We start from the raw sequence: 54,329 nt of genomic DNA on the forward strand, positions 1-54,329 counted from the left end.
AAGTTATTTTGATTGTCATAGAAGACAAGGATGATAATAAAGTTGTAGACAAAAAAGAGACACACGTTAAAGAAGAAGAATAACCTGAGTATGTGCAAAAGAACCACTCAGAAGACCATATCATTGGAGACAAAAAAAAAAAGGTGTTCAAACTAGAAGGAAAGTTGAAGAAGCCAGTGAGCAAGCAAATTATTGTTTCTTATCCAAATGGAACCAAAGTCTTGTGAGGAAGCAAGCAAAGGTGAAATTTGGATAAAGGCAATGCAAGAGGAATTGAAACAGATAGAGAAGAATCAAACACGAGAACTTGTACCTGGACTAGTGGACAAGAATGTAATAAAAACTAAGTGGGTGTTCCAAAATAAGCTGAATGACGATGTACAAGTCACAAGTAACAAGGAAAGAGTGGTATGTAAAGGTTATTCACGAGTAGAAGGTATAGATTTTGAAAAGACATTTTCTTTGGTAGGTAGGATGGAATTCATAAGAATGTTTCTTCCTAAATGGAGAGCTTGAAGAAGAAGTTTATATTGAACATCCAAATGGGTTCAAGTTGTCAGAAGTTATGGATATGGTTTATAGATTATAAAAAGAATTACATAGACTTAAGAAATGCCCTAGGGCTTGGTATGCTAGGTCAAATAAGCACTTGTTGCAACAAAATTTCAAAAAAGGTACCGCAGACAACAATCTTTATTTCAAAGTTAAAGGTGATAAGTTATTGATTGTTGTTGTGCATGTCGATGATATTATATTTGGAGGTGATGATAGCATGTGTAATAGAATTGCTAAAGAAATGTAGAAGTAATTCAAAATGTATATGATTGGTGAATTGTCATTCTTTCTTGGATTGCAAGTTACTCAATTAAAAGATGAAATTTTGATATCTTGGGCCAATTACGTCAAAGAAATGTTATATAAGTTTGGGATGGAGAATAGTAAACCAGATGCAACCCCTATGGCTACTAGTTGCAAGTTCAGAAAGGATGACAAATCTTTGGATGTTGATCAGAAGAAGTACATATCTATGATTGGCATACTATTGTTTTTGACTATTTCTAGACTCGACATTGTGCAGGTTGTCTATGTAGTTGCAAGATTTCAAGCTAATCTGAAGAAATCACATGATCAAATAGTAAAGAGAATGTTTAGATATTTGAAGGGTACTCCAGATTATGGTTTATAGTATAAAAAGAATGATAACTTCATGCTAAAGGCGTATACAAATGTTGATTGGACCAGATGTGTAGATAACAGGAGAAGCACAAGTGGAGGTGTATTTTTCTTGTGAGACAGATTGGTCTTTCAGTTAAGTAAGAACAAGATTCAATTTTACTATAAAACTGCAGAAGCAAAATATATTGTAGCAACATCTTGTTGTACTCAAGTTATGTGGATGAAGCAGACTCTTAGAGATATTTAAGTAATGTAAGATGAAGCAATTCCCATTATGTGTGACAATACCAGTGCCATAAAAATTTAAAAAACTCAATAATGCATTAAATAACTAAACATATTTCTATCCGATATTGCTTCTTGAGAGAGAAGGTTGTAGAGAAAGAGGTTAGATTGGAGTATGTACTTACGAAGAAATAGATTGCAGATATCTTTGCTAAAGTGTCGGTGAAGGACACTTTTGAGTGTCCCAAGTTGAAGTTAGCGGTTATTGCCCCTCCTTTCTTTACCTAGATGCATAGATGTGGGGCATCTTTCTAGGGGGATTCAATGCTTTTCTTTTGTCTCCTAGACCGATGTTGTGGTTGCTCTCAGAGGGAACAATGATGGATGTGGTGTTCTGATTATGGGAGTTGTCCCTATCAGGGGGAGTATTGCATGTGTCAAAGAAAGAGAATGTGCTAAGATAAAAGAGTTTAGAGGAATATTACAAAGGGGGAGAGAGATTCAAAGGAAGGTGACAATTTTTAGATGTGTGCCCTTTGTCTGTGATGTCAAAGGGAGAGAGATTTATTAGAAGATGGTACAAATGTTGCCATCAATGACAAAGGGGAAGATTGTTGGAAACTCGAGTTATGTTGTCATTGATGTCAAACTTGTTGGTTTGGATGTGGTCTAGTCCGTATATTGTCTTGTGTTGTGCAACTACTATTGGTGACATTTGTCTTTTACTATGCAACTACTATTGGTGACAGACGGTGATAGATATTTAGTGGTATATTTGGTATTGTGCAACTACAATTGGTGACAAATGTTCAGTGGTATATTTGGTCTAGTATTAAGTTTCAATATGTAGGAAAGAGAATTTAATGCTCTAGTGGAAGAATGTTTTGTTCTGGATTGTGAAGAGTATGGCGTGCAGTTGGAGATAATGTTAATGTTATATGAATGATGTACTATCAAGTTTGGAAGTCCCTTGGTTGCTCGGATGATGAGATTAGTTGTTGTTGTTCTCTGGCGGTGAGAGTGTATGTCAATCTGGTTTGAAATTTGCTTAGTGGCTTATAGATATATGAGTTCAAGTGTTGTAGTTTAGAGGATGTGCTTATTTGGTTTGTGCAATGTTCTAGTTTGAATCTCTGGTGTTTTTTTGTTTTGCAAGTGGGTTATGCTAGTATGTGCTTGGTATGGTCAGTTGTGTTGGGTCTCAGTGTGCCTCGATGGATTATCTTGTTTAGATCATGTTTTTTTGGTCTAGATATGCATTGGAGGTTGAGTATCACCATGGTGTGTGGAGATCTGCATTAGGTAATTTGCATTTGAAGATGTTTTGGGTGAATTGGTTGTTGAGTTTTATTGTTTATCTACATGTTTCGTTTGGTACCGGTGTTGGAAGATGTGTTAGGGTATGTGGCTCATTAGAATCAACTTAAAAGGATGTGTGGTGTTGATTTTGGCTCCCCTCTCTCTCCTGGAGTGAACCCCATTGGATATTATTGGTCTGAATGACCTACTTTGTGTAATTTTATATACTTTATTTTGGGGTGGCCTAGTTGAGAGTTTTAATGAATATCTTTGTATATAAGGATGAGTAAATGTATGTGTTGAAGTGTACAACTAAGTGGGATGTGTTTGAAATAATATGACGTGGATGTGAATGATATGCAAATAGATTTGATGGAAAAGGTGTGTGAAAGTTAGTTGAGAAGAGCCTTGACAGTGTTCAGTAACAAAGTTTGAGATTAGATGTATTTGCCATGATATTGGACACTTGATACAAAGGTTCAAGGTCGATTTCATAATCATGAGATCCTATTCATTTTTCAATTTAGCTATTCATACTGGAAGATAGTGTGTCTCTGTTGGTAGCTATATTTATCTTGCCCTAAAGTTGTGAGTTTCAGTTGTGCAAGTCCTTAGCATCTTGCCCTGAGGTTGTGCACCTTAGCTAGCAAGTCCAAAGTAGTGAGCTCCCTAGCCTGTGGCCTAATCACCACAATCATTTATATCTATATTGTGAGTGTGATTCTCATCGCGGTTTTTCCCTTCTAGGGTTTTCTACATAAATCTAGTGTTCATGAGTTGATTTTGTTTTGTGTTTTCATGATTTCATTAAAGTGACATATTAGTTGTGGTTTGAAGTTTAATATATTATAAATAAAGTTGTAATAGGGATCCAGACTGATTCACCTCCTTGTTAGTCTTGTTATGTGTTCAACATATCTGCAATATGTTTTTGGTGGTGGAGTTGAACCACCCTGGCCTGCAAGCTATGAGAAAAGGGGTTGGTGGAAAGCTTAGGCTATGTGGCATGATGAAGATTCGAGGTGGTGGCCTCATAGGATTGCCAATGGTACACAACAAGTTGGAGGCCATAAATGCAGAAGAAGTGAGCAGTGCGGTGGATAACATGATTCCACCATGCAGTCCACTCAAATTGCTAAGTAGGACAACATTTAAGATTTCAAACCCGTTGAATACGAGCCAACATGGGCTTATGACCGAACAAAGAAGTATTTAGAAATAATTGGGTTTTGGAAGGATGCTTAGGACCCACTTGCTAGCTGATGTCTAATTCGATGGGAAATTGGTCAGATAGGGTGACCTCGAGGAGAGGCATCATTGACTAAGCACGATAAGACAAAAAATTAAAAAAGTGTATCGTTATCATAACACAATCAAGCCATTTGATAACTCTATTATTGCTTGGTCGGAAGTTGCTCCACATATGCCACACAACATGATGTTAGCAACAAAAAGTATTGGAATCATAAAGGCCCAATTTATTTTGCATGTAAAACCACGCCTCCCATTCACTAGTTGTCCAACAAAAAGATAATACTCCCTCCTTGTCAGAAGCCACCTCAACCATATTAAATTCGTCACACAAGACCCAAGTGGAAGGTGGCATTATATCCACAATCCAACGCTAGAGAATATCTCTCAACAATGTCATTGGGAGCATGCACATCAATGATTCCAAAAGAATGATTATTGATTGATACGAGAACCCACACAAGTTGTTGAGTAGGATCAGACGCATGATTAACCACACAAGATTGGCACCATGGTGCAAGAAGGGTGACAACCCCTCCACGACTTGCCTTGTGATTATAAGCAAAAACTAGGCCACCTGGCCAAATAACCCAACATGCAGTAGAAAGAACGAAAGCATAAATCATAACTTCCTAAAGACATATGTAATGCATTAATACCACAATAATTTTGTTGAGTATCCCGCACAAAATACTTTCCAACGATGTTAGTGAGACCTCAGACATTCCATGATAGAAAATTCATGATTCAAAATCTTGTATATCATCCCTATCCTCGAGAGAGGGGAAACAATTTTGCAAGAAACTAGAGGCTTTATGAAAACCAGGAAGCCCATTCCTTTGCTTTTCTTCAACAATATCGCCTTCCTTCACACACTCGAAAGGGCTATGAGGATGACACAAGCTATGCATTCGAGTTGAAAGAACCGAAGCGGGTTGAGGTGTTCACATAAAAATAGGACAAACAAAAGCCTCAACAACCATAGGGGCTATGACCTCCTTCCCCTTCTCAAAAGGATTTGAAACTAACACCAATGGTTCCAGCTGCACGATAGTTGATTCATTGGGTTTGGCATTATTAGATGCAGTAGCTTTCCCCTTGCAAGTAACCGTAGTCCACTTCTCCTCTAGTTTTGAAACCTCTAGAACACTCGAGGGTTAGAAACCTTAGGAGGTGACTTAGCCCTCAGAGCAGCCAAAGAACAATCTTTAATTTTGTGCTCTAATGATTGGCAGTAAAAACAAGTATACGATAAGTTTAGATAAAGCACACGCTGGGTGTGACAAAGACCTCCTATATCTAAATATCAATAGTCTCTTTGAGGTCACAAGACAAATTAACCTCAACACAAACCCATTTTTGTGGTCAAGCATGAAAAAGCGACCGAGTTCGATACAAATGAATTTACCAAGAGATTGGGCAATAAGAAGCAAAAAGGCTAGCAAGGCATAAGCAACCCAAGAAACTCTACCCAAACTAGGACATAGTCTCTAGACCAAGGTTAGAAAACCATCAAAGAGGACCTGGCATACTAAGGGCTATGCTAAAGAATGACATGAATATGTCTAACTTCGGCAAAACAAAAAAAGAAAAAAAGCTCTTTATCAAGTTTTGGACGCCATCTAGGCGGACCCCATGAGGGGTCCATGCCTTGGCCACCCAATCCCGGACATGCTTTCAAGGGAGACCCTTCTAACAAAATATCCTATAAGAGTATGCTACTCTAACCACTGATATGCATTATAAAAATCTTGGATGTATAAAACCACATTTGTAAGTGTATTAGAAGGCATACCTCATGAAAAACTTTGGGCACGAATTTCCAGGGATGCTTTGTTCAAAGGAGCCATTATCGTCAATTGCCAAAGCATGAACATCGATAGAATTTGCTAGGTTAAGGCTAGCCGACGCCATTATAAAACTAAAAGGACCCCTGTTGTTAATGCAGTGCAACACAAGACAAAAACAAGCAATATACGAAAAAAAAAAAAAAACTCTAACAAAGCAAAAATCATCAAAACTCCCGGAGACATTAGATTTGAATGATGCATAATCAACACATATCTACGTCTAAAATAACACTCATTATTATTTACTTATATTTATTTACCTCTACTTATGTTAAAAAGCATTTGTTTTCCTTACAAGTATTATCATTTGTATTAACCACAACTATTACCTTATAAAATCTCGTAAAAACCTCAAATAACCGCTCTACAGGACGCTTTACATACACTCCAAACACTATGGAATGAATCTAGACCTTCTATCGTCCCGCTAGTTGAGCAACTTTGGTGAAAGCAGTGTATTTTTGTTGACCTAAGTGCAAAACCTAGTTGAGGATTTCATTGACACTATATATTTCTTCGCTTCACTTATCAATGGCTTTCGCATTAGGGTTTTCAAGGGTTTGAGTAAATATGGTGAAGGAGCGTGAAGGACAGCGTATAAGGTAAGAAATTAACAAGCATCCATATTCTTACTGGTAAATTTATGCGCTTGGTGAGATAGATCTGAGTGTTTCAGATTTTAAAAGGACTAAAAAACATTTTTCTTTTGTTAACCTTTTCCTATTATTTTGACGATGTCTGCTAAAATTCCCATTCTATGAGCTGGTCTCCCATGAATAATATGTGTAGGATCGGGAATCGGCCTTTTTTGAATAGGTGTAACTTGGAGTTTTTCGATTTATTATCATAGATTTTGTATCTTAAAATCTATATGGGCGGTGTTCTCTTCGCGGAATGAAAGGGCTGTTTTTATCCACAGAGGATTTGATGGGGTGGTTTATATCTGATTAAATTTTAATAAACGATGCTACAAATGGGTTCCTATTCTATGTTATGCTTTGCAAGGCACCGTGGGTAGTTTTCTATTGTATAGATGAAGGTCTGTTTACTTTTCATTGAAGGGCATTTTGTGTTTTCTGAACAAGAAGTCTAATTATAAATTCGAGGGATGGAAGGAGACCGTGGATCTAAAACGGTGTATTTTTAGTAATCGATACTGGGCATTTCATGAAGTTATTCAGCCCCTTAAAAAAAATGATATAGACTTGTTCAATTCATGTAGACGTGGTAGTGTGTATGCATGGAATCAGGATGTTGGCAATATTTTTATTATTATTTACTATCAACAACAAGAGATGTGAATAAGCTGATTCCCTACGTCGAACTGCAATGGTGAATTTGAGGTGTAGAATGATTGCTCTTAATGTGGAGTGCATATATATTAGAGTCGCTGAATAGTGGTGTGTAGTTTTGGCTATCTAGAATGGTCTTACATGCATATATATGTCTTAGTAAATGCCTTTACAATATTACCTCAATAAATGCATACATACGCATGGGCATCTGGGTATCTGTGCGGTTATGTTCAAATATGCCTCAAAACATTGTTGCTTCTTGGACTGATATTGGAAGAGTACCAAGTGAATTCCTTTACCTGCAAATTGACATACCATATAAGATGGATATTAATAAAGCCACACAGCTATTGCAAATGAAAGCGATAATCAAAAACTTTTGAACACACATCTGTAATTTAAAAAATTCACTTGTTCTGATAGTTCTCAGAAAAACGAGTCCAAGTGAATAGCAAAGATATGCTGTGCTCCATTCTTTACAGCTGTAGTTATTTTGCTAAGATTTCTCCAAAGAACGAGAGGCAGCCCACAAACTTTTTTGTTGGTACTTAATCCACAGTGGAGGCAATGAAAAGTTTAGTAGAAGGTAACCTGGTAACTGTTTTGGAGGACTAACACATTCTTTACTGTTAACTTAAGTGTATCACAGAGGTCACTTTCCCTATTATGTTATTGTATCATGATGCTTCCTATTGGAAAGGTCAAAGTTCATACAGAGTCTTGGTTAATCAATGACTACATTATAGTATGTTACTGAACTAGCTAGATATAGTCCCTGTTCGTGGGTATGGATCTGAATTGCCTATGGAATTGGGCAGGGTTTGGATTTTTTTGGGTGGAAACTTTTGGAATGGCACATGGCATATTTGGATGATTTCGATGTGTAGGTGGTGATTTTACCTCAAATCCAAGGTGATTCCAATGATGATGGATTTTAATAATGCATTTTGTTTCACTTTGTGACAAAGGAAATCCTAGATGGCCATCTGAAATGCTAAATAACCACATTATTTTGCACTGGGGTGAATGGAAAATGCTTTGTGATATGCTTGGGGGCGAACTAAGGGAAAACATATTTGAATATGCAAGGCAGATTCTTTGTGATCAGAGATTTGCTAGGCAGATTGAGTAATGTGCTCTTAGGAATGATTCAATTCATTGGGGAAGAGGGCGTTTTTAATATACCATTCAGAATATTTGATCTTATCTTGATTTAACTAAATTTAACTTAATGAATTTCACCAATTATCTCACAAATAAAAAATGAAGTCATGATCAGTTTTAGTTTAATTATGAGTGATGGCAGCAAGCCACACAACCTTAATATCATTTATTCAATTCTTTAATGTCTATTGCTGCATCAAGTATGGGCATATCCACAATATTCACAAATAGTAATATTTAGTATTATATGAAAAGAACTCAAGTTGAGCACAGGGCTCCACCAGTAATATAATATTTATTTTTAAATTTTATAAAACAATGGCTTTTAATGGGAAGTTCATATGCAGTCCTTGGGTGAAATTGTCCCAAATATGAGTTAGGGTTTTTCATTCACTAGTCTTGACCTAGAGGGGTTTCCTCAGGTTAATTGAACTGTAGTTCCATGTTCCATAAGGAATAGAAAACAGATAATAAAATACTTTCTCAATGATGATACTTCTCCTTGCTTGGTCTCTCTTAAATACCCTTTTAACTCCAATAAGCACAACTCTTCACATGCCCCTTGATCTTATTGAGAATTATCTTTAATTTATAATTTTCATTTTATAACATTCTTTAATCTTTTTTGGCGGTAGCTGCCTCAACTACTGCAACTTATTTCCTAATTTGTGGATTCCTTCATGTTTCATGGAGTTTTGATATAATGTAGAGCTATGGCAGCTTTTCCTTGGGCTATGTTTTTTTTAGTTTATTGAATCTTTTGTTTTTGATTGTTGTTTTCTCTATCATGTGATTATTCAAAATTGCCTGATTCTTCTTTAGTGATTCCAAATCCACCATTTTGTGGTTTTAATTAGTTAAATACCCTCTCATAGCACCTTAAAATGAATAAAAGAAATTAATATTTCTTTTATATCCCACCACACATCTCATAATCATCTCCCAAAACCATTCTTTAAATTAAATAAATCCCAATTAGCCTCCACCGTCCATCTTGTAACCACTCAATCTTTAGCCATCCATTTATCTTTTGATATCAACCATTGATCTTTGTTTTTGCAAACCTACAAATCTCCTAGTCTTGAGCCATTTGCACAGGCAATCGTAAATTCATAATGCAATGCTGCTTGTGCAAGTACACCTATCATTCTTGAGCATATAAAAAATTTGAGTAGTTTGGTAATATTTCATTTTTTTGTGCACTTCAAATCTATTTGCTTAATTGGAGGTCATATTTGATATAGATTTGAGGGTTTGAATGTTCTATTTGAAAATTTTCGTTTTAATTTACATTGAATGATGACAGTAGGCAAAAGAACAACAAAAAGGGAGTTGAAGGAGAAAGTGAACAAGTTTAATGCCTGTACTTTGATGGTTGTAGCAATGAATTTATGAATAGTATGTTGAATGCAATGATATAATATTTGAAACTTTGAAAGAGATAGTCCAGTGGTTTCTAGTAGTGTCCAAGCTTCATATTCCAAGATTTTAAGCTTTGAGAAGATGGATTTATTATCATTTGAGTTTTGGGTAAGAAGCTGATAATCCAGGACAGCAGCAAGCAATGAAAGAGTATATTTGTGGAGTATGAGTTTGAGTAGTTTCTGGAGGACTTCTCTGGATTCACTATTTCATGCATCGAGGGTGTACCCATGCATCAATATGTCTTAAAGATGCTATGCTTACCTTTTTCATCATTGAGGAAGCAGCAAAAGCCTTTGAGCCTCAACTGTGAGTGGCAATTGGGCTGATCTTGCAACACTTGATTTGTATGGTAAAGGGTATTATTTGTGGAAAATGGTGTAGAGTCCCTTTCTCTTGAGTCTCAGATAATTGTCCTTGTATATAATGGTTTGGGATCTTGGTTTGGTGGAGGAATCTATCAGCAGGGAATGTACTTGGGAAAAGATCAAAGATATTGGGATGTTCAACAATGCATTGCTTGTGGACAAGCAATTACAATAGGGCAGATTTGTAATGTCTCCTTTTCGACACTTGTGGTGTGTGGAATCCATTTCTCTAATCCACAACTATTTAGTGAACGGACTGTTAGTGTAAGAGTACTATAGTTGGAATTATGTTCATTTTTAGTCAGTTCTGAAGTAAAGGTGGATGCGTGGTTAGTTAAATTTTTGGGATTACGTTGATTGAGGAAGGCCTTGACAGTTAACTGACTAATTTGAAGAGCTAGATTTGTCAGCCTAGTTTTTGCCAATATTTGAGGGATGTCTTGCCTTTAATTGTGGTGTGCTGGGAAGTGGAGAGGGGATACTCTTGAAATTTGAAACCCAGAAAATCATTTCTTTTCCTGGGTTGGATGTTTTGTTTTTTCAGTTGTGAATTCTCCAGGCATGGAACTTCTCGAGGTCAGAAACCCTTAAGCAACAGACTAGCATTCAGAATTTCAGACTGACATTTAGAATACCATTAGTGTCCAGTTCTGCTTTTGGGCATGTTTAGTAAGCTGTATTAGTTGTTGAATCTCGACTTGGTTGTGTACTGTGTTTAATAAATATGAAAAATACAAAAATATTTATTTCTTGTAGTAGTTATGGATGTTTTTGGTTTATTTTCAATGTGAATTTAGATTATTAGGTTATTACAGTGGTATACTGCCTAGTCTGCCTTAATTTGAGGGTCTGATTCGTCAGTTGACTGCCTAGTTTGAGGTTCTAGATTTGTTAGTTAACTTGCTCAGTTACTGCCAATATTTGAGGGATGTCTTGCTTTAGTTTGAGGAGTGCCATGAAAGGAGAGCTTGAGCTATATGATGTGCTGGGAAGAGGACAAAGGATACATTTGAAATTTGAGAAACAAAAATATTAAATATGTGAAGAGTTTGAAATTCTAGCTTAAGTTATTGTGAAAGATACGAGACATGAAGCTGCATTAAAAGTCATCAATATTGAGTTTGCAAAGAGAGACTCAACTTTTAGTTTAAGTAAAAGCAATATGTGCATGATTTTGGGCATTCTGGATATCCTCTTGATGAATATATAGGGAAAATGAGACAGGATTTTTTTATTTAAGAAGGTATAGGCCCTAGGGAACCTTCATCTACACTGGACTCTATACCAAAGATGGAAACCATTTGAGGAGCTAGATTTATTGGTTAACTTGCCCAATTGCTGCCAACTTTTGTTGGATGTCTTGCATTTGATTGAGGAGTTCCGGAAAGGAGAGCTTGACTTATATAATGTGCTGGGAAGAGGAGAAAGGATACATTTGAAATTTGGAAAACAAAAAATAACTTGAATAGTTTGAAATTCCAACCTTAGTTGTTGGGAAGTGATGAAACATGAAGCTGCACAAAGATATCAACATCAAGTCTCTTGGCTTAAGTGAGCCATATGTGCATTATGTTGGGCATTCTGGATATCCATTTAATGAGCTAGATGGGGAAAATGGGACAAAGGAATTTACTACTTCAGAAGGTAAGCCTGTGGAACCTTCATCTACAGTGTACTTTATACCAAAGATGGAAACCATTTTCTGTGAACTGATAAATTGGAATTGGACAAGTGCTTCAAGCAGTATAACTATTCAATATTTACACAAGTTATAATGTTGCAGAAGTTTCCGCTTCGTTGAATTTTTCAAGAGTACATCACTCTTCAGAGATAAGTCACACTCATCTAAGAGAGACACCAGAGATTTTCAAACATCCAGCATTCAATTGCTTGTGGGAAAGCAATTTTGTGAAGGGCAGATGTCGTAATGTCTCCTTTTTTAACCCACAACTCGGAATGTGTCTCCTATCAACAGAAGCATAAGATTGGACAACAGGAAGCGCCACATGATAAGATAAGGTGAGTGTAGTTCTTTGTGACTTCCAATTAGATTAAGGTAGTTGAGTCTGTTAGTAGAATTAGTAACCGTGTCTTCTGTTGGGAGAGGTTGCTTCAGTTCTAGCCAGTTAATCTCTTCAATTGAGGGGGTTAGATTTGTTACCTCTTCAATTGAGGGAGTTAGATTTTTTTTTCCTGTACGAAGGATTAGTACTGGCTGGGATCCCTTTTTTGAGGTCCTAATTAGTTGGCCCTTATAATCTCTGGCCGCATGAGCTGCCCTTACTCATGAAGCTTCACTCTGTGTTCACTTCTCATTGTCTGTGTTCACTCTATAACCTCTGCCCACATGAGCTACCCTTGACACCTGTAAGAGCCAGGTGTGACACATTTGGTTTTTACTAGCTGTCTTAAATTTGTGATTTTCCAGATGCCAACCTCTGTCTAAAATGTGTCAACAAATTTCTTGACCCATTGCAAAGGCCACGCAAAGCATTAATTTTTTTAATCCTGTGATTTTTTCAATCAGGCAGTCTAAAAAAGAACCGGATCAATCAAAAACTCATTTGAAACAATATATTAGTCCTGACTCCCTGAGTATAATTTTCCCCTACATGAAGCTCGGAGTGCATGGGTATGAGCACATAAATACATATTAATATGATTCTCCGCTTATGCCCAAAATCGTGAAAAATATCTCAAGGTTTCCATGGGAATTAAGAGGAAAATGGGAGTGAGTATACAAAGAACTTGTTGAATTGAAACCTCTTTCTGAGGGGCATAGCAAAAAAAAATGCAACAAATGTTAATACTGAGTTGAATTTTTTAACCTATGCAACCCTCTATGCAAAATATTATGGAAAGCAAAATACTAGTCCCATGCCAAGGTAGGAACTAATCATCAATAGCATATGAAGAAAGGTTATATCTTGAATATGATTAAATTGTCATTTCAGAACCAGGTAGTCTTGGGCCCTAGATTATGAAGTCTGTGAAGTTGGTGCCACTCTGTAAATATTGTGTGACAGTGACGTATCAAATTTACACTATGAATATTGACAGCTTTCTTGTATATGGTTTCATATTTTGTTTTCAAATAATCATAATTTTGAATTTTATATGTATAGCTTTGAATATTTTCAAGGCTTCCTGAAATTCTACACTCTAGCAAGCTTTTTACTTTGTACAACCAATCAAATATTTTGAATCTCTTGGCTATAGCTGCCCAAAATTTTGAATAAAACATGCTGGTAATTTATCTAGGTGCTAACTCTTTGGCATGTCTTTATCTAGGCTCTATGTACGAGGAGTCATTCTTGGGTATAAAAGGTAAATTTGCTAAGATTTTACATTTTTTTTGTCTCTTGAAATTGTTTAGTCTGACAGTTTCATCCACTTGTTCTTTGTACTCTGAGTAGTTGATATAATAATGGCTCTTTTCTAATTTATTGCATTTGAGCAGGTCCAAATCAAATCAATACCCAAACACATCTCTCATACAAATTGAGGGAGTAAACACACGAGAGGAAGTAGAATGGTATCAAGGTAAAAGAATGGCCTATGTCTACAAGGCCAAAACAAAGAAAAATGGAACCTTTTTCAGGTCCATTTGGGGGAAAGTAACTAGACCACACGGCAACAGTGGCATTGTGAGGGCGAAGTTCAAGAAGAATTTACCTCCAAAGTCAATGGTATGCTTATAAATATTGAATTAGTTGTTTTTAATTCAGGTAGCAGTTTTAATTCTTTGTTGATAAATTTTGACAACATGAAAATTTTGGGAATGGCAGGGAGGACGTGTTAGGGTTTTTATGTACCCAAGTAACATATAAGGTATGCTTCACTGGTATAGATTATGATATTTTCATAATGCTGTTGCATGTTTTATATTTTGCATTCATGCTATTTATGTTTGGTATTCTTTTTTATTACAATATTATAATCATTTTAGCACAATCCATATTCACTCATTCAACTAATTAGAAATTATATGAGACACCATTCGCTTTTAGCTTTCATTATTATTTTACTGATTTGGTGGAGGATTTCAATTCTATTTTTTTCTGTTGTGGATGCAGTGTTCTGTCACCGTTCATTCTACAAAAGATTATGACTATCATCCTTTACATCCATTTTAGAGTAGGAAGATCAAATTGGTGGAGAAGATTCAATGTAAAATGAAACTTCAGAAATTTATTTTGTTACATCTTTTATGCCTGCTTCCTTGTATGGAAGAATGGCATGGAACTTGACCGAATTTTGAAGTTGGCCAAGATCCAATTGTGTTGTTTTGTGGGCAATACAATTCAATAGTCAACGGGATGGTTCATTTTATTGCATGGTATAAAGGATTTTTGTTTTTTTAGATTTTTAACCTGCCAGAAGAGTTAATCTATAACTTTGTGTTAATTTGCCCAATTAATGTTGGATAGGCATTATTTTTTGGGTTCACAAATCAATATTACAATGGGGCATGCTGTTATTTTCTTAACACCCTGTTGCTTTAGCTAGTTTTACAAATTCTCATCACTTGAATGGCCAGTTTTGGTAACTAATCAGTAGAACAAATGCAGAAAAGCTAATTCAGAAGGTTTTTTATTTTTTAAATGCGTGCAGTGTTTTGCTTCAGGATGTAATAAAATAAGCATTACTTAAATATGACTGCCCTTCTGTTGGGCTATCGTATAGGATTGTTCACCCGCAACTACATTCAACATTTATTTGGAGCCGATAGCTTAGGCTCATTATAGACCTTTTATTTGATTGTTCACTGGCAATTGTATTTAACACAACTTATCTAGAGCCGATAGCTTGGATTATATATATATATATATATAGCTTGGGTTCAGTATGGACCTTTTATTTGATTGTTCACTGGCATTTGCATTTAACACAACTTATCTAGAGCCGATAGCTTGGATTATATATATATACCACTCCTGCGCCAAACCCATTGGGAAAAATAAATGGTATGTAGCATAACTCAAAGTGCACATGGGGGTGAGCTTGGGCTCATAATGCTAGAGTCTATACTGTATGGTTCACAATGGTGAGTTGGACTCTTACTGCCAAACTTTAACACATTGAGGTGCGTCAAGCCTTGTAGTTTTGGCCAATGGTGTGAAAATCATTGTTCCGCTGCGTGCCCCAAATCCATTGGGCAAACTACTGGGCAAATCTTATGGAAGAGCTCTAAGTGAACATTTCTGTGAACTCGGGTCAACTATAGCAGTGTGTGTTTTGTGATGGTTAATGAATGCTTAAAGTTTAAACAAACAAGATACAAGAACATGCTGTATAGATTTTGATAAGTTATTGTGTTTACTTTTCTTTTATGGACTTCGATTGTCTCTGTTCTCTATTTCAGAGTGCTTGCAGGTAATAAACAGGGGGTAGTACTATCCACAAGAGATTAGGTGGTAAAAATGATTACTATGAGTTGATGCCATATCTACAAGATAACGATGCAACATGCAAGACTAGAAGAGAGATTCAGGACCTGGATGAAAAAATCTTTGATGCCATGGTGTTAGCCATTCCATCCATTTGATTATAGCATAAGTAAAATTTAACAACATTCAGGGTACCCAAATGTCAAATGGTACATCTATTGCTCACAGCTAGTGTGTTATCGTACTGTTAACAAATGATAGATTCATTAAAGAATCATGTGTGTAGAACTGTAAGGGTTTGCCTATTTTTCTGGAAATCACTTAGAATTGAGATGAAGTTTATTGATGTAGGAGTGAAATATTAGGTCACAAGTGAGCTTGCATGAACAAAATAAAGGATTGTTTCAAGTTTGTCCTTGGTTTGCTCGGTAGGCATTTTTTGTTAGAACACAATACTTGGAAGGCTGCTTCTTTAGCTACAGACCCGTCTGTAATTATGGTACAGATTGGCAACATGTCTTGAGGCTGCCTTAGGGGTGAAATCATTTGCAAAAATGGTTTATGTTGTTTTGAGAGTTGTTTCCTGACCTCTTACAGGTTATTGGGCTGACAGTCTCTTGTTGGGGTTGCAATTGAGATGATTTTGTTGGAGTAAATATTATTTACTTGTAGTCTAATAAGTTTAACTCAGGCATATCATAGTTCTAGGTAGTAGGTATACTTTATTATTATTTTATGCTTACCTGTATTTAGTAATTTGTGTTGGGTGGTTGTATCTTGCATCTCATTGGTGTTCTCATCTCCACTCTTGCCTATTTATGCAAGGCTTATGTACATTGTTATTCATCTCAAATCAATTCATCTCTTTAGTGAATTTTTTTTTTTTTTCTCTGTGAAGATTATATTGCAGCTTGTGTTCTTGGCAATGGAGTTTTACTCCCAACAGTTTTAAACTGCTCTCAACAATTGAAGAATCATGTGGAACAAAATATTGAATTGGAGGGCTTATTTTTCATGACTGATTGGGGTATGCCTTGGTCAATTTTTGCCTTTTTATGCTGATGTGGCTTCAGTGACAGTTGGACTTTGTTGGTCGGAGTCGTTATGTTTGTGGTGATTGATTGACTTCTTGAAAAGGGTTATGTTTTTGTTCTATCTTGGTAGCATCAAAGCCACTGAATAAATGTCATGTTTGTGGTGATTTGTGATTGGTGATTGAGTGACATTGTAAAGGGGTTTGTTTTTTATCTTTCTTGGCAAGCATCAGGACATTGAGTCATCTTATTTTGGTTAGGTGTTTTTTCTCCTGACCATAGCTACTTACCTTACATCATTGGCAACTGTTCCCGTTTCCTTCCCCAGGGCGGTGTTTTCTTGACTGTTGTTTTTCACTTGTGAGAGTGGTAGCAAACATTCAATTTTCTAGAGTGGACGGTGTTAGTTTGGTGGTGGTAGTAGCTATCATTGATGATGGGGAGACATGATTTGTTGGTCTTGATTTTAGCTACCGTCCATCTTCTAGTAGGGATTCTCTGTTGGCCAAGCTGAGGGTTACTCTTTAACAGGGGGCAGAGAAGGAAAAAAAAGAGAGTTGTCCCTGGATACTAGAAATAGACGACAAGGGTGGGTCCTTGGGGTATAGCCAGGAAAGGCAAGAGAGAGAGTCGAGTTCTCTTTGGAAAGTAATATTGTCCTTTTGAGAGGATGTGTATGTAATGTCCCCTACTAGGGTTTGGTCAATTTTAACCATAATCAATCTATTTTCAAAGTACTTATGACTTGAACTAACTTGACTAAGAGTCAAGACTATCTTAACATGAATCAAATCTGGGATGTTCTATCCTTTCTTTAGTCTATCAAGTACTTGCTGTCTTACCATACTAAATAATTAATCTTATTCTGATCCATTATAAATCCTTTATGTATTTTTTAATTACTAATTTCTAAAGGTATTGTATTAATTATATTTATTATTATCAATATCTATATTTACAATCCTTATATTATTCCTTACTCTAATTTGGATATATATATATACATAAATAAATAACAGTACCAATTATTTATGTATTAGCTGATATCCTTCTATATAATTTATATAATACTACCACCAACTCAAAACAATCTTAGTTAGTAATATGTTTACTAGCTGGTAATGGCAGACATACTTGGTATCCTTATTAAATACATATTGTACTCTATGTTAATATTTCTATTAATATTTAATTCTGCATAGAAACATTATCATACTTAATATAGTAAAATATATTCCCATGCATACCATCAATGCCAAGGATGTTACTGCCTGTAACTCAATAGTTCTGATCTAATCTTTATTCTTAATTATGAACACAGACAACTTAATATTTATCAGTTATTAGCTAATGAGTAGTTGCAGCATGTTGCCCGTGATGTAAAAATCTACTAGTAACTTAATGTTCTATTCTTTCCCTGATAAGGTCTGTAGTCACAACAATAACCTGTAAGTACAATTCGAACTGTTGTATATTTCATTGCAATCGTTTGGTGTGCCTAAGGCAATCTTCTCTTAGAAGAGCGATCCAACTGGAATAATAATATATATATATATATATATATATATAGCCAAGCATTTGTCAGTATAGCCTATATCCTTTTCTCCTCTTATGAGCAAGCCCATACTGAACAATGAAAACAAAACATATAAATTCTCCACCCCACTCTTGGAATGAATCCAATTGGTGTCTTATATTTTGCGAAGTGAACAATTACCTTGTTTGGTTTGAGAAGATATCTCCCTTCATTCGCGCCCTTCCATTATTGTTAGTTAGCTAATCAATATCGGTTATATGCATTAGTTAAGGTAATCTCCTGTTTGTTGGCTGGGTTCTTTCTTGATCATAAATTATATTGTAGGGATTGGTGGCTTCGGATCCTCCTTGGTGCAGATGTCTTGCCTTAATCGACTATAGAGGTCTTACACACAGCTTCACGAGTGTATAATCATCGGTATTCTCATGCATATTTGGGACTGACGAGGGATATCTTTGCCCTAGTTCGATATCTTCATATATTAATTATATTGTTTGCTCAACCTGTACCAACTAATCGCAATTCATTAACCTGTGTAGATTCATTAGTGGTATTCGATTCATAGTTATTGGCTTCCTTATGGACAGTTGGATTACCTTATAATTATCTGACTCGTATCTTATCATTGCATATTCTTGGAATTGTCTTTGATGAAATTTGTAAGAACATAGTATATGGATTATGGCAGGGACATGACAGTGTAGAGGGAAAAGATGGAAGAGGAAAGCTGAGCTGAGAGTAGTTGATATGATAGTGTCGAAATAGAGGAGCTGAGAGTAGTTGATATGATAGTGTCGAAATAGAGGAGCTGAGAATGGATCTTTAGTTCAGCTGGCTAGGGCAATGAATCAACCCTATTGTTCGTTGTTGAACTATGTATTTTAAAGGCTCATGTGAGCAATGTTTGTAAGTCTATTACAGAGATTTTGTAATTTGATACAAGTGATATTGAATGTCTTTGTTTTCATTGGTTATTTAGTAGTAAAGTGTTACTGTAGTTTTATAAAAAGTCGGAAACTATAAAATAATTCAATACAAATAATTGCTTGAAGTAATCCTATTCCACTCTTGGAAACAATTTATTTGTATTGAATTATTTTATAGTTTCTAACCTTTTTTAAAACTACAGTAACACTCTAACTCAAACCTGAGATAAAATATCTAATCATGTTTCCAACGTTCAAGCACAAATAGGGTTTATTTAGGTCAAACTCGAGACTTTCTAATCCAAGTCCACATGTTGCCTTAGACAATTAGAGCATATCTGGAATAGAGTACATCTAAAATTTGTGTATATGTTTCTGCGTTGGGCCATATTTCAATATCTAATCGTGGAGAATTAAGAGTCTCGTGGAATTTACTTAAATCAGAACTGAACAGCATGTTGTACAACTGGGATATAATTAAAGAGTTATCATTTTCACTGTGTTCCAATCGATCTTACCGAAAATGTGGCGGGCCTTTCCCATTTTGTAAATTTATTGCTCAAAGCAAAACTTGTTGCGAACAACCATTTCTTGGATGTTGACATCCACTAAGATTTAAAATATATATATATATATATATGTAAAATTGGTGCATGTGTATCATTAATTTTATTTATGCACGAAGTATAGAGAGGTCAAAACTTACAAGGAACAATCAGCACCAAACATACAAAACCACAAAAAACTGATGTTCTAAAGAAGCCTGGGAAATTCAAAAGGCCGTTGAGTTCCATGGATGACTGATAATGTAACCATTTCTCCTTCAAACGTCAAGATTTCCTCACTGTTGTTATGACAGTAAACAACTGCTCCAATATGAGAATTCGGCAACTCCAAAATAGAGCCATAGTGAGCAAAAAGGAGTATAAACATCGTCAGCCAAAAGTTACTATTGGGATTATGCCAAATCCTCCAATGTTTCAGGATTTAGCTTCCTTGTGCTTTCTACGAATATGTTGAACAAGTGTAGTTTCTGAATTCAACTGTGTGATTTTTTTTCATCAACATATTGGATCACATGCAAATATGTCAACTGTCAATCTTAGTAAACTGTTTTAAAATTTTGGATAACCTTCACCGTCATGAAGTACCAGTAGTTTCTGAATTCAACTGTGATTTTTTTCATCAATATTTTGGATCACATACGAATACGTCAACTGTCAATCTTAGTAAACTGTTTTAAAATTTTGGATAAGCTTCACCGCCATGAAGTACCAGTAGTTTCTGAATTCAACTGTGTAATTTTTTTTCGTCAATTTTTTGGTTCACATACGAATATGTCAACTGTCAATCTTAGTAAACTGTTTTAAAATTTTGGATAACCTTCACCGCCATGAGGTACCAATAGATCTATGGTGACCTATTTGACCACATTGACAATAACGTTTAGACTCCAAAAATCTTAGAGAATCGATGCCTCCTCCTTTTGCAAAAGAGAGACCCAGTCTCGAGGATGGGCTTCGACATAGTTGTTGGTAGACCCAAGGTACCAAACCCACTGCGTTCTTTAAATAGTTTTTTTCATTTTGGAAGATGACACCTCCGCGTCGAACTCAGCTCGAGTTCCCTTTTGAGACACCATCAACAAACAGAGAATTCCTAAGAGACCTTTCATCGTAAAGGGCAAGCAGAGGATTTATTGCACCCTTTATAAGAGTATACCTCTCGTGGACGTTAAAATTTCTTCTTCTTTGACCTATCCGTGGCTTCTCCAAAAAACAAGGGGAACAACAGGTGCAGCATCACAAAATAAACGTTAAAATTTCTTCTTCTTTGACTTATCCGTGGCTTATTCTTTTGAAGGGGTAAAAACAACAGGTGCAGCATCACAAAAAATTAAAATCCAGATTTCTTTTGACGTAGACACAATGCACAAAAAGTGATATCTACTTTCTTCACACTAATGGCATAAAGAATGTTAGCTCAGGCCCCTTTCAAATGTTGTTATCTCAAGCCCCTTTCAAATGTTATCTCAAGCTATTTGCTGATTCTGAAACAACCACTACAGAAAGAAATCGATTTTAGGCATGGCACCTTTATGCCAAATATGTAAACACTGGATCCTTTTAACACTTTTCCAGATTAATTTGTTTTTAACCGTAGGGTCTGTTAGGGCTCTGCAAAATTTTGAGAAATCTTATTTTTCGTCCTGCATTTTGCCTTTATCCACCCTCCAAAATCTTAACGTCATCAATCAAAACCCCCCAAAAGTCCTCTAAGCGTGTTTTGGCGGTTCTTTTGGTTTTTGAATCTTTACAAGTGCCGAAAATGGTTTTAGTATCTAAAACAGTTGGGATTTGGTCGAGGGTGTTGACGAATAAAGAAAAGATTGGAGTTTTTATTTTTAGTTTCTGGATTCAACTGTGTTAAGATTTTTTTGTGTCAACGTTTTGAAACACACTCCATGATTCATCCTGAATGAGAGAACTGTAGGAGAAGATTGTTTAAAATTGCAGTCCCATATAGGTTAAAAAGGTGAGGTTGGAGGAGAAGAGGTAGCACAAAGTCTAGAGGAGGTCTATTGTGGCATTGATCTACTTATTGTATTTGTTATATAAACTTGGGAGTCTTATATAAAATATTTGTTTTTCTATTTGTATTTGATCCACTTTATTGTGTTTATAAAAAAATTATGTTTTTCTATTGTATATAAACTTGACATTGATCTATTGTATTTGACCTCCTTGGACTTTGTGCTACCTTTTTCCTTACACACACCTTTTTAACCTTTATGAGATTGCAATTTTAACCATTTTTCTCCTACAACTCTCTCATCCTTATGATGAATCACAGAGTGTGATTCAAAATGTCGATGCAAAAAAATCCTACATAGTTGAATCCAGAAGCAAAAGATGCAAATCTCAATGCACTGTTGAAATCTAATTTCTCTAAAAGGTTGGAGTGTTAAAAGTGCGTCTACAAGTTCACTAAGTTTGCTAACCTATCAAAGCCTTTGACAAAAGGTAAGAAATATCAAGGTTTCAAAGTTGGTTAGCTCTTTCCAATGCATAGGTCAAATAGACAAGTAATAAGATAACACAAGATATATCTTCAAAAACTCTTTAAGAAAGAAAAACCCATCATTCAAAAGTACATATGACATCTATTATTTAACAATAAAGCAATACTTGTTAAAATAAATATTTTTGAAATATCAAGTCTTTGTAATGCATCCTCCATATGTCTAAGCATGAACCTTTACATCCCATGCGATGCTTTACATATATCATTCTTTAAAAAGACTCAATAACATGATAGCTCACTCACCCAATGAACTTTAACCACTAAACACATGATTGCATTTTTAGACACAAGCTCACACAAATACAATTTAGTAGTAAGTAAAACAATGTGACTGAAAACTATGAATTCACAAAATGATTGACCCTTCATTTAACATTGGGTATTAAGTTTTTAATTTATCAAATATCTTTCTCCAAATTTTAAATAATCATACTATGTCTCCCACACATAAATACAATTGAGTAGTAAGTAAAACAATGTGACTGAAAACTATGAATTCACAAAATGATTGACCCTTCATTTAACATTGGGTATTAAGTTTTTAATTTATCAAATATCTTTCTCCAAATATTAAATAATCATACTATGTCTCCCACACATAAAATAATTAACCCAATGCTACGATACAACTTATAAGAGACTCCAAATAATTATCTAGTGTGGCCTAAACACATCTTCTAGATGTACCATAACTAAATAGTTATTTAATTACAACATTATAATAAATCAAAATTTGCAATGGTGTACAACACCAAATCCTAACAAGATTTGATATGTGACTTACAACTTTGTTATAATTTGATTTATTATGCATTTGATAATGGTTATAATATTGTTCAGTAAAAGAATTTTATTTCAAATGGATTTAAGGATGCTTGTCAAATACATGGTTTGATTGATCCCTACTCTTTGTATGAAAAACCCTTTCTCCTTTGAGTAATATAAACCCCATGAATGAATATCTATGGAGGACCTATGTATTTGAGGATTTGATCCCCTACTTTTATATGCTAGCCACATGGGCTCTTTGCCCTTTGCCTTTTTGATTTAAAATAGTTTTTAAAATCTTATACCCTAGTGTTAGGCTAAATGCTATAATAACCTACAATTGAGAGTATTAATGGAAGGGTAATAGATGCTCAAACCCTTTCAATTGTTTCGGGTTGTGTGTATTGGTAGGCTTCTCAATATTTATTATTCCATTCTAAAACCTCTTTCTATGTATTGTATTGTAAATGCATATCAATTCTGGCATACATAAAATTTGAGCTATCCAAACCCTATTAGTTCATAATTGTCATATAATCAATGGCTTAGGTTGTTATTGATACCCATATAAATTTAAACTAAGAAACCAATGTTTAGTTACTCAAACTAGTTCTTGTTAAGAATGGTTAGACCTTATTGTTGGAATTTGCCAGAATTAGAATGCACAACCACCTTTTACAAGTGAAACCAAATTAGCACAAATAGTAATATCTATCATTTACAATGAGAGTGTAAGTAATGTACATTGAGAGCCTTGCATATCTAGGCAAGGATGAGGAGGTAGACAAGTTGGATACAATTGACTAACCCTCAAAACATAAAACACTTATAAGCTCACTTGACAAGTGTATGTGCAAGTGGCAAGGGTGTAGCACTAGATGTCTCACTAAGTGAGGACACGACTCAACTAGATGAGGTGAGCCAAAATGCCAAAAGTCCCTAAGGTGATACTTAAGCAATGTGAATAGGACTATCTCTAGGCATGCTAATAGCCAACTAGTTTGATAGTGTTACTATTTATGCCAACATCCTCTTTAAGTGCAACTTAGGGAGCAAAGTATGCATGACAACGGGTCCCAACTACTAGGTCATGTTAGGTACTCATGTACAAGTTTTCTCATAAATAAGAGTAAAGGAGAAAACCCAGTGGGAACAAAACTCCTCTCCAAAAGAGAAATGATACAATAATGAATGTACAAGTAAAGAAGATAGGCCATATAAGGACTCATAATATCCATTCAAGGACTACTTCTATGCACTAGTACAACAAATGATCCCATCCACAGGAAATAAATGAGAGACTATGTAGCCCCCTATAATGTGATGCATGTAGATGCCCAACATTAGATGTTGAAGATGATCCACACTTGCTAAACAACACCACAAATGTGTGCAAGATGACTTCCCATTCTGGATGTGCAGGAAGTGATATCAATGTATTTGAAGTTTGTACATGGTCGAAAGACTAGTTGTCATCATACTAGTTTTCAAACCTGCAATGCTAAAACTAGTATGTATATTTTGTTGCAATAAATCACTCATGCTTTCTGTGAAGTATTTTAGGATTCATATGTAGCAATGAGTATTGAGATTTCAATGCATGTCATGGACTACATTGTTCATCCCCATATATTGCTCAAGAAGGTGTAGAAGTGCTCAAAGGCATGACTCAAGATATCCTTCTAAGAGATTCAAGTAAATAAAGGTTTGGAAGTATTCATGACACAACCCACATAAATGCTCGTAGGCACAACTCAAGATACCCACTTTGATTCAATATTTGGTGACCCTCCCTAATTTTTGGCACTTTATAACTTAATGCTTTTTACAATGCATCAAGGTTTGTTGTGTAGAAAATCTGCTCCTACTAGTTGATTAAAAAATCACTAATTTTTAAACTTGACATTTTCAAAGAACTAATTGGAATGATCAATTCGAGTGGTTTGATGCCAAATGATCATGTGCTTTCATTGTTTATCGGAGGAGATCTTGAGATAAAAATGCCTTGGAAGAAGCTCTTTGACTCGGTCATCATAGTTGTTGGTGGCGTGTAGCATAACAAAGAGCAAGAGATATTGAATATGTAATTATTGCAAAGTGGCAAGTAGACCGAGTCGCCAAAAGGCCACATTCTATTCTTGTAATTTCCTCCATGCCTTGTATGTGGGGATATGACACCAAAAGTGGAGTTGTATGTTGGAAGGGGGATGTCGCCACAAGCTGCATGCTTCTTAACACCACGTCTGGCAGATTAATGCCATGCAATTTGGAGAAGTCATGAAACTTTGTAGACCTAATTGGATTGATTGTCAATGAAGTCACATCACACCTATCGCTTGAGAGAAATTTTCCCAATTAATTGCCCAACACCTTGTGAAGGGATGGCTTAAACAACACACACTAAGCTTTGACTGCTTAGGTGGCTGGTGTGGGCCCCTCAAGTCATCCCCTTTGTCGTTTCCCTTACCGTTACTCCCATTCGCCGTTACTTCCGTGCACACTTTATTTTTCCGTGCAAGTGATGTCTGGTTTCAAGTGTATAGCACCATGTGTAAGAGTATTTGCTCTATTTTTGAGTGTGCTTTAACCTGTTTAAGACATTTAATGTAAATGCAAATTCCAAGGGGCGAATGTGTGTGCAAATGTGAAAGCCAAGTGGCAGATACATGCCTGGTTTTGAGGCCATCCTGTTTAAGAGTCTTTGCTCTGGTTTTGGTGATGTTTAACCCCATCTAAGATATATAAAATGTTGTGTCTGGTTTTGAGTGTGAATCATCTCACTCTTAGATTTTTTACTTTGGTTCCGAGAATGAACACCCCATTTAAGACATGCAAAAATTATATGCAAGAGTATAGTACAACATAGTACAAAGGGAGCGATGTGGATCCCCCCCCTCTCCCCCCCTCTTAAGATGTCAACATAGTTTTATGTTGATATCTTAAGGAAGCTTAGAAACAAGGATACCTTACCAACACCAAGGAGATACCCTTTAGGCAACAATATCATAAATCCAAGCTATAGAGGGAATATTATTCAAGCAAGGATAGATAGTAGAAAAAGAGATATATTGCAGCAAGTGTAAAGAAGATCCTTGGAGGAGAAGAGATCTTTGCTCAAAAGACATCTACCTCCAAGAGGAGCTATTTTGAACAAACATAACATCTTCTATCAAAATAAAAGAAAGAGAACAAGAATTCATACCTGCTGCCTATTGCTAGGTGAAAGGGATTCTTAATGAAGGATGACACTCTTTTAACCCAATCTAAATGAATAAGTTTATGGTAGATGTACAATTCCAAGTGAAGAATAGGTTGTAGCCAAGGAATTATCTTGTATAAGAGAGAATCCTTGGGCAAACAATAACTTCTCACAAGGAATGACACCCAATCATGAACAAACATCACTCCACAAAGGAAAAGTGGATACTTAGAGAGGAGAGATAAATAAATCATTGCCCCCCAAGTGTAAGGACAATGAGAAGAATTACACAATCTTCTAAGGAGAGATTAGGCATAAGGAAATTCACAATATACTCACATGAATGAATATCCAATGCAAGAAAAGACATTAGTTTATGTAAAATGCATCTCAGAAGAAGTGGTAATCTTCAAAGAGAGAGAGGGAAATAAACAAAGATCACATGTTTCCCTAAGGAGGGATTTATCACAAGAGACATACCATTGCAATAAAGGATATCAACACATGAAAAATGCAACCCCTAAAGGGAATAGTGATATATTAGATAGAAAGAGAGAGGTAGAAAAAGCCATCCTTGCCCCCCAAGCAAGGAGGAAAATTACACATCTTATAAAGAGAGCTTATTCATAAGAGATGTGCCATATTAAACAAGGAATTGATCCTAACCAAGGAACAAACATGTGTTTGCATGAAGGATAACTTCTATGGAAGAAAGGACATAAAGTTATGAATAACACAACATAAAAGAAGAGGCAATTTTCAAAGAGGAAGAAGAAGGTTCACAAAAGTTCTCTAAGGAGAGATTATTCATAATAGATGCATCGTTCCAAGCAAGGAATAGATATCATCCAAGGAACAAACATGTGCTCACATGATGGATAATTCCATTCAAGAAAGGACATTAAATCAGGAATAATGCAATTCATAAAGGGAATAGGGAAACCTTAGAAAAAAGAAAGATAGGGGAGAAATCATGTTGCTACCCCAAAATATTTAAAATTGAAGAAGCACCACCTCTAATGACAAAGAGCCCCCAATTAAGTTAACCACTTGTGTCATAGGGTGAGAAGCAACATGAGGTGAGAAGAGTGCTAAGGCACTACCTTTTCACCAAGAAAGAGAGCAAGATCTGTTGAAAGACATATACGAGCACGATAGTATTGTTCTTGAACAAATTCCTTAAATGCTTTACACTTTCCAAGAGAATGAGAATAACAAGTATGAAAAAGACAATGTGAATCATATTTATTATGATTATAATTGTAATTAGGTCTAAGGAAAGGAAAAGTAATATTCTTGTCATACTTCAATCTCCAAACGATTCTAGTAGCCAATCTTTCTTGATCATCAATAGGTGTAAGCTTATTGTTTTTAGATTGAGGACAAGAGTTATTATTATAAGAAGAAGGATTGTCATCCATGATTTGAATTTTACCACTATTGATAAGTTCTTTTATTGAATTTTGAAAATGGGGACAATCATCGACATGGTGATCATGGGTTTGATGAAATGAACAAAAAGGAGCTTTTGAAGAAGAAGCTCCTTTGCGAGCACATGGTCGATGACATTATTTTGGGAAACCATTTGTGGTGTCCCCCTCTCATTTCTCTATAAATTAGAGACATGAGACAATAGTTTAATGATGATTTTTTTTACAAGTACACACATATTGTCATAGTCCTACTACAGTGGAGTCTTTTGTGTGTGGATGGATCTCTTCTTTGAAGATTAATATAGATTGTTATATTTCTTATGTGTATATTTTGTTAGAGCATTCTATATTTAGAAACATGTGTTTTAGCTTAAGTTCACTTAGTTGAGCTTTATTTAGTTTCTTTATGTTTTTTTTAATATCATGAGATAACCCAACGACTCAATCCAGTGACCCAACCACACCTTGCCTTGGTCTTAATTTTCATCGAATTTTCAGGTATAGAGGGGGCAAGCTGAGGCGAGAATACCTCAATGGATGAATTAGCATGCTCAAACAACCTAGCCGTTAGGTAAACCCAACTAGTGAGAGTTGAACCTTGGGCTTGCATGGGAAGAACCCAAAGCCTTGGCACAACCTTACCAACCGTTTGAACTATGGGTCGAAGCCAGTTTCTTTATATTTTTGTAGGTTTCTTAATTATAGATTAGGGCTTCTCTTGCTTTCTATAAAGAAAGTCATTATGCTTTCTATAAGATAAGAATTTATTTTCCAGTCACATATTTATTTAATATTTCTTTCTCTAAAAGATCATTGTAGAATGCCTCTCAACATATTAAAATCAAATATACATTTAATTCAAATAATTTAAATAATTATTATTAATATCAAGTATAATTTAATAGTACAACCCATTCAATATATATTAATCAATTTATTTAATTGATTAATATTTATGATTAATTAATTTAAATTAGTTAATTTTTATTTGATATTATAATATTTTTTTGTATATGAATGATTGATAGAGGAATTTTGCAAATGTTGTAGCTGTAACCACCCTTAGAGACATGCATGTAAAATGTGTAAGCATAAACAAGGCACGTGAATTGTTTGACAAAAATGCATCTAAGAAATTTGTTCCCATGGAATAATCTAATTGTAGCATATACAAAATATGAAACCATGGACAAGGCACCTGAACTATTTGATAGAATGCCTCAAAGTACACTCTTCTAATGGAGCTCCCTAATTACTGGATATTAACTGAAAGGGTTTGTTGAAAAGGCTTTAGAACCTTGTCCTTCCTAGGTTCCTCATAGGAGAAGTAGGTTGCAATTACATGTACAACAAACCTTCACAAGAAATCTTTGAAATGACCCTTATGCAGGATGTCTTGACATAGAATTTTAATTGCTTTCTTTAGTTTTTTTAATTAAAGATCTATTGTGTATTTAATGCAATAGTTTAGGATGGGTAGTGTAGTTAAAAAGAATATATTTTTAATGCAAAGGCATGCATGTATCAATGAATTGATTTGCAATCTAAACCATAGTCTCAATTTTCTCTAGTATATCCTAGCTTTAATAATAAAGCAATCTATTTTTTTATTTACACTTGACTTTATAAATCCATTTACAATCAATGAATTTCTCCTTTGGGGACCATGTTGACAACACTTGAGTCTTTCTTTTATTAAGACATTAAATTCCACTTTCATTGTAGCTTCATATTCAAGCTTTCCTTTGGTCTATATAAAAGTCCCAAGCCGAAATAACTATAAGACAATAGAATTAGAGAAAAGCGTACCTACTCAACACCTTGCATAAGTTGTGCACATGAACCAACCTTACATTGCATTTGGAAATTCATCTTCCCAATCATCTTTCATTATGGTAAAGTACCATGTTGGTGTATAGTCAACCTAATCTTGTTGTGAAGATTGCATATCAATCACTTCTCCATCAATTTTGAATCTTGTCATAAAGACTAAGAATGCTCACTCTTTTCTCCACCAAATTGCCCTTTGTATTTGTACCTTCTAATGTTCTCTATTTGATTTCAGCACCAACACTTGTTCTATAGTTAAATACTCATATGCTACTATATGTAGAATTAACATTCACTCAAATATGGTATTTACTATTTTCTCATTTACATCTAGATATTGACCGTACATTTATTTATAAAGATATCTAGTAATCAATATGCCTTGGATTGCTCCCTATATCCAACAAACATATATGTGTTTATTTTTGCATCTAAATTAATTCTCTTTTCCTTTGGAATATGTGCAAAAGAAATGCAAGAAAAAACTTTGAAATCACTTATAGAAGATCTTTTGCCTAGAATTGAGATGTAAGGTAGTGAAATTGAAGCAGGATCAAAAGAAAGATTTTATTGTGTTGATAAGTGGTTTGTAGGATTGTTATAAGTCTTAGATGACTTAGTTCAACCAAGAGAATTGACATAATTCTAACGATTAAAAAATTATTGAACCAAGAAACAATATAAAAATCTAAACACAATATAGTAATATTCCTTTACTAACATGCAAATAATCTTACAACAACAAAAGTGCCATATATTACAATGTATTATAGTTTGATATTCATGCATGCCTTCGTTCGTTCCTTGGAATTCAAGCCTTATAAACATACATATGCTTTGAACTAGACAACTTCCTCAACCTTCACATTGAAATCATTCTATAGAGATCTTCAAGACTACAAAAGATAACTTCAAATGAGTCAAATCCATCTTATAAGAATGACATGGTGGGGTTGGTATGACCATGCCATGTTCTTACAAGTTGAGCAATGTTTCAATAAACTATTAGCTCCTAGTATTTTCTCTACCGAGATATTATAACCATTTTTAAAACTTTTTTATCATTTAGCAAATAAAGCCATACCTTTTGGATGTTGCAAAAACCCAACGGGGTTTCAGATGCTTTATCATCACTGAGAAATATAGCCCTTCTTCAACTATGCAAGAAAAAGAGGTCCATCAAGACATTGCAAAAACTTGAGTGAGTTTGAGATGTGTCACATTCACACAGGAAATATCACATTTCATTGGTCATTCTAGGAAATAGGATTCATAGTAATATTGAAAGAATTGGTATCATGACATGTTTGGTATCGATTGAAAGTTCTACATTTTCAAGATGAGTATAGTATAAATTGATAGATGTTTTAAGTCCATAAGGACTTGATAGGGAATTTGGGGAGTCCAAGACATCAAGAAAGGTTTATAAAATTGAATTCATGATTTTTGTATTTAATATTCGAGTATGTGAGCTTATTTATTGAATTAATTATATTAAGTCTTAGAGTCCCATCACATGAATTTATCTATCAAGACTATCCTTTGAAACTAGCTTCCTTTGTAATATTGAAGCCTATTTTGTTTCCAAGTCTTAATAATTTCTAACCATCAACACCCATGTAAAATCTTGACCATGGATGTCATAGAGTAAATCTCTAATTGACACATGTCACCAAGAAGAAATAAGTTGATGCACGAGCATTTGGTACACAAGCCTAATTTATATCCCAAAACATATTTATTTTTTCAGTTTTAGCTAGCATTTTTTAAGGTTGTTGAAATATTAATGAGATTTTGTAAGAAATTTTTTTGATGTCATTTTGACTTAGTCTAGACTTCATTCTATCTATACGAGATTATAGGGTTTCTAAATTTGGCTATGTAACTATCCGATCCATGTTAATCATGCAATGATTCCCATCTTCTAAGTGTAAATCTAAATGTTGTCCATGTATAAAATTAGAATTGAAATTATATTAAGTTCAACCTATATTAAATCTTGTCTTACGACCCATCTCTTAGATGTCACCCTATTTTAAGAAATTATAATTTGATCTTTTTATAAAAGAGAATATAGTCAAATGCTTAGTAGCAAGAGAAAAGTCCATAAAAGGGAAGTGGAAGAGAATGTAAGAAAATTTTGTAGAAGTGGGTATGGGATCAATAGGATGGACAAATATTTGGATCCCATAGAGGAGGGAAAGAACAAAGATTAAATGAAGGAAGGGCTCAATAGAGTTTGAAGAAATTATATGACAAAATAGAGTAAAGGAATAGAGGGTGAGAGAAATGCCTCAATCTAGGGGTGGAACAAAGAGAAATGGAATAATTAAAAAAGTGATACACCTTATAGAGCTTTTAATTGGGAATTGGCACTAAAACCAAATATTAGATTAATAGGAAGTCTAGATGTCCACTAAAAAGTCTAGAGATTTGTATAAAAACTAGAAAATAGGAAAAAACACCATATACTGCAAGTTTCACCATATACATAATTTTCTTAGGGTTTTGAAACTTGCAGTATATGGTGGGAACATGGTGGATGAAGGATAACAACACTTGATTTTTTTTTACAAAAGGGAACCTATTTGAATATTTCTCAAATGAACTGTCTATGTGTTCTTCGACCCCCCACTTTATAGGATAAGATGCATTATGGGGATCAATACATTTGACCAAGCATCGACCCATTTAATAATGCAAATATCTGTGTGTAAGCACAACTATACTCTTAGCATGAGTAGACTAAGTCGATTAGTATGGGGTAATTAGAGATAAAAGTCTAATTGTTTAGGTAATTGATTAATGATAATTAATCATATTTGACTAAGTATAATATTAGGGATGATTTGTAGTAGTATTTTGTTGGACTGTTATGTGTTGACCATATAGTTAGAAAGTAGCCACATAGTCTTAGTGGTGGCAATGAGAAATAGAGTTGTGGAAAAGTAGAGAACTTAATTATAGCATTAAGTCTCTCAAACTTATGCATAAATAGAGGAGCAAATCTCATCTTTTGGATATCATATCATCTCTCGCATCACCCATCTTGCCATTACGTTTTCATAATTCCATTTCATTTTGCTTATTGTTCATAGTCTTCATAGATTTTCATTGGTGAGAGATAGATAATAGTTCACATATAGAGAGAGAATGGGTTAGTGGCTACCATTGAGAGAGAGAGAGAATGAATTCTTATGCTAGTGGATAATATGTGAAACTTGCGTGTTTATGTAGAGGAATCCATATTTGTGTGGAAGATATAATACATGCATGAGGATTCTACCTTCTTTTTGAGTAATGTTATATACAAGTTACGTTGTTGCATAAGCTTGATTTAAAATAATGATTTAAATTGAATTATTGGTAGGATATGCATCCTTGAGTTGATAGAAACTTGATATTCCTTATGATATAGAATTACGTATATGTATATAATAGCTAGGATAGTATTATGCTATGAAGTGTATGTAGTGTATGTTTATAATGTAGGGATGATTGATTTGGTTAATCCTGTGGTTAGGATAATCCGTGGATGAGAATAACCTAGATAGTCATTCTATTATTTAACATTGTGGAAAAGGTATGGGAATAGAATTAATGGTCAGCTTACCAAATAGAGCAATGAAGTGGGTGGACATACGACTCTTGCTTGAAGTAATGGGTGAGGAATTCTTTGGCCAAAGCGTTAGGGTTTCAAGCAGATCCGAAGAAAATATGAACTAACAATTATATGTAGATTTAAATACAAAAGATAAAGAAATAAAACAATACACATATAACACAAAGATTTAACGTGGTTCACCCAGAATGGGTTACGTCCACCATACACAACCGTCCAATCTTTCTTATTATCCAGCAAAATTAGTACATCAACATCACCATGCCTTAAGCATCCCAGCCGCTTATAACATGCATTTTTAGGGCACCAAACAAAGTTGGCCTTTTTAGGGTTTTATTACAATGTCGGTTTTCATCAACAAAAACATCCAAAAAAAATTATCACTTTATTAGAATTTCACTTTTTAATTTTATGTACTAGAGTTATTATAAATTCAAATTATAAATTTTTAGAACCAAAATATATCACATTTTATCAACCATTTGATGAGTATTAAGATTTGGATTTTATACAGGACCTAAAATAATGATGAGAGTGTACTCTTTGCATCATGCACTATTATATGATGATTTATCACTAATAGTATTGTATCTTACATATAACACATTGTTTTTTTGATCAAAAGGCCATGGCCTATAATATATTAAATATAATTGAAGATTTACATAGATTTACATATACTATTTAATAGGAAATGACACCACCTCCTAACCTCTACTAGATACATTTCTGAAAGAGAAACCCCCATTTATGGAAGATCATGGGATCTTTGAAATGGAGGAAAACTAAAAAAGCCTTGAACAGTGGCTGTATGGCACAAATCCTTAACCGATTTGGACAACAAAAAACTAACCCCTTACAAATAATGGAGCAAGATTATCAAAAAAACTTCAATGTTTGAAGTTGTCATGCTCAAATCTACCCTACTTCTAACAACATTAACCCGCCACCCCAGCCAAAGAAACCTTCATTTTACATTTCTTGATTCTTGAGATGAGGCGACCTCCGTTGGAATTGGAAACAACAATTGATAGCCGTGAGGATCAACCTGAGCATGTTCAAATATTTTCCAAACAATCCTGAATTTTGCCATTACGATTGAAGCCAATGGCTTTCCTATTTGATGTGCATATTGTTGAACCCAATGAAAAAAGGTGTGAGGAGAAGCATATCCCAAACCATAGATGAAGGAAAGGAAAACTGATCTTGGCACTGAGTCAAATACGAAGAGATCTCTGTTTAACAAACCTCCCCACCACACCTCCCCTGAAAACAAGTCATATAACACATTGTTGTTGTTCATCTTTTTTACATTTTTTTCTCTTCTAAACATCAAAATTTAATTAAAAATATTTTATAACTTTAAAACTATCCAACAACCATAAAACTCTTAATTTGTTACCGTTTTTCTATGTCACAATACAACACCGTATCATAATTTTTTTTGAGTTTACATGTTGGCATGTATTATAACATAATACATAATCCTTAAACCACATGTTTGACAAAGAAATGGTTATATTGGTTGTAATGCAATTAGTCTTATATTAGTCTTTTGTATTAGTAGTACTTATGATAAGGTTTTGTAAATCATTGTATCCAACAATTATAGGCATACCATGTTTTTCTTATAGATAATGTGTTTTTGGTTTGATGTATTTTTATCTCTCTATCTAGTTTTCTAATGAATTTATTTTTATGCAAATATTGAGTAGATATATTAAAGGTAACTATAGATTAGAAACACAATTATTGAAAATATTTATATTATATAAGTATGCTCGATATTTTTATATAATTTTTCATATCTATTATGTTAAATGTGATGTTTATGTTTGTCTTATAATGTTATCTAAATAATTAGATTTATGTCATCATTAACATTCTTTCATGTACATCTACATGATTGTCTTATAATGTTATCTAAATGAGTTTTATGTCATCATTATCATTCTTTCATGTACATCTACATGAAATCTAAATAATATTACCATGATTAGTTTTTGATTAAAAAAGCAGCGTTAACTAGGGCGTCGACCCTTAACAAGGACCATAATCCCTCTACAATTAGCGATAACTATTGCTAATTGTTTTTAAAACAAAGCAACGTTAAGAAGGGCGCCGACCCTTTACAAAGCCAAAGGCTATCAAATTTTAAAGACCAAGCAGGGGTGCAAACCCCAAAAGGACAAAGTCGGACCAGCCTAACCAACCTGTCAAACCATCAACACCCAATCCAAATCAAGAGAGGGGAGAAAACCCTGAATCTTGAGAAAGGAGGCCTTGGGAAAGGTGGTTAGATTTACCTTTTCGCCTATGACAAACAACCGTCCAAGCAACACTATCAGTAGGAACTTTCAAAGAAGAAACAGGCGGGGAATACCTTGCAGAGTCACAACCAGAGTGCTGTTGCAGAGCGGCAACAGGCTGTTGCAGCGGAGCAACAACAAGAGAAGAGATGCCAAGAGAAGAGTGAAAGTGAGAAACAAGAGCAACAACATGAGGATCCAAGGGGGCAGAAGGGGCCGCAACAACAGTAACATCAACCAAGGCTTCATCAGTAGTAAGGGGCACCTCATCTTGAGATGAATCAACCGAAACAGAATTTGAAGCATTAATTGTCAAGTGGTCATTTGTAGCATCCTTCCACCAAGTAGCAACACCTTTGCGGCGAGAGAGAGAACAATCAGAAGCAAGGTGACACATTGAGAAACACCTTCAACAACGAAACGAGAGGCCCTCATAATCCAGCGGTTGAGTCCAAGGCCTGTCCACGACCATAAGAACCACATCCCTTGGGAGGGCCAGTGATATGTCAACATCAATTAATAGGTGAGCAAAGGTAGAATGACCCATGGAGAACGTGTCATCATCAACCTTCAAGAAGCTGCCAATGGAGTTACCGATGGCCTCAAAATAAGAAGGTTCCCATAAATGGAGGGGGAGATTGGGGAGGCAGACCCAAACTGGATGAATAGAGAGAGATTCTATAAGGGGGTTGAAGGAAGGAGTCCAAGGCTTAAGGGAGAGAGAGTGATCCTCCCAAGGCTATAGCTTACCCAAAATCAAATCATGATCAAGAGTAGAGGCAAAGGAAGCAACAAAAAACCCCTTAGCACAAGGGAAAAGCTCAATGCCATAAGAAATATGGGGCTTCCAAGAATCACTCACCCAGCGATGAAGGTTCGGGAGGGAAGGCCAAAACCTAGTAAATTTGCAGACCAGAGTGCTGCGTTGATAGAAGTCCACATTCTCCATAACCTCATGGCCACATACCACAACAACAGAGGTCTTGGCACAAGGAAGAGGACAAACCCCCCTAGAAGGCTAGGCAACATATTTAGACACACGGGCAAAGCTATGCTTCCCAGCAAAGGGTCTGGGCATAACAATCTCACCCGCAGGAAGGTCGTCACTAGCACTAGCAATAGTCGCTAAGGTATCCCAATCCAGAACTGGATTAGAGACACCAGGTTTGGGAGGAACAAAACCACCAAGGGGGATCTTGGCATCCAAACCCCCAACATTAGTACCCAAAACCGTAGGAAGACCTTCTGCAGCAGCAAAATCACCCAATGTAGCAGATAGAGCCACCACAACGCCAGCACTAGAAGTAGCAGCCACGAGTGGAGGAAACTCACCATCATTGTGGGAACCTCCAGGGACCCAACCAACAATAGACTGAGGCACCAGCTTAGAAGAGGAGCGTGGAGCAGTAGCCGCAACTCCAACCCGGGCAAAAGAGTCATGACCCAACACAGAGGGGAGCGAAGAGCCATTACCGGTCAGCGCAACAACAAGCACATTTGAAAAGCTGGAGGCAGGAGAGTCATTGGGGAGTAGGTGTGGGAGCGGCATAGCATCTATTCAATGGTATTGGTTATACATTAGTTATACATATGAACATAAATAAAAATAACTAAATATAAAAAATTAAAACAAATTTGACAAAAGCTTGAATTTATTTTGACTATTGTGATAAAAATTATATTTACAAAATGTCAAAGCTAAGTGAAACATAATATTTTTCTGAAGGAGACTTTTGAAAGAGAACACTATTACACTCTTAATTAATGTGTTTGTTGTGTTTACGTGGATAATTTTGGTGCAAGATACCTCTGCGGTGATTATATTATACCGATCTTTATTACTGCATGCTATGATTGACTAATAAAGATTAAAAAATAGTTTTCGCCCATCCAGATTGGAAAAAAGCCACACAACATGGAAAATTGTTTTTATTTGTAATATCGAAACAGGGGAAGTGAAAAAAATTGACAATATCACATGTTTAATATGAAAATTTAACAAATGAATGGTAAAGACAATAAAGTAGGAAATGCTGTAAAACTATCTCAGTTGCAAGGTATTAAATGACAGCTACAAAGCATTAAATGATGATTGCTGGGTAGATGTCCGACGTCTGCCATTTTCTTTGCCCAAAGCAATCAAATAGGCGGGAACACTGTTAATCAAATTTTAATGTTAACAACGATTATTTTTTGAATGGAAATAGACGAGAGTGCGTTAAGAAGGGGCCTGCAACCACCTAAGCAGTTGTTACTCCTGTATTCCGCATTTGTTTTCCCTATGTAAATTTTATTCCCTTGCAGACTTTTTATTGTTTTAAAAGTTTCCCGTGGTTGTAGTCTAAATCGTATTTGTCTTTTGACCCCATTTTGTAAGTCATGTAATTAAAGGCTGAACCTTTTCTTCGTTGAACCAATTGGTTAGGTTCAAAGGTTCGTAGGTACATTAGTTCAATGAGGTCATTAGTCGGTCAAGTTTGTTGGGGTCCGAATGTCTTAGTCCTTTGTGCTTTTCAAATTGAACATTGAACTACTAAACCTTTATGGTTCAACGGTTTAGCGGTTTTGTGGTTCGATGTTTTCAGCCGCTAGGCTTAAAGATCAAGCAAGATGGACATCATTGTTCAATGAAAAAATATTCCAAGCACGTGAAGCGCTTTTCCGAGCAGGCCGTAACTTTTCAAGATGGAAAGTAATCCTTACTTTGATAGGTGATTTCATGAAAGTGATGTGTAATTAATGCACGTGTCAAGAATTGTCTTTTCAAAGTTATCTCTCACACATAAGCTGTATGGGGATTGTGTCACCAAATTTCATGCTAATCATAGAAAAGTACTTTAAAACCTGCTTGAAAAGCCAAATTTAAAAAACAAACAATTTAGCAAAGGAAAGGTAATTCTTTGCTTCTCAAGCTCAGAAGCGGTGCAATTTATGACAGGTGAGTTCAGTCTACACCATTTCTTTCATTTCACATATAGAAAAGAAGATTTCTTCAGTTACTTGTTATGGTGGTTCTGGGTTTATTTGCTTCTTGTAGTTTATTGTTGAAGTAGCTGCATTGTCAAAATGAGGCCTGTACCTCCCAAAATAGTTGCCGAAGCCAATCTCATTAGTTCTCTCTTAGAGTTTGGTGATACATCTCTAGTTCATGCTGATCTTCTGGAGTTTATGGAAAGAGATAGAAACCCTTCCAACTCTCCCATGATGCAAAGGATTGTAGATAGTGGTCTTATAGAAGCTGTTGTTTTCCCGCCTGCTCTACAATGTCCGGAACTAGTCTTGGAATGTATGAATCGGCATGATGTGATCGACATGTGCATTAGGGATGCCAATGGTGGAGTATTATTGAATGTAAAAAGAGAAACTATTATGTCCGTGTTTAAAATTTTTGCCCGAGAAGCCTATGAAAACTGGACCATCACCACTTCCTATGACTATTTTAGTGAGAAGAAACCCCAATAAAGAAGTGTTATAGCTAGGAATTGGCTGTTGAAATTTTAAAAGGGAGGTTCTAGGCTTCCAAAACCTTTAACCCGGGAACATATTATAAAGGAGGTTAGGGACATTATGATTTTGTTGCATAAGGTTAAAGGTAGTCAACAAGCCTTATTTTGGGAGGATTGGATGTATTTCTTTATCCAAGTAATTTTAGACCAAAACAGGTACATTGACTGGGCGAGCATGATTGCAGATGGACTTCATGAGAGTTTGAGTAATATTCTTGGAAGCAAGAATTTCTACATGACTTCGTACTTGTTTTACTGTTTAGCCTATGTTAGGCCATGGCCCTGACTCTATCATGAACCTTTTGTTTATAATATGCTAATTTATGATTATTACCTGCACCTGTAGGCGAAGAGGTGTCATGAAAATTACAGGCGAGTTCATGATGTGTTTGTTTGCAGGTTGATTGCGTTGTAGGGTAATGTGAACTAGCGTATGTTTGAGGAAGCAAAACAGTTAGTTAGTTCATATGGAAGTCATTTCATTCAATTTTATCGATTCACATATGTTAGGGTTGGTGGATTTGAGGGAGAACCCATGAAACTTCCCAGGTATACATTGGATCGATTTGTGTTGATAGAAATCTGCCAACGGTGAGCTCATATTGATAAAAAGACTGTAGGAATGAAGGATTCTGGAGTTGCTTTTCCAGTGGAACTAGGTCATTATATTTGCAAGACAGTGTCAGATGCATTGAATTTAGAAGTTGATTTTAAGAAGTTAAATCTCAAATACTATATGTTCCCTGGCAAAATTTTGATAGTAAGGGATATGCACGGGAGCATCTAGTTCTCATAGATGGTTTCAATCATGTACCTGAACTAGAGGTTTTTTGGGCAGACTGTGCTGATGAATTTGAAGTACGTAGGAGAATGTTTTCTCAGTTTACTGTATATCAGATAAATTCTTTTGGGTTGCAGATGAACATCTCTGAAATTGAAGATACAGGGGAAGATTTGGTAGACCCTCACTATACACAGGTTGTACAAGGAACTTCGCTTCTTGAAATTGACTAGAACCAAGATGAGCATGATCAAATAAGGGTCACATCCTTCCCAATCATACACAGGACTAAACAATGGTTAAGACAACAAGGACTTGGAAAATTAACCGTCAGAAGAAACCCTGTTCCAGTTCGAAAAGTTTCATCAAATCAACGTGTTGGGCTTTGTCTTGCAGGTGCTTCAGAGGTCAAGCTAAAAGTTGGTAGTGCCAAGGTTTCATTGGAAGAGAGGTCATCACCACGGGTTACAAGATCTAAAACTAGAGAGAAAGGCAAGAAGGAGCCTCAGGTGATTGTGGACTTAGACTCATCCCTTGAATTTGAAAGCGCAATGGCAAAGAGGGAGCTTGAGATAATAGATGTAGAAGTGGATAATGCAGAAGGCCTGGGAGTAGATAGGACTGATATGTCAAACTACATGATGGTACCCACTTCTGGCCCAACGAAACATCTGATTGAAAAAGAAACCGGTAGTGAGCATCCTCATTGGTTAGACACTACCTTGACCAACAAGAAGAGGAACTTAGTTCCTGCCTCGGTACCAATCAATGATATGGTCAACAAAATTCTGGAAAGGACTCCAAAGCCAAATAAATTGAAGACTATGTCAAGAATAGACTTCGATGAAGACACTAAGAATTGGACAACAAAAATTGCTCATCATAAAGTAGATACAGCCACAAGAAGCCTTTCATCAAAAGACTTTTCCATTGAAAAGGTGAACCTTGGAGCCGGAACAAGGGCAACAAATGTCTATCATCTCGAGGCATCGACTAAAAGAATTGTCACACAGACTTGGAAAGATGAAAAGGATAAGCAAGAGTTAAAGGAGACCTTGAGACGTATGGCCGAATACATAGAAGCAATCCATAGTTCAAATCCACAGCCTCTATCTCAAATACCATCCTCCTTTGACCCTAAATCACCAGCAAATCAGAAGGCCCTCGAGCAGATTAAAAAATGCAGAATGATAACTGAGGTTTTCATGGATTGGCTTGAGGGAATCCGTAAATCTAGAACAAAATATTTTATTAAGTTAAGAAAGGTATATGAAAATGCCTAGTCAGTCATGAAGGAATTGGAAACATAAATTACAGGTTGGAAAAAGGAGGAATCTAAATGGGCAACAGTAGCAATGCAGATGCAGGAAGTGAAGACATATGGGGTGATGAATTTCTTGAGTGAAAAACCTGTGTCGAGCCTTAATGATAATGTTCTCTATGTCTGCAAAAAGAACTTAGACTGGAGAAACTCCATAATACAACAAGCATATGGTGAGTTGGCTAAGTTGATAAATCATCTCGTTGAACTAATAATATCAATGCAAAATGACCTCAAATGCATAGGGATTGAGTGCTTAAAAGAAGATGGAAAGACCATCGAAATTCTTGAAGTTATAACAGAATCATTTGAGGGTAATATCAATTATATGATGGAGGCGAAAGCATTGGATTCAAGTGACCTATCAACCATAGCCAAAATTGAATCCCTGTTATTCCTCTGCATTGAACACTTGGGTGATCATGCTAATCAGGTGGAGCAGGTCTGCAGAGAAAAAGAAGTGTGGAAAGAAAGGATCACCCACATCGACTTCCCACACTCTGCACTTATCTAGAAATTCTCTGCAACTCATGCAAATTGGAAGAAAGCCACTGCTGCCATGTCTCTTGAAGTCGATAAAAGTGCCCCTCAGCTTGGCCAGATTTCCTCCTCATATTCGATCTTGGCTTTTCCTGTTTGGGGAACTAGGTTTAGTTTTTCTGTTTTAAAAACAACTTTGAAACTATGGGGCAAAAGGTAAAAATTTCGTGTTTCCCTAATTAACTTTTGGCCAGGTTGTGGCGATAAATGCATTTTCATAAGACTTTGAGTGAACTTAGAAGACTTTATTTTTTTTTAGCATGTTGTGGATTTTCAGTGAAGACATGTTTATCTGTGAATGAAATGATACACTTTCAACAACTTTCAAATATGTGTGTTTGAATGTGAAAAGAAAATCTCAGTTGGGATATATGTGTATGTGCTGAATATGTTACTTCTTTGATTATCCACTTTTCATAAGTTTGTTAATGAATATGATACATAACTCTACTATTAACTTTTGTTTGGATATTTTTATCCCCCTTGTCCTTTGAGGCATGAGAGAGACTCGATCAAAGTCCATGATATTTTGATTACTTTAATAAGGATAGTTCTGTGAAATGAAATTAATTTGATTGCAAGTCTGTGGGCTTTGCATACAAAGCATTTATCTTTGTAGCATTCATGTGGTGTTGACTAATGAATGTGAAATGCCTTTTCCCACTTTCTGGTTAAAAGTGAAGTTAATGTTTGTGTATGTATAAAAATTCATTGAATATCATACGGGAAGTTGCACCCTTATGCAGAGGGTAAACCAATAATCGGTGGACCCAACTGTTGGTTTCATTTGCGTTTTCAAAAAAGGGCATACATGAGTCTTTCAATGTAAAATTAAGAAAGGGGCAAATCTGTTAACCGACATCAGTCAAAGCTTAGTGTGTGTTGTTTAAGACCGACCCCTTGAAATAGGTCGCGTGGCTTAGAAAACCACTTGCAAAATTGCATATATTGACCCAAACAAGAAACGAGCATTTTAGCCTTTGCTAGAAACATTTCCTCCAACCAAAAACAATGTTGCCCAAATCTTTCCAAAATTGAATTTAAAAACAAAATAAAAAATCTTTTGAAACAAAATTTCTTTATTGGGGCAAAAAACAGAAAAAAAAACAAGTTATCGTTATCCAACAAAAAAAGGATATTCTTTCATTTCTTAGACCTGGATTCAATAACGATGACAATTTGACACTATGACATTCTAATAGATTTATGTGTGGAGTCAATTATATGTGAGAAGGAATGTGTAAGCACTACTCTGATACAATGTTGGAATTTGCTAGAATCAAAGTGCACAACAACCTTCTACAAGTGAAACCAAATTAGCACAAACAGTAATATTTGTCATTTACAATGAGACTGTAAGTAATGTACATAGAGATCCTTGCATGTATAGGAAAGGACGAGGAGGTAGACAAGTTGGATACAACAACTGACTAACCCTCCAAACATGAAACATATGTAAGCTTATTTGACAAGTGTATGTGCAAGTGGAAAATGTGTATGCATTAGGTGTCTCACTAAGTGAAGACACACATCTCAACTAGATGAGGTGAGACAAAATGTTAAAATTCCCTAACTGGATTCTTAAGCAATGCGAATAGGACTATCTCTAGGCATGCTAATAGCTAACTAGTTTGATAAAGTTATTATTACACCAACACTTAGGACCTTTTCAACTATGTGATAATAGAGACACTATTGTATATTTTTGTGCCTCTTTCACTTTGTGAAAAAATAAAGGTATTAATGAATAAGAGCTGACCTATTTTATTCTATGAAAATAAAGTCATTATAATTTAAATGTTGATCTCCTTAATTTTGGGTTGATAGAAATCCTGTGTATATGACTTCAAATGGTTAACCTCTAAAGTCTTCCAAACTATTAAAGGCTCTTACATAACCATTTATGGTTAACTCACCTTTTGCCTTTGGTTAGAGACTTTCCTCTAACTTAACCATCCTTTTGACTCATGGGTCTCTTCAAAGAATTTATTTCTTTGACTAAGGTAGCCATTTAACCCTTGCACATTCATTTATCCCTTGGATAAAAGGAATATCCATTAACCTAACCCTAACCCAACCCCTAGGGTAACCATCATGTCCCCTCAAGCATTTAATGCTCCTTATCTCTCCTCTCAAGCCTCCTCATGGTGACACTTGTCAACATGGGATTGGGTTGAAAGTCTCACATGGATTGAATATCTTTCAATCCCAACCCTTGTTAATATTGCTCAATCTTAACCCTTCATTTCCCCATTTCTTCTATAAATAGAACCCTTCTCCTCAAGCAAAGAAGAAAGCATTAGAGTATTGTTTCTATACTGGTATTAGCATAGAGCTTTTTCATAGCATCACTATCTACACTTGCATAGCATTTGTTTATCATATTCAACCATCTTGAATCTCCATATGACATCCATGGCTAGTGCTAAAAGCTGAGAGCTACACTCATTTGGGACTTGGAGAGGGGAGAAACAAGGGAGGAGCATCAAAAGGCATCATGGAAGCATCTTAGGGAGGCTATTCTCCTTTCTTTTGTTTTGTTAAATTTCTTTCATGCTTTTTGAAATCTCTTTTGATATGTTTGGAATGGTTTTTAGTTCTTTGTTTTGGTTTTATGGTTGAAACTAACTTATTAACATTGAACTTTGTTGTTGCCTTGTCCCCATTTCTATGACATCAGATATATTCTTGAAATCTTAGTAATAACTTTGTTATATGCATTCATAAAGTAGGTGGAGTTGGCAAACATAGTTACAAAGCTATATTTAATAAATTTCTCAACTTGAATGTGAGAGTTGAGTAGTAGAGCATCTTGAATGTTTTTCATGGGCCCCATATGAATTAAGAAATTTTGGATGCATACCTTCAGATGTAGGCCATTATGGGGGAGTAATAAGTCAAAGATGTCATCTATTATTAATATGAAGGTTATTTTTTCTATTCATGGTTCATTGGGAGTTAAATTTAGTATTCTCAAATGAGTACTATTCATTTTGGATATTGGATCTTTTGTATTTTACCATGGCCGATGACATTATTTTGGGAAACCATTTGTGGTATCCCCCTCCCATTTCTTTATAAATTAGAGACATGAGACAATAGTTTTATGATGAGTTTTTTTTACAAGTACACACATATTGTCATAGTCCTACTAGAGTGAAGTCTTTTTGTGTGGATGGATCTCTTCTTTGAAGATTAATACAGATTGTTATATTTCTTATGTGTATATTTTTTTAGAGCATTCTATATTTAGAAACATGTGTTTTAGCTTAAGTTCACTTAGTTGAGATTTATTTATTTTCTTTATGCTTTTTTTTTTATATCATGAGATAACCCAACGACTCAATTCAGCGGCCCAACCACACCTTGTCTTGGTCTTAATTTTCATCAAATTTTAAGGTATAGAGGGGGCAAGCTAAGGCGAGAATACCTCGATGGATGACTTAGCATGCTCAAATAACCTAGCCATCAGGTAAACCCAGCCAGTGAGAGTTGAACCTTGGGCTTGCATGGGAAGAACCCAAAGCCTTGGCACAACCTTACCAACCGTTTGAACTATGGGCTGAAGCTAGTTTAATTATGCTTTTTTAGGATTCTTAATTATAGATTAGGGATTCTCTTGCTTTCAGTAAAGCAATTCATTATGCATTATTTTTTCATTCTATAATATTTTTTTGAGTAATATGATATTTTTGTAAAGGGGAAATTTTGACTTAGCAATTTGCAACATAGAAGGGAGAAATCACCAAATCAATTTCGCTTGGAAAAACTTTACATTCAATAGAGGAGATGAGTCCACTAGATCCAATCCTAAATGAGACAAGGACTGAATATTGAGTAGATTAGGTGAATTTGAATTTTTCCTTTTTTGTAAGTTGAATTGTTAAGATAAGTAGAATGCTTGAATTGGACACAAAATATGCAGAAATAGTGAGCTATAAGTTTGGGGTTTCATCATGCACCCGGATCTAAGAAGTATGAGATTATTCAGAGCTGCTCTGCGAAAACTGCCAAAAGTAGTAGGGACCGTGTGTAGGGACTAGGGTGCCCCCTCTTGGTCCTCTGAGATTTCTGATCCTTGAAAAGGGTCTTTTCGTCTCTATGTTTGAAGCTTATTCCGAGAGTTACAACTGCGCACTTGTTTCCTACACATAGAAAGAAAGGGAAATGTGTTGGGAATAGGGGTTTCCTAAGTCAAACCCCAATTGAGGAATCAACCTTGAATGAAATATGCAAATACTAAAGTAAATAATGGAAAGGTATACCTTAGATCCGCAATGATTGATGATGATGCTTTGCTTCTTGAATGTAATCACATATGTTGTATGAAATGTAATGAACATGACAAAACCCTAACACACACACATGCTTGCAAATTAATGATGTAATATTTCTCCAATGAAGAATATGCAACCTTGAAGAATGCTTGAATGATTGGTGTAGTCTCCTTTCCTTATCACCTTATGCTCCTTGTGTATGTTCTTATGTTATTATCTTATTATGCCAAATGAGAGGTGAAGACCTCCTTATGTACTTGCTTGTTGTCAAACATTAATTTTTTGACATAGGCCGACATGAAGACGCAATTCCCACTCAAATTTGAGATAGGGCCTAGGGGCCAAAATGGGCCCCAATTGGGGAGGACCAAGGTATGGCACCCTAATCCCAGTGAGGACCAAGGTGTGGCACCCGGTCCTACCCCCAATTGAGCCAAGGTTAAGGGCTTATGCAAGGTATAAGATGAGAAAGTGAAGCTTGGTTGCATGGAGGATGCACAAATAGGTCTTGATCAATCATGGGGATGAGACAACTAAGGTGAGGGCCCCAAATGCGGTCAAAATTGCAAGGGGTGCAATTTTAGGACGGTACAATTTCATTCTTGTTGCTCTTGTTTGTAGAAGGTGTTCTTAATTTGTTGTTTGGTCTTCTAGGTGCTTATGTTCTAAATTTTAGAATGGTATCAAAGCATGAATTCAACAAATCCCTTCTCAATATTTGAGGGTTTCTTTTCTCAGAACTTTTACACATTTAGCAAATATAGCCTCTTATGTGGATCTAGAAGTGGGTATTTTTTATGATCACTTTGGAGCAAAACAAGCCTCACCATTGCATTAGTAGCATCCCAAAACCTATAGATCAATTATCTTTTTGTCAAAATTTGAGTTGATGAGTTTTTGAGTGATTTTTCTTGCGGGAACACTTTTTGAGGCATGATCTAGGGATTAACAAAAAAAAATGGCACTTGGAGAAAAAAACATTACCATCACATTTGCAACAACCAAAAACCTATAGATTGGTGGTCATTTCGTCAAAATTTGAGTAGTTGAGATTTTGGGTCTTTTTTTTTTTTAAAGACGGGTGTTTTGAGCTAAGATTTGGGGGTCAAAAAAAAAATATAGGCACTTGGGGCAAAACAAACCTATAGATTGATTGTTCATTTGCCAAAATCTGAGTAGTTGACTTTTTTGAGAAATTTTTTGTAAGTGCATTTTCCCAAAAAAAATTCATCCGTATGGATCCATAAGTCACTGACACAAGCACAAGGAGTATATTGTCTCCATTCAAAAAATATTTCGTTATTGGCAACTAACATACTAATGCATAAAAATATAATGTTTGAGAAATATTCCATTTAAGCCTCTTTCTTGCATTAACTAAAATAATCATAACTTTTGCATACAAGGTCGAAATCACAATTTTTTTATTTATTGGAAAGTAGGTTCATAGCCTAATCCAGTGGTGCTAGTCTTGATTCTTGATTTTGCTCCAATTTTCTACTATCAAAATTTCAAGTAAGATCTTTACTTTTGTACTTTTGGGGTCATATTTTGCACATCAGAACTTCATTTTTTGCAGATGATTAGGTGTTGGAAAGGTTGTTCCATGCTCTACCTAGATCTGTTACTATTTTTCCCACATGTTTACTCAAGTACACAAAGAATCCATTTGAAGTTATTCTGTGCTTTTATCGTTTCCTAGTTATTCATGTTGCAAAAGCATTTCTTTTTTATTGTTTTTTGGAGTTGAATTGCATCTTTCAGATCCTCATAACATATTAGACCTATGGTAGATTCATTTTCTATTAAAAACCTTACATCCCATAATTATCATAATTGGACAACCCAAATGACTAGATTACTCATGTCTAAAGGTTTGTGGTCAACCTTAGATGAGACCCAACCAAAATTGACTTGTTAGTTTGAGATGTTTTAGGATAGGAAAAATATGGATGAGGCTATGGGTTTAGTTGTCATGGATGTTTTAGATAGTCTCTTGTTTCACCTTGAGTCTTGCACTACTACTCAGGTTATGTGGGATAAGTTTACAGATGTTTTTGGGACAACTAATAAGTTCAAGGGACTTTAGCTAGAGATGGATTTGATTACATTAGTACTTGATTCCTTCTCCATTGAGGACTTTCAAAATAAATTCAAGTCAATTAGATCATCGTTATAGGGTTGTGGAAAGGATAAGACTAGCAAAGAGTGCATATTTATAATTTTGTCTAAGCTTCAAGTGCCATTTCAAGTCTTTGCTTCTATATTCTACTCCACCATGGATGCTTTGGGTGATTCCCACACTTTTCCTTCTTTTGAGGTGTTTTATGATTGATTGATGTGAAAATAGGCTAAGCTGACTCAACTTGACTCACTTTTCAGTTCCAAGTGGCAAGCTTTGGCTGAATCTAGTCATCTAAGGGGAAACAAAAGAAGAAATAGAAGCCTAAGATTGATTGTTTATTAGGTAGTGAGATTTCTTGTAATCCCACTAAAAAATCATATCAGATATCCTCATCCACTCCACCACCTACTAATTTTTTTAAGTCTATTGAGTCTTCATCCAAGATGAAGAATAAGAAGTCAAGTGAGCCTTGTTGTTTTTTGTGGCAAGGAGGGACATTCAATCACTACGTGTTGGAAGAGACTAGAGTATTTAGAGAAAACCATGCAAAAACATAATATTTCAACCCCTAAGTCATCTTCCTCACACATGCACATGGGTCATGCTCTTTCTACATTAGCCTTGTCTTCAACAACTACTTGAATACTTGATTTTGGTGCTTCTCACCATATGAAAAATTATTGAGACCTTTTTTCCTCTCTTTCAAATTGTGTCACTTCACAGATTGCAGTGGGGGATTCTAATCAATATTTAGTTCAGGGTTTAGGCCTTATTCAACTTGAAAGTAGTTGTCTTCAAGATGGTCTTGTTGTACCTGATATCTCCAACAACCATATTTTAGGGTATTAGATTTGTCATTCTAGTGTGGGTAAGATAGTTGAATTTTACACCACATGATGTGGTTATTAGAGACCTCCGTGATCTCGATGTTTTTGTGGCTGCTAAGAGTGTTAATCTTGCATCTCAATTATATTACTTTGATGGATTTGAGAGTTCAACTCCAATTGGTTTATTTTTTATTGCAAATGCATATTCAATGAGTAACCTTTGACATGAATATTTTGGTCATGTCAATTACAAGTATCTACAACGGATGCACACTCAGTCATTGGTGATTGGCCTACCTAAGATTTATTGCACAAATGTTGTTTGTCGAGGTTGTGTGCTTGGTAAGCAACATAAGGATTATTTTCCTTTAGGTAGAGCCACACATGCTAAGGAACCCTTAGAGTTGGTTCATTGGTGATTGGCCTACCTAAGATGTATTGTGCAAATCGTGTTTGTCAAGGTTGTGTTCTTGGTAAGAAACATGAGAATTATTTTCCTTTAGGTAGAGCCACACATGCTAAGGAACCCTTAGAGTTGGTTCATAGTGAACTCATGTCCTTTCCTACTCCATCCTTTTCAAGGGCCAAGTATGTGCTCACGATCATTGATATCTTCTCTAGGCATACATTGGCGTGCTTTCTTAAGTACAAGAGTGGTGTCTTTGATTCCTTCGGGATGTACACAATGTTTGTCGAGAAGTAGTCTAGTCTTTCTATCAAGAGGATACAAATATATGATGGACGAGAGTATGTTAATCAATAATTTTGAGTTTTTTGCATTAAGCATGAAATCCTACATCAACTTATAGTTCATTATACCCCTTAGTAGAATGGTGTTACTGAGAGAAAGAACAAAACATAATAGGAGATGACTAATTGCATGATTTGATCTTGAGGAATGGATGTTTCTTATTGGGATAAGGTAGTGAATTTCGCTAATTACATTCAAAATTAGATGACTTATATGGAGTTGCGACATTTGACTCTTGAGGAGACTCGATCCCATGAAAAACATGATGTATCTTCATTTATAGTTTTTAGGAGTGAGGCTTCAGAATTTAATCTAGCTACTAAATAAAAAATCATGGAGAGGAAAAGATAGCCACTCATCTTTGTTTCCTCCTTTGAGGATGTTAAGGTGTACAGGTCATTCGATCCTATTTTCAGAGAGATCTTATTTCGACAAGATGTCTAGTTTGATGAGCACTATCCTTTGATAGACTCTTCATCACCAACTTCTCCATCACTTCGTACTCCTCCTTCTCTCAAGGATTATCTCTCTTTAGAGAATGAGAATGTTGTTTCATTTTATCCCCCAAAACCATTACCTCTACTTCCCAAGTGGGCTCATGGTACTATTATAATAGTCGGAGATTGGGTAGGTGATCTTTCAGATTTTCGTTGTACTCATTCATAATTTTTTGGGGTTTATATTTTGAGTCAAGTCATTTTGGCTGATCCTTATATCTGTTTATATGCAACAAGTATTCTTGAGTGGGATATGGATATTGTAGAGGTGTATTCTTCACTAATGAAGAATCACATTTGAGATCTTTTTCCTCTTCCTAAGGGAAGAAAGTTGGTGTGCTACAAGTGGGTGTATCATACCAAATTTGTTATAGATCATTCCATTGACAAGTAATAGGGTCAGCCCGTCTTGTTTCAACAAGTTGAGGGAATTGAATATTTTGAGACCTTTGCTCCTATTACAAAGATGGATTCAATTCACCTTGTACTTTCACTTGCATCTTCACAGGGTTGGTCAATATATTAGATGGATGTGAAGAGTGCCTTATTACATGGCGATCTTCATGAGGAGATCCATATGAAAAATCCACAGGGTTTTGTGAAAGACTCTTCACTTGTTTGCAGGCTTCGTTGTTCATTATATGATTTGAAGTAGGCCCCTCAAGCTTGGTATTTAAAGATGGACACTTTTTTGCTATCTTTTGGTTTCTCACATTGTCATTCCAATCCCACAGTTTACACTCAATGTTAGGAGAAAGATCTTATGATAATTCTATTGTATGTGGATGATTTAATTCTTACATGCATTTTTCCTTCCATAATTTAGAGTGTTCAAAGAGCATTGATGGACCAGTTCAACATGACAAATCTTGGTCTTCAACATTATTTCCTTGGTCTTCAAGTTATTTAATCTCCAGATGGGATTTTTATATGTCAACAGAAGTATGCTCTTGACATTCTTAAGAGATTTGGCATTCTTGAGTGCAAGAATTCCCCCACACCATTTAAGTCAGGTGTTGTGTTATCTTTTATTTGTTCTTCTCCTTTAGTTGATGCTGCATTATATATGCATTTGGTTGGCATTCTTTTGTACTTGACACACACACATCCTAATATTTCCTTCGCAGTTGGTCTAGTCTCTCATTTATATCATAGTCCACATGAGAGTCACTAGAAGGCTGCCAAACATAACTTGAAGTATATTCAAGACACATCTAATTTTCAAATTCATTATTCATCAAGAGACTCTTGGGTTGTTGGCTTCACTGATTGAGATTAGTCTCATGATGTTGATGATCAAAAGTATACTTCTAGATTTGTTTTTTATATTGGCTCTAATCCTATTGCATGGTCTTGTAAGAAGTAATCGACTATTTCATTATCATCTGTTAAGGCTAAGTATCAAGTAGTTGTTCTTGGTAGCCATGAGGTTTTATGGCTTTGCTAGTCAATGAGGGATTTGGTTTCCCCCCCGATGGTCCCACTATTCTTTAGTATGACAATCAAAGTACTATACACATTTCTTGCAAACCAGTGAAGAATTAGTGGACAAGGCATATTGAGATCCATATGCACTTCATTCGATGATTGATTCAAGATGATATTCTCATATTGGATTACATACCTACATAGGAGCAAGTTGCAAACATTTTCATGAAACCTTTGGCATCCCCATGTTACCTTAAGTTGTGTTCAATGCTTGGGGTGAAGGAAGTTGTCCTTAGGGGGTCTTTATGAGGTCTTCCTTCCTTCAACATTTCACGCATTGCACCTCTTTTTTGGAGATTGGTTTTTATCCATGTGGGTTTTGTCCCTTTTTATGGTTACGAGAGCCTTTCTCTTTTGTGTTGGGTACCTCATTAGGCCTTTATTTTTTAGGACACATTCTTGGATTTCATGCATTTAGAAGTTTTTTACTTCTCCCTAAGTTTCACGTAAGTGGGTGGGGGTATTAGAGAATTATATATTTAGAGATATGATTTTTGGCTTAAGTTCACTTAGTTGATCTTTATTTAGTTTCTTTATGCTTTTTTAGGTTTCTTAATTTTAGATTAGGGCTTCTCTTTTTTCTTTTTGTAAAGCAAGTCATTATGATTGTTTATTCATTATGTAATATTTTTCTTTTGAGTAATATAGCATGCCTTTCTTGCTTCTCTCGTTTGTGGAAGGTGTTCTTCATTTACTATTTGATCTTGCAAGTGCTTGTGTTGTAAACTTCAATATTTTTTTTCCAAAAGAGTTTCTCCATGTAAATTCTATGTTATCTTGGTTTGTTGATTTATTTTTATTGTATTGTTGATTTTACATCATATAATCTTAATAATGTGCTAATCCTTCTTTAATAAATATAATTTAGATTTATACATAATTTTAGAAGAATTTAATGCAACAATTTCACCTTGTTTATCAAAATTTAACATTATATCTAGTTTTATATAGTTAGGGACACCCTTCTATTAATTGTTAATAGTTTTTTGCCTACAATGAGAGATTTTGCATTATATGGTTTTGTAGATTTGAGAAAAAGATTGTATACCATGGCTTCTACTTCTTGCATGGCTATTGATAAATTTATTGGTATCAGATATGAGGTTTGGAAGTTGAAGATGGGAGATATTATTGAAGAAATAAATCAATGGTTGTTTGTTTCAAAAGAAAAAAATAAATTGGATATGTCAGATGAAGATTGGTTAAAACTAGACAAGAAGGGATGAGGAACAATATGATTGTGTTTTATGAATTCTATCCGCTTGAATATTTTGAAAGAAACTATTGAATGTGTTATGGAAGATGATATGTAGCATCTATCAAACCAAGTCTTACTAATAAGTTATATCTCAAAATATGATTATTTATAAAAAATGAAAGATGATGATTCTATTGCAAAAAAAATGAATATTTTTAGTTTAATTTTAAGCTATATTTCTTTTGTAGATGTTAGGTTGGAAGAGAAGGTTAAATGCATCTTATTAATTTTCTCTTTACCCGATACTTGAGAAAATCTAATCATAGTCATTAGTAGGAGCAATGTAGAGCGAAAAATGGGCAATCTTATTGCTACTCTTCTTTTATAATAAATGAAAAAAAAAATCATGAACAAAGGGTCAAAAGATGATTTGCTGTACAAGGAAAGTCCAAAGAAAAAGGAAGGCCTTAATTTGATAAGGAGAAGTATATAAAGACTGTTCTAAAACCCAAAGGAAGAGTACAATGTTGAAATCATGGTGAAAAGGGGATATGTGAAGAAGGAATGCAAATTTTTTAAAAAAGGTTTAGATTCCTCCATAAAAAAAGTCCTTTAATGATGGTGACAATGATGATTTGTTTATTTTTGCTAACACTATAACTAATGATGACTAGATTATTGATTTAGGCTGCTCCTACTATACGACTCCTCAAGGGAGTAATTTTTTACATATACAACTTATGATAGAGGAGAGATTTTCCTTGGATACAATAGTATTGAGTGGATTATTGGTAAGAGAAAGGTAAAATTGTATTTCAATGATGGAAGAGTTGAAACCCTTGATCAATTTAATGGCATATTTTAGATTTTGTAAGAAATTTAACTTATATATCTAAGATAAATAATTATAGAGTACATGTGACATTTGGCAAGTCTAGTTGCAAGGTGGTAAGAGGGAAATTGGTGACTGCTAGAGATTAGATTGAGAGTCTAACTAGGTTGAATGCATCCAACTTTTTAGAATTCTACCAATTTAACTAGAAATAAAATGCATGTATGTCATGGTACCAATATTGAGGACCCATTATCAATAAAAGCTGGTTGATATATATTTTTTATTATTCTATTGGTAAAAAATATTTTTGTGAGCATTGTGTGTTTAAAAAATAGTATAGTTCTTCATTTCTCATTGAATAAATACAAGAAAGAGATTATGACGTAGTCTATATATGGGGTCTTATCAGACAACCATAATCTAGTAGGTAACAATGAGGAGTATAACCATAATCTAGTAGGTAACAATGAGGAGTATAAGCATCACCAACTCAACTGAAATCATTTTGAGAACTTCCTACCCCCACCCCCATCCCCCCCCCCCAAAAAAAAATAACATGTAGAAAATTAGCAACGACACAAGTTGTTTGTGTGAATAAGGTGTTTAACCTAACTGGTTCACCCAATGGGTCCTATTCACATGTTAAGTTTACATAGGTACTAGAAATCTTTCTATAAGTCTTAGTTGCATTGATGAGATCATATCTTATCTTCTCATTTACTTCTTGTGTCCTATGTCATTTAATATTTGTTTATGTTAGGTGTCTCATGTCACAAGATTAAGATATTTGTCACGATCTTGTCTAATCCTATGTCTTACCTTTTCTATATAAGGTACCTCTAGCATTTTGTAAAATATCACATCTAATCGCTATCATATGTGCATACCTTTTTGGTGAAATAACATTTTCTATTGTTGCTTGTTTCTTGTATTTGTATATTAACAATCTTAGGTGCTCACTTTATTACAAGCGACACATAATTTACATGGAGAAACATTTT

The 54,329-nt window shown here is 35.2% G+C and overlaps 1 protein-coding gene across 2 annotated transcripts; it reads left to right on the forward strand.

The window, feature by feature from the left end:
• The first annotated feature begins 6,214 nt into the window (after positions 1-6,214).
• LOC131045302 (large ribosomal subunit protein eL33y) lies at positions 6,215-18,718 on the forward strand. 2 transcript variants are annotated; one of them, XM_057978867.2, is made up of 5 exons: positions 6,215-6,403; positions 13,342-13,377; positions 13,511-13,739; positions 13,839-13,881; positions 14,127-14,382. In XM_057978867.2, exons 1-4 carry the CDS (start codon positions 6,372-6,374, stop codon positions 13,878-13,880), a joined length of 339 nt encoding a protein of 112 aa, XP_057834850.2. In that variant the 5' UTR covers positions 6,215-6,371; the 3' UTR covers position 13,881; positions 14,127-14,382. The 2 variants fall into 2 exon arrangements, with proteins under 2 accessions (XP_057834850.2, XP_057834851.2); XM_057978868.2 differs by lacking the exon at positions 14,127-14,382 and adding an exon at positions 18,700-18,718 and having other exon boundaries at positions 6,264-6,403.
• The last annotated feature ends 35,611 nt before the right edge of the window (positions 18,719-54,329 follow it).

Source organism: Cryptomeria japonica, chromosome 3 (genome assembly GCF_030272615.1).
Source record: "Cryptomeria japonica chromosome 3, Sugi_1.0, whole genome shotgun sequence".
Classification (NCBI taxonomy): domain Eukaryota; kingdom Viridiplantae; phylum Streptophyta; class Pinopsida; order Cupressales; family Cupressaceae; genus Cryptomeria; species Cryptomeria japonica.

Bases quoted from the DNA above. Each gene is read 5' to 3' on its own strand.
- LOC131045302 (XM_057978867.2), top strand. From the start codon at position 6,372: ATGGTGAAGGAGCGTGAAGGACAGCGTATAAG. The intron at 6,404-13,341 runs GTAAGAAATTAA...GTCTTTATCTAG, and splicing joins CGTGAAGGACAGCGTATAAG to GCTCTATGTACGAGGAGTCA. The intron at 13,740-13,838 runs GTATGCTTATAA...TGGGAATGGCAG, and splicing joins ATTTACCTCCAAAGTCAATG to GGAGGACGTGTTAGGGTTTT.